The sequence below is a fragment of the Nannobrachium achirus genome (assembly GCF_963921795.1).
Source record: "Nannobrachium achirus genome assembly, chromosome: 12".
In the NCBI taxonomy this organism is placed as follows: Eukaryota; Metazoa; Chordata; class Actinopteri; order Myctophiformes; family Myctophidae; genus Nannobrachium; species Nannobrachium achirus.
The window spans coordinates 25,581,875-25,653,142 of NC_137832.1; the positions used below are offsets into that span (position 1 = coordinate 25,581,875).

General features: G+C 41.8%; 4 protein-coding genes and 1 pseudogene across 8 annotated transcripts in view; 3 read left to right on the forward strand and 2 right to left on the reverse strand.

The window, feature by feature from the left end:
- The first annotated feature begins 880 nt into the window (after positions 1-880).
- LOC308295019 (transport and Golgi organization 2 homolog) lies at positions 881-26,804 on the forward strand. Of its 2 annotated transcripts, none has more exons than XM_080737958.1 (9): positions 881-1,078; positions 3,586-3,712; positions 9,972-10,060; positions 11,574-11,693; positions 12,400-12,517; positions 22,889-22,956; positions 23,827-23,980; positions 24,818-24,925; positions 25,276-26,804. In XM_080737958.1, the coding sequence occupies exons 2-9, from the start codon at positions 3,657-3,659 to the stop codon at positions 25,394-25,396; spliced, it is 834 nt and encodes a 277-aa protein (XP_080594084.1). In that variant the 5' UTR covers positions 881-1,078; positions 3,586-3,656; the 3' UTR covers positions 25,397-26,804. The 2 variants fall into 2 exon arrangements, with proteins under 2 accessions (XP_080594084.1, XP_080594085.1); XM_080737959.1 differs by having other exon boundaries at positions 23,830-23,980.
- Positions 26,805-28,651: 1,847 nt separating this feature from the next.
- On the forward strand, positions 28,652-47,100 carry dgcr8 (DGCR8 microprocessor complex subunit). 3 transcript variants are annotated; one of them, XM_080739341.1, is made up of 14 exons: positions 28,652-28,739; positions 29,302-30,324; positions 31,067-31,229; positions 33,448-33,590; positions 35,010-35,337; positions 36,101-36,298; positions 36,588-36,689; positions 36,781-36,879; positions 39,375-39,487; positions 41,006-41,106; positions 41,231-41,337; positions 42,038-42,165; positions 43,243-43,356; positions 44,791-47,100. In XM_080739341.1, exons 2-14 carry the CDS (start codon positions 29,605-29,607, stop codon positions 44,872-44,874), a joined length of 2,400 nt encoding a protein of 799 aa, XP_080595467.1. In that variant the 5' UTR covers positions 28,652-28,739; positions 29,302-29,604; the 3' UTR covers positions 44,875-47,100. The 3 variants fall into 3 exon arrangements, with proteins under 3 accessions (XP_080595467.1, XP_080595468.1, XP_080595466.1); XM_080739342.1 differs by lacking the exon at positions 28,652-28,739 and adding an exon at positions 28,830-29,000 and having other exon boundaries at positions 39,375-39,457; XM_080739340.1 differs by lacking the exon at positions 28,652-28,739 and adding an exon at positions 28,831-29,000.
- A 98-nt stretch (positions 47,101-47,198) lies between these two features.
- Positions 47,199-55,905, reverse strand: trmt2a (tRNA methyltransferase 2 homolog A). The gene is made up of 12 exons (XM_080739343.1): positions 55,878-55,905; positions 54,556-55,199; positions 53,635-53,743; positions 53,270-53,451; positions 52,989-53,103; positions 51,893-52,008; positions 51,584-51,692; positions 51,062-51,184; positions 50,588-50,663; positions 50,274-50,390; positions 49,043-49,139; positions 47,199-48,413 (listed from the first exon to the last, which is right to left on the reverse strand). The coding sequence occupies exons 2-12, from the start codon at positions 55,191-55,193 to the stop codon at positions 48,251-48,253; spliced, it is 1,845 nt and encodes a 614-aa protein (XP_080595469.1). The 5' UTR covers positions 55,194-55,199; positions 55,878-55,905; the 3' UTR covers positions 47,199-48,250.
- A 2,481-nt stretch (positions 55,906-58,386) lies between these two features.
- On the forward strand, positions 58,387-64,932 carry ranbp1 (RAN binding protein 1). The gene is made up of 6 exons (XM_080738959.1): positions 58,387-58,538; positions 60,644-60,780; positions 61,054-61,211; positions 61,932-62,060; positions 62,611-62,679; positions 63,373-64,932. The coding sequence occupies exons 1-6, from the start codon at positions 58,524-58,526 to the stop codon at positions 63,510-63,512; spliced, it is 648 nt and encodes a 215-aa protein (XP_080595085.1). The 5' UTR covers positions 58,387-58,523; the 3' UTR covers positions 63,513-64,932.
- A 2,430-nt stretch (positions 64,933-67,362) lies between these two features.
- The window catches only part of LOC308295836 (zinc finger protein RFP-like), a 4,312-nt pseudogene continuing 406 nt past the window's right edge, over positions 67,363-71,268 (reverse strand). The window contains exon 2 of the transcript in view: positions 67,363-69,025. The product of the transcript in view is annotated as a zinc finger protein RFP-like (transcript). The remainder of the gene's footprint in view (positions 69,026-71,268) is intronic.

Below are 71,268 nucleotides of genomic sequence, written 5' to 3' on the forward strand. Positions count from 1 at the left end.
CATCCTCTGGTCCCCAAACAGTGGGTTGGGACCCATTTGTGGGTCGCGGACACATTTTTGTGGTTCCCTTAATTTTTTGTTTGTTTTCAATTATCATTCATTCAAATAATTGTTTACCCAAATAAGCAAAAATGTTCGTCAATAATATTGTAGGTCATTTCATGAAGAAATAGGCTACAATAAAATCTAGGAAATTCCATCAATTAGAAAACAAATGTTTAAGTAGTGAAAATTGCCACATTTCTTAATTTGCTTCAGTCGTAGGCTAGAAACAGATTTTAACATCGTTCAGTTGACCGAATTATTATTATCGTCATTGTGATAGATAGAGCCAGTGTGATAGACCACCATTGATTGCCACCATTATTTATGTTATTTGATAAAGCGACAGCGACACCCATGATTTACATAAATAGGCTAAACAGCCTACATACATAACGTACACTTTACGCACACAAATCTGGATAAGGATGAACTTATAGAGAAAACAGAGTCATTATTGAACTTGGTTTAATATGAGCAGCTTGCGCTTTCATCTGTTCACTTATTGTTTTCACTGGCTACAAATTATAATCACAACACCACCACATTATGATATGATAGAGGAGAGGTATAATAGAGGTATAATATTTCCATAACAACTCCAAGAGTAAGGAAGGATATTGCTGGGTGTCGCTTGCCAAAAAAGGACAGATCTACAAGTTACCAACGCGTAGCGATGAGTGCGACGCGGACGCGTTGTATCTTGTATATCAGTTGGGAGGTGTGGTCGGAGACACTCCTTCCGGCAGCGTACCATACGCTAGCCAATCAGCGTGAGCGTTGGAAGACTGTGGGGAGGTGCATTCGACACTTTGCTTTACAGTGTCCGAGTGGGCGGCATACATATTACATAGTCATACCGGATTATTACCGTCTGATTGTTTCCGAGAGACTGTGGTTTCCAACGTTGAAGAGTTTTAAATCGAGCCAACCCAGTCAGATTGTGAGGGCACACAGACTGAGTGATCTATTCTAAACAACACACACACACAGCCAGACAGACAGTCCGCTTTTGACTACAGCAAGTGGGAGACAAGTGAGTACTCTTTCAGTTGGTTAACATAAACGTGAAAGTCGAGATCACCTGCAAACTGAAATGACTAAAGACAACTCACTCAAAGTGACTCACTTGCGATGTAGTGTGTTGCAAAGCTAGGCTAGTATTTGCCAGAGCCATTGGCATTTGCTAGCTGAGGTTAGATACTGCTTGCTAGCTAGGCTAGCTCTGTTTACAACTCTGTAATAGCCAGTGTGAGTGATGCGCAGCATCGGGTGGCGTGGCTTTGTTATTCAACTTTTACGTTATGTCATCTGCAGTGACATAACTGACGCAGCTGTATTTCAGTTGCATATAGGCTATAGATATTAGCACTGAAACCAGTGTAATATCTGCTCAGACCAAATATGTTAGCTAATTCGTTATAATATTGATTATTCTCATTCAGGTATATGATTATTGAAAGTATTGACCAGTCAGACCAACAAATGGCATCTCTCCTTTAAGATTTAAGTGTATTTACGTTTCACACTGTATTCAAATCCTGTCCGTTGTTTGAGTGGCCTCCTGTAGTTGCCAGACCAAAAGGTCCATTCAAGTCTTTGAAGCATGGGTAGGTGCCAACACTGATTATAATAGTCTTTGTTAACCAAGAGACAACCTAGAGAGGAGCTCTGAGCCTGACTAGTTCTTCTCATACACATGCTTATTTCTCAACATACCTAGGATCCAAGGTCTGCCTTATTTTAAACTGTAAGATGCACACATGTATTTTTAAAGGTTAAGATTTATATACGTGAGACACATATACACTACACATGTAGGCCTGTATGTCAAGACTATTCATTTGCCATGCTTAGATTTGAAATACAACCAACTTGGGTTTGGAACTATCAGTCACAATCAAGGCCAGCCTTCTTTTCTCAGTAGAACTGGTTTGATTAGATTAGCATTTGACTGAAATGATTGTCATTGGAGCAGCTTTAAGGCCACCTCTTTTCTTTTGTTCACCTGCGTGTTCTGTTTTGTATATCACTGCTGTAAAATGGGAAATACCTCACTCACTGCTCCTTATTTGTCGTTGGATGTCAGTCAGGGATGCTGTGAGACCTTTTCAATAAAAAGACAAACCTTTGCTTAAGGCCTTTGTTCAAAAGACTTCTCTTAACTCTACTTAAACCTGCCGTTGCTCCGGACCTCACCTCTCCAAATATACCACACCAGCTTGTTTTGACTGTCATCCTTCTACAATTTTGAGGTATTTATTTTGTACTTGAGTATTTCCAATACTTTTATTTCTACTCGACTACATCTCAGATCCAAATATTGTACTTTTACACCACTACATTTATTTGTAAACTTTAGTTATATTTACTTAGTAGATATAGGCTAAACTAGAAGCAGTGCTCTTCCAGGGGTCTAGGTCTCCGCCTGTTGAGGTATGTTATTATGGCCTCCTGGTGGCACTATAACCAGCCAATGTTAAAAGGGTGGGTTTTGTTCCTTGACCTAGTGGGAATGTGTGCAAAACGGCAACATTTCTCAGAAATCCTAAGCTGTGTTCATGATTTGAGGCATTTTGTTCAAAATGGATCAATCATGCAAACTTTGGAAGACAATGTTAGCCAATAAGATGGAATATGAAATATCGGAAAGATCCGTCTTGATCACATGACTATAGATATGTTGTGTACTGATTTGCGGGATTTTTGAATATAATCTGAAGGAGTGATATATATATATATATTTTACACAAGTCAGCCTCCTGGTGGCGATATAAAAGGCTGAAATGCAGGGCAAAGGTTTTTCTTTGGCCTCTATAGAGTGCACTTACAAAGTTTTACACTGATCAGTGGAGTTATAAGAAACAACACAAATCGGCCTTTTATAGCGCCACCATGATTCTGATTTGAAAAAATGTAAGTGACAGTTCTTCCTCGGTCTGTTGGGAATGTGCATGCACAATTTCACCAGAATTGCACACTGTTCATGAATTGAGGCATTTTGTTAAAATAACTTTGGAAGCCAGTCAAGATGGAATATGGAAAATTGGACAGATCCATGTCAATCACATGACTGTAGAGATACTGTCTACCTATTTGCATGATTTTTGGGCAAAATCTGTAGCAATACTGTCGGCCTCATGGTGGCACTAAAACAGGCCCATGTGAAAATAGAGGTTCTGAATTGGCATCCAGGGAGTGTGTGTGCAGAGTTTGGCAGCGACCGGGCCAACGGCGCTGGAGATTAGCTGGTAAAGGACAGACGGACACACACACACACACACACACACACGGACAGACAGGGTGCAAAATATAGTCTCCCCATGCCTTAGGCCTGGCGGAGACAATTATAATATTATAAAACATACATAAACTTCTTTAGCCCTTTTTATTATACCATGGCTATTTGAAAATTACCAATATACAAGCTCACAACGCGTGGATAGGATAGGCTAATGATGATAGCAACTGCAGACAAGTAGGCTATAACGCAACAATGTATGATATGAAACTGGAACTGATGTTATATTTATTTTCCTGCAGACATTTTCAGCATGAGCATCCTTTGAAAGTGGACTGAGTGAGACCCTCGTCTTCAATCCCTGAAAACCCCCATGTGTATCATCTTTTTCAAGTTTGACCCTCGGCCGGCATCCAAAAATGCCTACAGGTAACATACTAACATACAACACCTAACAATCAGTACAACATTACTCAGTTTCAGAGTTCGGTCCATGTTTATTTGAGTTGTGTGTCACTTTTTGAGTTGTGGGACTGGGAAAATCAACAAAACCTTGAAAATTGGGTCATTGGCAGTGGTAGACAGTTTATAACATAAGCACATCTTTTGAATATCTGTATTCTGTACTTGAGTATTAGTTCATAGTATGACGTTCACTCCACAAATAATGTACTAATAATTTGACTCCACTACATCTCTGGGAAGGGACCCCCAGGACCCAAACTTACACGATAAATTACCTCTTAAAGGGGAGAACCACCCATTTTCAACATTGAACTATGTCATTAATATACCTTTGAGTTGTGGAAATAATTAACCCCCCCCCTGCCCTTCTGTGTTGCCTAATATTGGAGGATTGATTTTGGGGGTTGGCTTGCAAAGTAAACCATGATGATCTCATTACGGTGTACTTTGCAAGCCAAACCCCAAAACAAGGTTACAGTAGGTTTAGGCATAGTTTTACTGAGGTTAAGGTTAGGTTTAGGCATAGTTTTACTGAGGTTAAGGTTAGGTTTAGGTGGTCAGACCAACGGGAGGTCGAACCAATTACATGTTACCCCAGACGGAGTGAGTAGAGATGGACCGATTGCAAAATTCTTGGCCGATACCGATCCACCGGTTTTATGAAGGTCTGACCTGCCAAAACCGATTTTTCCGATACCGATTTCTTTAGCTACTAGGAAATAGGGTTGCTCCAATACCCTTTTGTTTCAGGCCAAGTAGGCCTATAAGACATACTTCAATTTGAGTACCAATAAGCTAGAAGAACACTAATGCCAAATCAATCACAATAGTACAATATCCAAAATCACAGACAATATCCAGTCTAATATGACCGTCTGGACTAGGCAGGAGGAAAGCAGGTGACGCATGCTTTTTCCCCCCCTTCTTTTTGGAGACGACATTGACACAGGATTATGGAATATATCCTTACATTGCAACGGTAATCAGCACCATCTGTATTCTGTAGGCTGCCACTAAGTAGACTGGCTGCTACTTGCTAATGTTTACGTCACAGGACCGAGCATCATGCTGTGCAGTGCAAGAGATACAATTGGCCGATTTTGGCATATTTATGTCAGTGACCTGCCGATCACCGATTTGGCCGGTTTGATATGATACCTGCCGATTTCTGATATTGGCCGATACCGATGTCCATCCCTAGGAGTGAGCGGAGATGATGACGCAACCCTTTCTATCTCAATGGCTCTGGTGTGCACATTGCACATTTTGTATCCATAGCTTTGGTCAAGGGCAGATCCTTTGATTGCCAACAGAGTGAATATCCCCAAAGACATCTCTATTGTTACTGTATTCACTCATATTTGATCATCGTCTTAGCTAGCACCACATCAGTGATGAATGAACTGTAGCAGAAGAAAAAAAATCTACTTTTTAAAGCATTTCATGGACATTGCATTGCATGTGACCTTCCTCGCAGTGAATGCCACTGTCTTTCAGTGGGCAGCCAGGCAACAGTGCAGACCTGTGGACTAAGAGCTGTCAATGTGACTTAGAGTGTGATGTCAAACTCAGCTTATTATAATCCCCCCATGGGCCTGGGAATGAGCGTTCTACCTGGCCCTGGTCCATCTATGTTGTTCCATTTTGCTGGCCTGTGCGGGTCAAAGGAGATCACTGGTGTATCTGCACACCGACTTAGTCGGACCTGAACCCCCAGAGAGGTAAACTGGCAAATATGTTAAATCTCACCTCTATCCCTCACAGAGCAGCTTCCCTGTGATATGCAATAAATGTGACTATTACTAAATAGGTTGAAGATGAGATTTGTTGAAGTGTTACCAAGAGACTTAAAAAGGGGGGTTCTGGTATTAAATATATTGACACAAGTAAAAAATACATGTTTGGCACTTTCCAACCTATTGCATTATATTTCCTTTGGAATTCAATCTCATTTGCTCTTGTGTGTGGTATCATTGTCTCTACAAAAGAGCTCTCTGAGCCATGCACACCATGGGAACAAGCTTTTTTATTATTAACCTTTGAAGCACAGAGATTGACCCCAGGTCAATTTTATCAGCTTGCTCTTATCGGGATCCTCATTCCTGTCCCTCTCTTTGAGGTTAGGACTCCGTAACTAAGCTCAGGGGAAATAAAACGATCTTTTCCAACCTGCACCACACCACATGCCCTGAATAAAGACATTGTTGGACTTTAATCCATATCATCACAACATTTGACCTCGAGTGTGGTAAACATGTTCTCTGTGTGTGTGTGTGTGTGTGTGTGTGTGTGTGTGTGTGTGTGTGTGTGTGTGTGTGTGTGTGTGTGTGTGTGTGTGTGTGTGTGTGTGTGTGTGTGTGTGTGTGTGTGTGTGTGTGTGTGTGTGTGTGTGTGTGCGAGCGAGCGTGTGTGTGTGTGTGTGTGTGTGTGTGAGCGTGCACGCGAGCGTTCACCGAATGAAATTAACATCACTAATATACAGAGAGAGAGACACACTGTATAGTGCCATTCCCACTGTGAGTACCATAACTATAAAGATAACTGTATTCTTTTTAAATGGTTGGTGTGAACTTTGCCAGCCACTTGACTTTTTTCAAAACGAGGCAGCACCGATCGCGCCATGCCGCCATCATCGCACTTATAAACGCAACCATTGATATTAATGAGGGTGGCCGCAGCCTATCTCATGCTAAATTCTCTCAGAACAAGTTTGGCCACTTCAGTCATCAGCGGGGGTGGGCAATAGCTAGCCTGGTATAACCAGCCTAGATACTAATGCAGCTAGCTAACTAACTGCAGTATCTACCCTCCATCCCTACCTTGTTTTAACATGGCTGGGATGTCTAGCTCAGCTAGGCTAGGCAATAGCCAGCAGTCAAGGCAGGCAACATTTACACTGGTTGTTCCCCCCGCAGACCCCCTCCCATCTGACGATTCTGAGCGTATACAGAGAGCATTTCATGGACGTGTCTCAAGTGAGCTTGAGACGCTATTCATATATTTTTTTTTACCGACAGCAGACACCGATACGTGCGTTACAGGTAGAACACAGCAGTGTTTTGTTTTTTGTTTTTTTTGCTGCTTAAAACAGAAAGACATGGTCATGATGCCCAGAGATGGCATAGTAGTGGTTAAAACCCTGGGACCTCTGACCCCGACTGACCTCATCACTATTATTTTAAGTCCCTGTTGTTCTGTTCCCTCTGTAGTAAGACAGTGAAGTATGGGTTGCATTGATTCTATTCTTTGCTATTATTCTATTGAGTGCTTTTTGGATGAATCAAATTTAACTAACTAGTCCGAGATAAATAGGCGGTGCAACGGGACGGTATTGCATAACCAGGTGTTGCATGCATTCTAACATCATTCCCAAATTAACTTGCATTGTTCTCAACTTGCATCTTGCACAGCCTTCAAGTTGGCCGGTGCCCAGTCTAGTGACAAATATGCAAAGCTGCATGGAAGGAGGACCTTTGCTAAACCTGTTAATTCAGTTTCAGTGTCACCCAGCCGATGGCTGCTCACATTTATACTAGTTTTCTTCAAGAATTGTCCAAGTGCACTATGAAACTTGGAAGGAAACGAGACGTGCAACACAAAGCAGCAACAGCAGAGCCCCAAAAAACACCATCATTGGTGTCAACAATCTATCAATCTTGGGCCGACTGCCAAACTCATTACCACCATGTCGACCACAATCGGCTGTCCAGACTCCACATGAACATAAGGCTGTTTTGGTATCTCTGGCACGAGTGCATCATTAGCCAACTTTATTGTCACAACACACTTGACATTTTCAGGTGTAAAGAAATTATTTTGTCATACAAAGTCCATAATTTGTTTTCAGAAAGGGGAAGAAGAGATAGTAGAGCAAGTGAAACAAGGATAGAAACCAGTTAAATAATCAAATGTTCCTGTTACTGAGTAGAATGAAAAATATATACATAATATATACGTTGTTTTTGGAAGTAATACTTTTTCTTCTTCACTGACTCATTCAGTCTCTCCCTACTACCTGCACTGACAGCATTCATACATACTGTCACTAATGATGAAACACACAAAACAATCCTTCAGTTATTCAAAGTTCAAAGTGACCGTTAGAAGCTGGATGCACAAGAATTTGTTCTGGAAATGCTTGGTTCCGATATGGGAGGCACACTTCTATTTCTTCCTCAGCAAATGGTGGGTTACGTAATGGTAATGCCGATATGCTCCAGGGGTTTCGGGTCTCTGATGGGGTATGTTGAGCCTTCCTACTTGGTCCACAATTTTACAGGGAAGAATGACACACACACACACACACACACACACACACACACACACACACACACACACACACACACACACACACACACACACACACACACACACACACACACTAGCTCTAACTTGATCAGAGAATTAATGCTGCATTTACTATTTTACACTTAATGCTGCATAGAGCAGATTAGGCACTAATAAGTATAGCACTGTTGCTTCATGAAATAACCAACAGTAGTGCCAAGCTAGTGAAAGCCTCCAGAGATTAACATCAAACACAGTATTAGGGACAGCCCAACAGCATGATGGTGCCTGGTGTGTGGTAATGACTGGTCATAATTTTAGCACAGCGTTTGGTGTGTCAGACTTAAAGATCCTTATGTAAGGTGATTTACGTGTAAATCAGATCACACTGGTATGCCAGATAATATAGCTGTGGTTGTAATTGTCTATGATAAATATTCAGGAGAAGATTCTGGTATTGTTTTAATTCATCTGCAGGGTCACACTATTTCTATTTCGATGTGTTAAAGAGAGGCAGGTGGACAGAGGGAAAGACTGAGAGGGTGACTGCATATGTCGGGAGTTGATGCTGGTATTGTGCAATGTGTCTTTAGTCAGTCTATAATAGGGCATTCACCGAATATTCGAATATCAAAGTCGCTATTCGACGTTGTTCACCAAAGTTGAATATTCGCTTATTTTATTTTATTGTTTTCTCTTTAAAAATATATATAGTTTATACAGCTTGGCTAGATAGGAAGTAATAAGAATGTGTTGTCAATGCCCCTGGTGGATGAATTTGTTAATGTTCTATACCAGGGGTTCTCAAACCTTTTAGGCCGTGACCCCCAAAATAAACATACTTGAACTGGGGACCCCCAACCTGACAAGCACATGGAATTGTAGGTATTACATTTAATGTGACTCGGTTCCGCAGATAAATATTGTGAAAATAGCCGATCTACATGCTCACAAGCATGTAGATCGGCTATTTTCACAATGTTCGCCTCTTGCTTACTTAATATTTGACAGTTTGGCCAGTCCTGTCGAATATTCGACTATTCGAATACTTTGAGGTCGAATAATTCGAATACTAAAAATCACTATTCGTGAATGCCCTAGTCTATAAACTTATACTCATCTAGTTTCTCACAGATCTCCTGTTCCGTCACCACGTCTCTGATCCACTTCCCTTCGGCCGTCATCAAAGATTGCTCCCTCCTTCTCCTCCCAGCGTTTGCTTCCTGTTGACGCTATTGAAAAACACGCTGCTTGATGCTGCCGGGCAGCATCCAAGTGCCCTATGAAACTTGGAAGGAAACGAGACGTACAACACAAAGCAGCAACAGCAGAGCCCCCAAAAAAACCCATCATTGGTGTCAACAATCTATCAGTCTTGGGCCGACTGCCAAACTCATTACCACCATGTCGACCACAATCGGCTGTCCAGACTCAAGATCCTATAGGGAGCATGCCGGTCCAACAGGGAGGATGTGGGATCAAGTGCACCTGCTCCCCCTTGTGTTTTATTGCGGTATCCTAGTTTGACTTGTAAATGAGTGTGGGAGAGGTGGGATACGGATGATTGATTGGCACAATTCAGATGTACAGTAGCATGCAAACAATAGACATATAATAACCAATGGCTTGGTGGAAAGAAAGGTGGCCACGTGTTTGTTTATTGCTTGACCATCTGGGTCTGTCTTGACACACAAGACAAAGCACATGGCCAGTGACAGGTAGAAAGGAAAGGTAGGGGAGAGGAGGTGTCCTTTAGAGGTAGAAATAAAAACGGTATCTGGTGGGTGTTGAGCATGGTGATGGATGAATTGTTGATGAAATTTTCTTTTGTATAGAAAAAAACATTGACTGCCCCCTCCAAACACCTGCATCGATCATGTCGAGGGAATTAATCATGACCTGCACCCACCCACACACCTTTCTGTTTCTTTCTCAGGCTTATATTGGCTGCGAACAGAGATGAGTTCTACAACAGGCCATCCAAAGCAGCTGACTTCTGGGCCAATAACACGGAGATCCTCAGCGGTGAGTAGTTACAGTATATTGAATTGCCATACTCTAAGAAAAAAGTTAAAAATATAGTTTTATAGATTTCAGCTTTCCACATTCAGTCAACAAGTACTGGTTTTGATATTCCGTAAAATAATCCGCTGCAATTTCTGTCAGAATGTCCATTCTCCTTTTTCCCACCGCACAGTAAACTACCCTTTAATTGACTGATGCTCAGCAGTTCGATACGTAACATGTCTACGCCTTAGAAATCAATCACTCCCTTTTCCTGCTGAAGGAGGAAAAACAAGAGATGGCCTCGGCTTGCTCACCCGTCTCCTCTGCCAGGGGTTAGGACTACAGCAGTACGGCCTTTAATTGATGGCTGCTTTTATGTGGTGTGTCAGAAATAAATAGCCATGGCTTATCTCAGAGTCGAGGGCAGAGAGAGCAGTGCTGGTGGCGATGTGGGGTTTGAAGGATACCGCATAAGGAGAGGGAAAGTATAGCCATAGCTCACAGAGTGAGTTGGAGTTGTCCCGTTGCTACTGCCTGAGCAATAAAGCGGACTACTATGGACTCAGGGCAGGAGATCAGTCAGGTGAAAGATGTGACAAACTTGCTTAGTACAGCTCTCTACACACCGCACTAGGGATGGGACGATACGCGATATTATCGTTTGTCGTGATAAAAAAACACTCATGATAATCGTATCATGGAAATTTAATTTATCGTGATATTGTGCTCTGTCTATATAATATAGTAAATATACATACTTGATACAGTCTTTTTTTCACTCTCTATCAAAAAAATAGCCGATCACACAAGCACACAACACGCCGTGACGCGTTGTGAGCTTGTGGATCTGCTATTTTTTGGCAAATGTTCTGCCCCAGGATAATGGATTTTGATTATCGCAATAATATCGTAAATCGCGATTTCTTTTGTCACAATAATCGTGATATGAAATCTTCATATCGTCCCATCCCTACTCTCATGCCCACATGCTTAACTAACAATTTGTGAAAGGCCTCCCTCCTTGCAAGGCTAAACAGCCAATCGGAGAGCAATAACGCCCCCCCCCCGCCCCTATCTCTGACACCCTGCTGCTATCAACGGGCAACAACAGCTCAGTCTGCAAGCGACGCTTCACTACAACTGATGACCTGTCATAGCCATGTACCCACTGCACACGCTTTCCAACATTTATCAACACAGACGTCGGGCTCGTGTGTGGAGGCTGCAAGACCGCCCTTGATCAAAGTTGTTGAAAGTCGACATTGATCCCTTCTCCATGATTAAAAAAAAAAACTAGCTAATCCTAAAGCATTAGTGTAGTTTATTTTCAAACCACTTGCTTTTTTAGCTTCATACATACTGTACAATGTACAGTGTACATTATACACAACTACCATCTACTAAATGAATTATTAGTGATTAAGCTGAGACAGTTAAATCCTGTCTCAGCCTAATCACTATGTGCTTTGCTATGGAAGTCGTTATGTATTATATACACTATAAGCCATATTTAATCATTCTGCATTTTCAGGACTTGACCTGGAATACGGCAAAGAAGGGGGCTCATGGCTAGGAATCACCAAGAGGGGCAAGTTGGCCGCTATCACCAACTACCTAGAAGGACGGACCAACCCTGAGGCACAAGGGCGAGGTGAGAGGACAAGTAGTTACCCATAGAATCATCTCATCTCTGTTTTTAGAAAGATAGAACAAATCAGTTTTTTAGAAAATGTGTAGGAAATCAAGTGTTATGGTGATCAATCGGTGTAAATCAGTGAGCATTTTACTAGTTCTGCAAGAAGAGAAGGTGTTGTCAGGTTTGACTGGCCTCATTTAGGCGCATCCTGACAGTAGCTCTCCAGATGCTCACCGCAGATGTTTCTTTACCTTAGGGACTTGCATCTTTGTGTTAGAACAGCTTTCTAATTTGTTTGCTTTCCCTCAAGGTTTCAAGGCCACATTTTTCAATGTCTCGTTGTTGTTGTTTTTTTTACAGAAAACTAAGAGGTAGACACAGGAGACAATTACTGAATGCATAATGTACAGTTTAACAACTTTAAAAGAAGATCTAGGTGATGGTTTTTAAAGCGTGGGCAGTGTTGCTATTTTCTAAATCGAGACTGATCAGGCGGCAGATGAAAAGCAGAGAAGGTATTAGTAGGAGTTGACGTGAGCCTCGAAATTGAGGCCATATGGACATGCTGAATATAATACTGTGAATTTGCTACACAATTTTTGAGCGGTGCTAACCGCTCCTACATCTGGCCAAGCTTCACGGGACATTTAATGAAATGAACTAATTAAAGGCACCACTCACTTCACACTGTGATTTGTTGTATTTATTTTTGATCTTTTAGGATTTCTGGTGTCCAACTACTTGGCAGACCGGGACCTGGACAGCCAGTCCTACCTGAAAAAGGTCTCAGCTGAAGGCCACCTGTACAATGGCTTCAACCTCATCACGGCCGAGTTCAAGTGAGTTAAAGGTGTGGTGAAGTCCTCCAGACGATGATTATGAGCTTCGGTCACTTCCTCCACTATTCGTGACTGAAATAACTAATTTAGTGCAAAAACACGTAGACAATAAAAGGAGTCGACACAAGGTCGACTAGGTTAAATGCGACTCCCTGTTCGATTGCAAATGAAGCAGAAGACTGTTGAGTTGTATCTTATAAAGAATACTGCAAAAAATGCATCCCCCAGTCCATGGTAAATGGACTGCATTTATATCACATTTTTCTCAGTTCATTGTCTTGCTCAAGGACACTTCGGATTCCAAGACCACTGATAGAGAGGCGGTCCTTAGCTACTGCCGCCCCCCCCCCCCTTTCACATCTCAGTAGAAGAGACTAGGACGAAATCGTTGAAGGAGAACATTGGAGATGAGTGAGGAGGTTGAGAGATACTGTAAGGTGCCTTCACTGAAAATTAAATAACCCTACATGCATTTCTGACAAATCTATTGCGTGAATGTTGTTTTGAGATGACAGCCATTGCTATTATCTCTAACATGCTGAAGCAATGGACCAGTGACAAAGTTGCTACAGCCATGTCATTTATGACACGGACATGACACTGATGTCTCTAAATTAAGCTATTTTAATCAATTTCTCACGTCAATCATGGTTATTCGAGCAAGATTATTTAAGAGTTTATTTGTGATGGCGTGGCTCCATTACAACAGACAACCTCACACACGCGCGCTCACAACATTCCCTTCTCTCTTCTGTTCTTACTACTGTGTGGTAGTAGGTAGGCTAGTTAATAAACCTCGCTATTGTCCCTCTTTATTTCAATAGAATGACCAAGAGTGCACACTTGGTTTTTATTTTTATCATAATAATCCGTCCTGGACTGTCAAAATGTTGTTTATCTTTAATAACGTTTTATGGGAGCTTCGAGAGCTGTGTGTGGATATTTCCTGTAAATTCTATACCATACCTTAAACCTTTGAAAAACACTGGTCGAGGGTAAACCAATTTGCATTGATTACACTGAAAAGTGACCTACAAAACATTGAGTAACCTTAAGTTTTAGGTATGTAATAAATGAAGGTGGTCAATATTTCCACGCGGTGGCAAAACAAATGAGTGTCCTGCTGCCACAAACTGGAAAAGTAGGCACCAGACAGTGCAACCAGTGGAAAATAAGTATTGAGTGCTGCATTCAACACTGTCAATACTTTTTTTAATGGGCGGCGACAGCTAAATGTGTAGAGAAGCTGCCTGGAAAACTAGGTTAATCTTAGGAGAGGTTAATTGCAGAGAATACATGTCACTCACTGTATATTCAAATATGCAAGTTATTACTAGTTATCGCTTTAACTCTTGTTTACTTCGGATAAATATTGAGGAATTCAGTAGATGTTTCAAACACATTTATTGTAGAGAGAGGGTGAGAGCCAGAACAAGTTGCTGTCATGACAGAGGCTATTTCCTGTGTGTGAGGGGAATGGAATGACTAATTTATCCTGTGTGCATCAATCCGGTGTGCAGTCACACTCAGCTTGGATTCAGGTTAGGTACAGTATGACTGCTTAAATCAGCTATATCCCACAACACAAACCCCATTGCCAAACTGAGGCCAGCGATGATTCCCAGCCGAAGCCTACTAGTATTAGTACTAGTACAATGGGTCATTTTATAATGTCGATCCGACTAACCCTACATGTGTTTTCTCTTCATCTTTAAATGTCAATGTAAAATTGTTAGAAGAGTTAATTTCAGATTTTTGGCAGCTTTATGAGCCATTTCCATATCTAATCAGTATCTGTGACAAGTTACTGAAAATAGAACATGAGCTTGATGATAATTACTAACTTATTGCAAAAGGAATTTATCATTTTACCTATCGCTCTCATACACATGCACACAAAGCCTCCTACACATGCATTTCATCAGAAAGGTTAGTCAGAGTGCAGGGTTACCTCGAGTGCAGCACTCTCCGGATCAGTTTTGAGTTCCACTTCATTGCTTATGGGCAGAGGTCATGTGCCGCAACTTAAAATTACCAGCCACCCTTTACTGACCGCTCTGTGCCGGAACATTCAGCCCTGTCTACAGAGGGCCAAATTATCAGACTTCTAGTTATTTGTGAAAAGTCTCCTCTAGGGCAGTGGTTCTCAACCTTTTCAGGCCACGACCCCCCCCCAAATAATCATATTTTAACTGGGGACCCCGTCACCCTCATGAGCACTAAGAGTTGAGGCATTACATTTTGTTTAACAAGGTTCTCTATTGTGAAAATAGCAGATCTACATGCTCACAACGCCTGGCGTTGTGAGCATGTAGATCATGTAGAGAATTGTGCATGTAGAGAATTGTGAAAACGGTTGTTTTCACAATTTCTGCCTATAATGTTTGACAATTTGGGCAATGTTTAACTTGGCCATTAGTCTTTTTAGAGGTACAGTATTAAAAAGTCCTTAAATTGTCACTTAAGAAATGTGCAGATACCCTCTATAGTCTATACACTTACGTACTGTATGTTGGTTTGTTTACTGTTGAGTGAAAAAACAATGTTTCACATTAAGCTAAACACCTGGGGACCCCCCAAAATAATTTGGGGACCCCCTGGGGGGTCCCAACCCACAGGTTGAGAACCACTGCTCTAGGGCTAGGCAAACCCACTGCCCAAATAAAAAGACTGTTGGTGGGTGGATGTTGTCTAGAGTGATGGGGGAAAAACTGAAATGATGAAACAGAAGTGATGTTGATGTGCCAAACATCCCTCAAGGGTAATTATAAGATGTAGCGCAGCACACATAATGTGCGTATGAGCTCGTTTTTCGCTTGAATGTGCTGTATACTATATTTAAGCTGCACGATCTGAGTGAAAATCGTCTCACTTAACGTTTCATTGGAAATCCATAACGGCATTCTACTGAGCTGTGGTCCCAGCTGTACCATAACTTCCACATCGAGACATTTGATATTCCATACACATTTAGACCTGAGAGGCATAGAGAAATACCACTTCAGTGTTGTCAGGTTGTAATGCAAGTTCATAATTGCGCTGCACCATGGGATACTAGAAAACCAGGGATCTGGAGTGCAAGGCATAAGCAATGTTGACGTGCATTGAGATCTCAGTTCTGTTCAAATATTTAATGTCCCGAAAGGACAATTCTACTTGCAAATTAAAAAAACTAAATGAGCAAAGTGTCTCACAAGATGAATTCATTTCAGATGAAGTTGCTCATCTGTGCAAGATACAAACCTATCCTGGAGGAAGTGCTCTGCTGCTCTAGCAGCACTGAGCAGTGTCAAATGTGGTAAAGATGCCTGTCTTAAGAGGTTTATCATACCTTCTGTACCTGTACTTTCTCTGCCGCCTCCAACATTTCACTGCTTAAACTTGTATGAGTGCTACATTCTGATGTGTGCAGTCAGTAAATTCTAGATACTACATTGAGGTCTGCAGTCAGGAAATTCTAACAGAGTTTGTAAATGTGGTCTCTCTTTAGAGGGACATGATTCTTAGTACTACAGGATTAACTAGACCAGGTCAACCTGGTTGTGCCAGACCCCCTGTCTGTCATCATCATTTATGACATCATGCCTTTTGTAGGCATGTCCTCATCATGTCATCATCATATATACCCTTTATATAGAAAACCAGGACAGACAGACAGACCGACATTTGCTTATGTAGGCCTACCCATTTCATGGGTCTGGCAAAAAGAGAGCCCAATCCTTTCTCAAAGGATACCCAGAGAGACAGACATGACTGTATGTAGTAACACCTGTTTGTTCTTGATGAGTGAGCATTTAATTGTTTGCTGCAAACCCCCACCCGCTGTGTTCCTCTCCTGCAGTCAGACATGATTTAGTCTGGTGACCCGGTGAGGGGAAGTAGAGGAGTGGGGCTATTGAAAAAGAGACAGAAAGAAAAATGCTGCAAAGTGGCTGCACGCCACGGAGCAACAGTCTGTACGGCAGAAAGCCAGAAATGGAGAGTGAAGCTGGTTGCAGACTGCTGTCTTTTTTGTTGCGTTTTGGAAAGCCAAAATCCAAAATCACTGAGTCCGATGCGTATTATTTATATTCGGTGCAACGTTTTCACAGAACGAAAACATGTAGCCTAGTCATCAAGCAGGAGGGATCATTTCAGACATTGTAGCCAACAAGAAGCAGCGCTGCGGCATTATCCCGACTGTTTAGTTGCTCTTATGATGTCAGTGGCCCATGTTTGATGCTTTATCCAATAGGCTACAGTAGAGTCGAGACACATATATATATATTTTTTTTCTGCAAGCCAAAGATGCTGAACAGCAGAGTGCAGTCTGTTTACGGTTGGGAGGGACACACGCGCGCACTCTCTGGCACATTACAAGTGTCTGCTAAAAGCCTAAACTGTAACTAAAAACATTAAACATATTACAGACGAGATGATTATTTATAGTTGTGGCTGTTTATAGTTGTGGCTGTGATCAGTCAGTTTGAGAGGAAGGGTGGTTGAGAGATCACAGAAACGAAGAGTGAGAGCTATGGAGACTTGGAGGCAATGAGGAAACAGTGGTAGAGACAGAGTGAAACAAGCAAGAACTGCCAGGAAGCGATACATGAAGAAAGTGAAATCAAAGCTAGACCAGTTCAAACAAAGATGGCTATCACTGAATCCCTGTAGTTATCTTGCTATCGGCATGGCAACATATCTTCCTTTTTAGAGGCTTTGAGCCTTTTTAGAGGCTTGGTGGTCTTTCCTCTCTGCCTTCCTTGATTCTGAGAGAGAATCTGTGAACGTTAGTGGTGTGATCCACATATGATGGGTGGCTGACACTTACAGTATGCAGGGAGAAAAGGTCCATGCCTATATCCTGATTACATAGCCAGAACATTATTAATTTGGGTTTAAAATGTGTATGATCTGCTTCATTGGAATGCAGAGAATGGGAAAGCCCTAGGAGTCTGCTCTGCTGTAATTTATGCAATGCTCTGTCTGAATGTTGCTGCTTATTAGAGTAATATTGCCTTGATTAATAATGTATAAGCATGTTTGATTGAGTCTTTACATGTGAGCAGTGCAGTCATTTGCTTTATTCATACTGCCTTGCCTTGGTGCGGCTAAAGCCATTTGAACTTTATCTCAGATATTATCAGCTTGATATATTCAAGATTGGATGAATTGTGCAGTCCAAGTAGGGAATGAGACTTTACCCCAGGTGAAGGAGTTTAAGTATCCCGGGGTCTTGTTCACAAGTGAGAGAAAGGGGAAGACGGAGAAGGAGATCAGCTAGAGAATTGGAGCAGCAGGTGCGGTTTTGCAATCTCTAAATCGCACTGTTGTGAAGAAAAAAAGAGTTGCGCCGTAAGGCAAAGCTCTCTGTCTTGGTTCCTACTCTCACCTATGGTCATGAAGTGTGTGTCATGACTGAACGTATTAGGTCTCGGGTACAAGCGGCCAAAATGAGTTTACTCAGAAGGGTGGTTGGTATCTCCCTTAGAGATAGGGTGAGATCACCCGAGAGAGACTTGGAGTAGAACCTCTGCTCCTTCACTTGGAAAGGAGTCAGCTTAGGTGGATCGGCCATCTAGTACGGATGCCTCCCGAGCGCCTTCCTAGGAAGGCGCTATACTCCCGGAAGGAGTGGAGGAAGTTGCTCAGGATAGGGAACTCTGGAAATCTGTTACCCCGCGACCCGATTCCTTAGTTTAACACGACAAAGTATACATTATACAATGAGATTTAAGTGGTTAATCAAACTAATCTAATCTATTTAGTCAATTATAAAAAAATCTATTAGAACATCTGTTTGTGTTTTGTTGATAATACATACTTTCTTTTATTATCAAACACACCCCTCTTGATTATTCAATAAAAAATATGATTGATAGAATAAATTGATAGTTGCAGCCCTACTTCTACTACTTTAAACAGAAGCTCCAATCAAGCGATTCTCTTTTGCTTGATCCATACTAGTTTTCCTATCCGATAGGAACGTATCAGATGAACGCCTGATCATAAACGAACAGCTCGATGACATTACTGTATGTGTGTCATTACAGTGGACAGGTCCTCTGATGTGTTAGGCCAAAAATGCCCCATGCATGCAGCACATTTCTTTGAGTCATGTGTTTTTTTTTTACTATTTAAAATGTGGTTTGTGGCCTGTAACGGTGAATTGGAGCTCTTGCCAGAAGCTTGTTTTTTGTAGGAAATAGGGGAAATGGTGGTGGCTCAGATTTGCACATTCCAGAGTTGGTATCACGACTGAATGATCTCTTAAGGGTTTCATGAGGAATAGCTTTGAATATTTGTTTTTTCCTAATGTCTGCGTTACCCCAACTGTAATTGAAACGGTCTGTATGATTTTTATGCTGATAAAATTCTGTAAAATGGACTCCTACAGTCAATAACTAGAACATACAATAATATTTCAGTGTGCCTGTGAGTGAATCCAGATGTCCCTTTAAATATGTACCTGTTGATTTTGGCTTCACAATTGTTGCTGCCGGACTATATTTTATATAATTATTGCAGAGACTATGTTTTCTCCCCTGTACCTCTATTTGTCTATGTACCGGTAATCTCCGGCACTGTTGGCCTGATCAGCATGATCGGCATGCTCACACACTCCCTGGAGGCCACAGAAGAAACTCTGGCCCAAATTCTTCACATCAGTCTGTTGTAGCACCACCAGGATGCCCATTTTCGCAAAACATATTTTGATATTTGATATATGAACATCACGCCAATCTGTACATATTGGCCGGGTTTCCCAAAGCGCAGTCGTACAGGCCCGTCGTAGGACACTCCGGTACGACGACGAAGCTGTTTCCCAAACGCGCCTCTCTCAAAACAGGCTACGCATGCCCTTAGGCTGGCCAGAGCCTTGTATTATAGAGTTCTGTGAACGGAGATGATGCAACTCTGCACCGACTCTCCTTGAATGGCTCTGGGTCCTGATTGATCCCCACAACCAGCTGCGCTCGCAAATGAATTTCAGCTGCTGTGTGATTGTACTCGCCCCGCGAGAAAGAAGTAGAAAACAATGCTTAAAATTAACAAACTTGTTGGTAGGCTAACTGACCACACAGACCCCTTGTTTTTATTTTAAACTCTATTGGAAGATTTAACGGCTGCACAAAATAGCCTAGTTGTTTTAATTTTAAACTACGACTTAACTGTTCTTCTAAATCATCCTAAATATGTATATAAGCTACCATGAGACTATATTATAGAGCTTTGATTTTCAAAGTGGGTCCGGGGACCCCAAGAGGTCCTTGATATGTGGCGATGCACTTAAACGGGAGTCGAACCCGAGGCTTGGACTCATCAGTCTAACATACAGTCCGCCAAGCCAACAGCGGTGGCAATAAGATTGAAGTAGGAACCAAATGAACCCTCATCATGGGTGTAACTCAGAGAGTGTACTGTACAATTAAATGGTCCCATTTGTACATGCACTTAGCAGGCTACATACCCAAGATGAGGGTCCATTTGGTTCATATAACTTTCTAACTAAATACAACAGCCCTGCCAATAAAATTCAGCGCTCGATTGGCGCGATGGCTTGTGTGTTGGACTGACAAGTGGAAACTCCGGGTTCTATCCCCGCTTACGTGCAGTATTATATATCATTTAGCTGGGGACCCCCAAGGGTCCCCAGACCACACTTTGAGAACGAATGGGGAGCTCTTCATTTTTATGTAAGTATTTGTGTTGTGGTGCGCTCTCTCAAGCAACCCAACAGACGCATAACATAACAAATATATAGTTCATCTTTTTTTTCCTTTTTTTTCCTATATTACTTATTTTTATAGCAGGTGTGTAGCCTAAGCTAGCTACTCTGCCATCCACTTGACTTAGATCGATTTTTTATATACTTTTATAGTTATACTTATAGTGATCAGCTTCACTACAAAGGGTTTAAGGGCGCCCCAGGTCACCTTTAAAAAAAACCTTCGTAAGACAGGTCTGCGTGATTGACAGGAGCCTTCACAGGTTCTTCTACGATCGTCCTGGAGACCTTACGATGGGTTTTCTGAAGTCATTCCTAAGGTGTGCTCACCCATCGTAGCAGCCCATTTGGTTCCATTGTACACTCTCGACCGGTTTCCTGAAAGCCGTCGTAGCCTTGATTGACAGGAGCCTTCATAACAGTTTTGCTGCTACGATGGGTCTTACGACCATCCTAAAGCTTAAGATCGCTTTGGGAAACCCGGCCATTATCTCTATAGTCATCTGATCAAGATGGATCTGTCCGATTTTCCATATTCCATCCTGATTGGCTTCCAAATTTTGCAGGAGTGGCCCGTTTTGAACAAAATGCCTCATCATGAACGCAGCTTCTGATTGCCGTGAAACTTTGCATGCACAATCCGAGTTTTTGTAGTTCATAATATAGATCTATTACCTGGCACATCTCTATGTTGCTCTTGCTGAGAAAGATGCTCTCTACATAACATGACATACTGTACGTATATGGGCACATAATGCAAGTAAAACATAATGTAAACTGAACAGACTTCACACTGTAGCGCAAAACGGCAAGCAGCGCAATATAATGGTGTAATTTAAGCAACATTGGATAATGAGTAATTAAACATGGAGCATGGGCAGGACGACAGTGATATAAGGCTTATGCTTGTCAGAGAGAATACTTCTTTTTAATAAACATTATTTTAATGTAATAATAAGGTATTAAATCAATCCATGAAACGACTAACTATCATCCATGAAACTAGATTACTGCAGCTTCAGCATAGAAGACAGTTCATTAGGACATCTTCCAACCAGTTTACTGATGTGCTACAGAAAAGGAGGTTAGAAATGCAAACATAACATATCCTGTTCCAGCCCCTCCTTCGTCATTTTCCTTCTGCCCAGGCCTTTGTCTATGTCCTCACTGGGCCTAGAAATGTGTAAAATACTGTAGACCTATTATCGCTCTGTAAATCCTCACAGATTCCGCAAATATAGACTGCTGAGATGGTTTGGGGGTTGTGAGTTCTGAGATCTAAATGGTATTTTCATTACTTGTTTTTTGGAAGCAATGGCATAATCCACAGCCCATATAAAGAGTCTTGACAAATTATTTGGCTTTAGTTAAATGCCATCTGGATTTCCATGAAGCATGTGCAAACTGGGGGGTGAAGTGGTGTTGATATGTTGGCATATGCTGCTATGTTCACGCTTGCCATAAGAATAAAAGAAAATCAGGTTTGGCTTTAGTTTGAGTAAGAGTCTGGAAAAACACAAGGATCACTAGTTTGTTTTATGAAAGAATGCACCTATGTCAACATGGGAGCATTCAACAGTTTAGTGCAGGCACTAGGAATTTTCACTTGATAAGACGAATGATGAAAACACATACCCTGACATTTATTGCCAGAAAACGAATAACGTGGCTTTGGAAAACTAGTCTACTCTCCGTGTTTATACTGTGTCTGAAGACGGACATGATGCCGACATTTATTGTATATACACAGATTACACACCAATCTACTGCCAACTGGGCAGCAGTTAACACAAAAAGAGCAGAGCAACAGAAACAGAAACAACAACAATAGAGAGATGACACATGGATCAGTGACAGCGACCAATGCGTGTAGGGCAGGCAACACACAATGGGGCGGCCAGACTGAAAAGTGGGGGGACAAGGAAAATCGCTGCACCCCTGTTGCAATGATAGCCGGCCCTAAATCCACATTTCCGTGCACAAAAGGCATGAGCAAATGTATAAATGTGGGAGCCCGGACGGGCAAATGTGTCTCTAAACGATTTACGGTAATCCTGATGCTTCTGGATTGACTGTTGTGAACTAGACCCAGTTCAAAGATTTATCTTAGGATGTAGTATTATTCAGTCCAGAAACAGCAGTGGATGCCCTTGATGTCAGAGAGCATACAGTACGTTTCATCCGCAATCCGAGACTCAGCAAAGCGATTACAAGATTAAATCTTAGAATGTCTCAGGCATTGCAAGGTGTTTGCGGCTCTTCCTTTGTATATTGGACTCTTCATTGTGATATTCAAACGCTGTAATTGGCCATAGTAATTCTTTGCCATCAACATTTTTCTTTCACACTCGAATTGGCTTTGCAAGTGTAACAGTTTTATTAATGACTGCTTACTGGAGTCTACCAGTAGAATTGAAGTACAGTATGTGCTGGGCTTTTGAAATTAAATTTGACTGCTAATGACAATGGCCCCTATTTGGCTTAATGCCTGGAAGAAAAACTGCCCTTGAAGATTTGTTGCTGCTGTAATTTGGGTAATTTTTCTTTTTTAACAGCACAAAAACGTGATGAGCCTTAGAAGGGTCTGGGTGATTAGACATGTGCTGTTTAATTGGTCTCTAAAACAGTATATTTAGTTTTCCATCTCACTGTGTCCCATGCAGAGCCAAAGAAGACATTATGTGTTACTATGGCAACAGAGGCAGCACAAAGCCCCTTCATCTAAAACCAGGTCTGTATTTTATAATATGGTTACCGTAGAAACTGATCAATTCACACTCCGTCTCTCCTGCTAGGTCTATTGATGTTATCCTGTTGTTACCATGCTGCTGTGCTCTACTATACACTGTCAAATCACCAGTGCTTATTTAAACTCTGAGTTACAGACCCATAAGAGTCCATTGGACTGCTGATGGTCCCTGGAGTCCATGTAGTGACAGTGTCATTTAGGCCTAGAATTATTGAATTGTTTAGCTGTTGAAAAATAGCAGATATACAATCTCACAGCGCGGCACCGAGTGCCGCGCTGCGAGCTTGTAGATCTGCTATTTTTGAAAAAAGTCGTGAAAATGTGTGCACATCTTTGAATATATGTATTTTTAAAGCAAACGTTTGTAACACAAATATTTGCTTCTGGGGGGTGGTCCCTGATACAATATTTTGAGATGGGGGTCCATGGCCAATTACATATCATTTTGGGGGTCCTTCACATGAAAAGGTTTGAGAACCACTTGCATAGTAGTCTCTCAAGAACAGACTAACTGTGCTCCAGCTTAGTGAAAATGACCTTTTCTTTGATGATGCTGACATAGAAACATAGGTTTTTCAAATAAACCTTAGAAGGATTCAAAAGACACTTAATGAATCGGGACAAAATTCTATTTTTCACGATAAAAAAAAAATAGCAGATCTACAAGCTCGCAGCGCGGCACTCGGTGCCATGCTGTGAGCTTGTATATGTGCTATTTTTCAATAGTTAAAGCATAAAATAATGATACACAATAATGTGTACCCGTTCTAAATGGGATAAATCTCACACATTATTGTTTGTGCGCGCGTGCGTGCGCAGGCCTAACGTTGATTTTGATTGTGTCCTTTCCAGCAGGAATCTATGGTTTAAGCAACTCTCTGCTAGAGACGCCATGGAGGAAGCTGCAGCGTGGCAAGCGTATGTTCACCAGCGTGGTCGATAACCAGTCACTGTCCTGCGACGGCCTTGTACAAGACCTGCTCTCTGTTCTCAACGATGAGGAGCTGTGAGTGATGCAGCAATGACGTCTTTTTCACCTGGTGTCTTGCTAGTTTTTTTATAGCAGTGATTCTCAAACATTTAAATTTCAAGGAACCCCAGTTTGATATGCACACGTCTGTATAGCTTACTGCAGGGTTCCCCAATTAGTTTTCCCCAAGGGCCGAATTATGTCTAGGGTACCAAGCCAAGGGCCACAACATTGCAGGGGGCGGCGGTGGCGTTCCCACTACTCCAGCGACAGTTCAGATATCGTCGTTGTCGGGTGAAAATCTTGTATGCCCAAAACCGTTCGTTTTGAATTTATCATTTAAAAAATGATTTAACTGACTAGTGAAATCAGCCGATATACAAGCACACAACGCCTCGCGGGTGCGAGGCGTTGTGTGCTTGTAGATCTGCTGTTTTCACTGCTTTTGTGCGACGGCCTTGTATGATGAAGCAGGGCTTTACTTTGCGAAAGAACGTTCAAATTTGGAGATACGACGATAAACTAGTGTTGTTGCTGCTCTTATACCACCATTATTACTGGGGTTGGTGGGGGCCAGACAGTAGCACCCCGCGGGCCAAATGGCCTGCGGGCAGCCTATTGGGGAACCCAGGCTTACTGTATAGCTTATATGCAACCATGCAAGGCTCCAATCTGACGGTCAGGGGCAGGTTGGTGCCCTGCATGCTCTTTGGGTTCTGTGTCTTGTTCAAGGACACTTGATTATGATGCCAGGCAGGCAGGGATTGAACCGGCTTGTTTCAGGGCAAACTTTACCTATATATTTCATGCACAGGAAAATACCCTTGTGTACAGCTATATTAAGCGATATGTCATATTAATGTGTGTGAACAGGAACACCCCAGACCCAGTCCAGGAAGGCCAGGGTCAAGGAGGCTACAACAAGTCCATGCTCCAGGCCCTTTCAGCTGTGTGTGTTCGTTCTCCTCATTATGGCACAAGGTCAGTGTCTGCCACCTACACACACATACACACACAGACCCCAATTATCTGTGTCTTGCAAATCCCCCATGAGCTACCTGCCAGGCCTATGACCAGGGTGCGACAACAGCTCTTTGTACATAGAAATCAGTCCTTCTTAACCTGCAGTCAGCTAGGAAGTTAAAGGTGCATAGTTTAGTTGGCTGAGCGGTGGTAGGGTGGCCATACTGGCCAAGTAGTAGGTGAGACGGTTACATTTCTTACCGTTCACAGATTCACAGGGTGTCCATTAACAGTCACGTTCTGTTTCTCTGGTATTCTCCAATCCCATCAAATGTTTCTTTTTTTTTTGTCTCCCTTCCTTCTTGAAGGACCAACACCATTATCTTGATCGATGCAGCAGGGAACGTGACCTTCACAGAGCGTACCATGCTCAACTGTGACACCACCCAGTGGAGTTCCAACTCCTTCCAGTTCCAACTGCAGGAGTGACAACGAGACGTCCCTTTCCTTTCTCCTGCTGCTCCTATGGGAGCATGTGTCTTATTGAGGAGAACATCCATTCTCGATCCATGTGCCTTCCTGCGATCGCTCCTGGCCTCCCATTCCTCAATCTGATCCCTCAAATGAGCACACTGCATCATAGCCATGTAAATAAAGAGACTCATCCCCACATTGGAACTGTGGATGGCGTGAGACAGTGAAATGAAGGGACTTCATGGAAAATACAGTAGATTAATTGCACTATTTCTAGTGACTGGCTGTTGGTGGTGGTGGAGGGATACATAAGACATGTCATATACCATATATGTATGGCCATTTTTGACTTGATCAAATTATTTATCTCCACTTATTTTATCTAAGCTAATAAGAAGTATGAGTGAATAGACTGTTCTTATTCTTGATTTTGGAAGGAGGAAACTATTTGTATTGGTATGTGCTGATTAAGAAGATTGCCAAAGAACAATTGTGATCTAACAGAGAAAAGACAGAAAATGTGGCATGATATCAGGTTTGAGGAAGATTACTTTAAAAATGTAATCTGTTGCATTATAGAATACCTGCTTCAAATTGAAATTGGTAATCCAATGCAAATATTAACACTGTTATGTAATGTAATTGTTTTTGATTGCTTTTAAAATCAATCATTTGCAGTTACATTATTTATTGTGATAAACAACCATTCTCTTCTGTTTTTCCTAGATTTGTCTCACAAAGTACTATTTTATGTTGGAACACTTTCAGAAGTAATCCAATAATGAATGATTGTATTTGATCTAAACAAAGTATCTGCAATATGACTACTGTGTTTACATCGGTTGTAATGTTTTACAGTTCCTTTTTGTATTTAATCCTCTTGGATTGCAATCAGTTACTCCCCAGCCCTACACAGTAGTAATCTCTGCGCTGGTTTGCTGAAGAAGACAACAGAGCACTGAGTGTCGAACTCAAGTTGTTTCTGGCACTATATCTCTGACCTCTTCTCAAGACAATAAAAGCATTTCCATCACTGCTCGCTTATGAAAAGATATCACTGCACTGGTATTTGGTTGGTTGGCAGCTAATAGATTGCATCAAATCTCTTGAGTAAATCATTGGGAGAGAAATGTCCATGACCGCCAACCTCCGGTTGAGAAGTGTTTTGCTTAGCCTTGGTGCTGTTTTAATACTGAATAAATAATATTCAATTTGACAGTAAGACAGTTTTTGCCTAACTGAAGGAATTGATTTTTACCACTACATCGTCTCATCAGCCTGTGAATAATAGAAAAGTGATCTTATCCACCTTTGAGAAACATAAAAGTGAAATAATAAAGCTTTGTGCTAGCCCAGCCCTAGAACATTGATGCTCAATAAGTACAGTTAATAGCTAATGCGCGCGTGTGTGTGGGGGGGAGAGATGGACTGCATATACATTTGTGGTGGTTACAAATAAAAATTACTTGTTTAATCAGTTGGTAGTCTTTAACTTTATCTTCTTCATGTCTTATTGACAATAAAGAGACAGATGAGAAAGTGGTACGGTTAGCTTGGGCATTAAGGCCACTGTGGCCTCAAGTCATGCCATTTGGTTTGAGGGGCACAAGGCCAAACTGAGGGGCAATGGCAGACATGGCCTCCCTGAAATTCCTGCCCTGCTAAAAATCATGAAAATCTTAAACCAAAGGCCATAACTAGTACTACCTACAGTACTTACCACAATAATGCATCCCTCATTAAACTACCTACCAATCACCATACTGCATCCATCATCTAACTACCCACCTAGCACCATAACGCATCCCTCGTCATCTAACTACCTACCTACCACCATACTGCATGCCTCATCTAACTACATTCCTACCTACCACCATACTACATCCCTCATCTAAATGAAGCATGGCCTCAGATACTTTGCTATTCCCCATTCACAGATCTGCTGATCCTTACATCACACAGTCAGAATCCAACCAGAGCTCTCGCTCAGAAAGGGAGGCTCCTTTAAATACGGCTTGCATAGAGCCCTACAAAGGCTAATTTGACCTTTGGGATACACGAATAAGTATGCAATAAATGTAGTTTCTGCACTTTGGCTTTGTAGGGCAGTATAGCTCTGCTTGTTTAATCCTTCAGATAGCTGCCTCCGCTCCAGCCTTCACCTTTTGATCAGGGTCTGGCATAGGCTCAAATACTTGTGATTTTATGTCTGCTGATTAAAGCTAATATGTCAATGTATTGCTATGGGGGGTTTTGCTTAAAGTGCATAGCAAGCATGCGTGAACAAAATTCAGGGAACTTCTCTGAGCCAAGTTTAACTGTATTCCATTTGTTGCAGTAAATGGTTAAGTCACCATACTCCATCCCTCATCTAACTACCTACCAACCACCATTTTGCATCCCCTCATCTAACTATCTACCTACCACCATACTGCATCCGTCATCCAACCACCTACCAACCATCCTCATCTATGGTGGATGGGGGAAAGGGGTATGGTGATGAGGTCATTTTTCCACTCATCTACTTGCATAACTTCAGCATGTGCATTCAACATACCCACTGCTTAGTTTGTATTCTTCATTGCAATAAATGTGTTATTAATGATACTTCATGTTTTGTGACTTTGTCAAAATAAGTACATTTGATCACATTTGGAAGTAATCTGATGATGTAGCCTATATCTGAAAAATACTAGGCGGATTTTAACATATTTCATTGATATTGATAGACTTCCAATTTGATATTTAGTAAATGTAATAGATACATAAGGGCTCCTAGTCTAAAATTCAATAACTGACCCTAAGGAACCATCATGCAATAAATGGTTTTAAACGTTCAATCCTTTTAACCACCGGACTAGGATTCCCACATGCAACAGCTTCTGCTGTTGAAGAGCGCCATCCAATGCTTGAGAGTGGCATTGCGTTTGCAATGCATGCCATGCACACACTAAAATAGAGTTATTTTGATCAATTCACTCCACACAGATCCGGTTATTAGGCGGAAACGGAGAAGTACCAGATAAAGTAAGTGGTTCCCAAACTTTTTAGCCCGTGAGCCGCCCAAAAGAAACATTATACGTTTGCCCTGGACTGGGGTGAGCTCGTAAATCCCATAAAAATATGTCTGCGACCCACAAATGTGTCCCGACCCACTGCTTGGGAACCAGTGCAGTACACGCCACTAGGTGGGCTCTAAACCGGATCTTAGCACACTGAACAGTAAATAGAAACCAGGCTCGGGCTCCACACTACACACACAGTCGCGAGCTTATGTTAATGCAAGTTGTTGCAACGAGTGCAAGACAAATTCTTGCGTTTGATTTGTCCGGATTCTCCTCGAATATTTTCCAGCCCGGTAAGACCTCGTGTGTTGATCGGTGACTTTGGTTGGGTTTATATTTACATTTGAACCTGGGGCCAATCAATGTTAAAAAGCCGGTATTCGAGGAGGGGTGTTCTGTTGCAAGGCGTCTGGTCTGGTGGCCGATTGCAGTTGCGGTTCTCTCTGCAAGATGGCGGAATTAATGGAGAAGCCGTATGGCGGTGCCTCTAGAAAGAAAATGATGTAGCGCCGTAGATAGGGGCCCAAGCAAAGTGCATTTTGTAATTTGCATTGGTAAGTATTCCTATAACCCGGTACTTGATTGTTTACGGCTGTTTAGCTATTGCTACAGCCTACAGGTGCCGTGTAGCAACGTTAGCACGATAGCAATAATGATGATGATGGGGCCTGCAGACAGACAGTGAGTAGATCTCGGGAAATAAACGTATTTAATGTGTTAGTTGGGAGCAGTCGAAGCCTGCGTATGGAAATGAAAAGGTTGCCTTTAATCTCCCCATTATATATTTTAAAGATCGGTACAATATTGGGCGACATTTAGCTCATCTTGACCCGCATTGTTCTCTTTCTTTTTTAGCTCGCTCTGAGAGGGATGCAGTGGAAGATGATGAACAAGAGCCTAGAGACCCCCTATTAAGCTGAATGCATTGTGATTTCCAATAATTGAGACAGTAATTCTAAAAGCTGTCTACATTAATGAAAAGAACAATGTAGTCAGCTTAGCCTATTCAACACTGGTACATGGTCTATACACAGGAATGCTCCTCTGCATGTGTTTTGCTTTCAACTAGGCTCGTGGAAGAAACCGTTCTAGGTAGATAGAGTAGAGTAAATAGCCATTTTGTATAAGTCTAATAAGCAAGTAGCTCACTCAGTAAAGATGGAGATAGATGATATACTGCCCCCTCTCCCCTTGGAGCCACCTAGTGATGAATTCGGACAGGGCGATGGCCGAGCACCTCCACTACCTCCCCTGCAAACGTCCAGTGAGGCAGAGCTAATGGACGTTGGCTCTGGTGGTGATGGACCCACACACACCCCAGAAGGGGATGCCGGGGAAGCACAGCATCAGCAGCAGCCGCAGCCCTTCACCAACGGCTCCGTAACATTCTGTACTCACCTCTCGAACGAGGGACCCCTCCCTCCCCCCGGTCCCCCCCAGTGCCCCCGAACAGCTCGCCACGCTCCTAGCCATGTCACCACGTTCCTCCCAGACCTCAAGTTGCTCCGCGATGTTAAGATCAGCGTGAGCTTCACAGAGAGCAGCAATAGCAAAGACAGGAAGGTTTTGTACACTGGCGTAGGGAAGGAAAACGCAATGGAGGTTGGCGCGGATAGCCTGAATGGTGAGTTGCATGATTGTAGCGAGCAAGGGGAAGGCGAGAGTAGCTTTAGCTCCGGTGTCGGGAACGGTGCAGGCAGAGTAGAGGAGTCTGAGGTAGATCTGGAGAACAAGGTAGAGTTCGCTGTACTGGATGAGCTGGACGACTTCAGTGACAACTTCCTGGATCATGACGACCGGGAGCCTGGTGGCTTCAGGTCAGAGGTCATAGTTCAGCAGGACCCAGCTGAAGATGAGGTCCTGACATATGCTTACGAGGTACGTCTTCCCATCCCTCTCTACTAGAGCCTAGAACTTCACTTAACCTATGCTATCATCCAGTCAGTGTCTGTCAAGTGAATAAAGTGCATCATACTTTTGTGCCTTGACCAATGTTGGCAGTTTTGTCCCTCCTTTGAAGTGACAGTTGATGCTAAGATGTGCGTATTCAGCCTGTGGTGGTTATAATTCATTGTTTTCTGCTGTTTCGTTATATAGTGTGTTGGTTGCCAAGTACTGAGTTCAGTGCAGGCAGTAGAAATATCAGAAGCCACTCAATATTCCCAAGATTTTCATACTAAAATGTTTTATTTTTTCCAGAGGCCAATCAGGAGAAAATCAACTTTGTTATTAGGTTTTTCTGTCCCAGCAACACACAAAACACTCTCGTAGGATCTATTATCAGTAAACATAGGACAATGAGATTCGATTCCTGGGTAGGACATGAAAACGAACGATTGCAGCTTATAGGTAGATTTGCACTCCACACAATTAGATTTGTCTTTAGACATTTTGTTCTTAAATGCTTTGTGAGCACGTGCATTACCTGATGCCGATTATCGAAAAATAACACATTTTGCTTTCCAACTGGGGGTAAAAAAATACTACACACCTTAAACGTGCTTGGGGAAAAATGCCAAGAAGTTGAGCCCCGGATGGGTGAACCCCACACACCCAGTTAATACAAGACTGTCTAGTCTTCTATCCCTTCCCCCTCGATCTTAACCATAGTCTCTTTTAGGAGGAGTTTGATAATGACGTGGATGCACTGCTGGAGGAAGGTCTTCCGGTACCCAAGAAGATGCGAATGGCAGAGGACAAATATGGCGGGGAGAGTGACCACGGGTCAGATGGAGAGGGAGGTGTCCAGCCCATGATGACCAAAATTAAGACTGTCCTGAAGAGTGAGTGGTGCTGCGGGTCTGCCGGTTGGATTGAGTATTATTGTGGGGGACGCAGAGCTCCTGGACTTATGTCTGTCAAGTATCACCATGTTTTTACATGTGAATAACACATGAATAATCTAGGCCTAGGGATATTAGTAACATCTGTTGTCTTGGTCAGGGGTTCCCAAACTTTTTTGGCTCAAGGCACCCCATAAATGTTATTTTCATCTGAGGCACCCTTACAATATATTCATAATTTTCACTCCCAACACCTTATATTTATGGCATATTTTAGTGATTATGTTGCGAGGAAAACTTTGAGATAATGGCCATTTTGGTTAGAACTGACTTAAAATAACTTTGTATTTCAAGTTTAAAATGATACTAAATATGCTTTTAGGTTTAACCAAATAAATTCAAAATATTATCAAATTATCTTGCGGCACCCCCGGATTGCCGTCACGGCACCCCAGGGTGCCCCGTCACCCACTTTGAAAACCCCTGGTCTAGGTATCGTGGCTGGGATTCTTCCTTGTTAGTTTTGTAATGTTGGTAATCGAGGACTTGAACCTTATTTTACAGGTGTCTCAAGAGGCTAGTGTCAGAGAAATGACATAATAATAATATTCTCACCAACGGTGACCGAGTATTTTTCACAATATTGCAACCAACCGTGGACCACTAACAATGCATTCAGTAATGTAGGATAGTGATGATTTATGAGCGGTGCCAGCCGCTCCAACACTTGACTGAGTGTGTGTGTCTGTCTGTCCATATGTCAGTCTGTCTGTCCAGACTATCATGATTAGTGGTCATTTGAGAGTTTTGCCTACATTTGAAAATAACTTCAAGGCTTAACTATTACAGTCAAGACGCACATGTATAAAACACAGTGCCTTGTGAAGTTCTGCATTATGAGTTGTCAGGCAGAATTCCAGTTACAGCAATGAAGTGTTTTTAGTTTTACTTTTTGCAACTACTTGTCTCAGTGAGTTTTTTCTTCTTCTCCACACTGATAGATAGATAACTTCATTATCTCATGAGGGAAAATCAGTCACCCAGAGGTGGCACAGCATTTGAAGTTACAAAGTTACAGGTAAAAGTAGGAAAAAGTACAGTTGTGTACAGCAAAAAACAAGGTAAATGGTAAATGGTGCATTTTATCCAAAGCGCTTTACAGAGATTGTGCATTACATTCACCCATTCACGCACACATTCATACACCGGTTGCGGAGGAAACCATGCAAGGCACCAACCTACTCACCGGGAGCAATGTGGGGTTCAGAGTCTTGCCCAAGGACCCTTCGACATTAACTCAGGGGGAGCCCGGATTCGAACTGGGAACTTCGGGAACCCTAAGTGCTCTAATAACGGTTTCTCTACCCCTGAGCTATGCCGCCCCACAAGTTAAACAAAGAGTGTCCATAACAGTCAGTGCTTCATAAGAGTGTCACCGTCTTCTCGTCATAAAACACAAATAACTAGAAGCAGTGCTCTTCCGAGCACAGGTCTCCACCAGGCCACACAAATCGGCCTGTTATAGCGCCACCATGAGGCTGATTTAAAAAATGTGGGGCAGAGGTTCTGAATTAGCATCCAGGGAGTGTGTGTGCTCAGTTTGGCAGCGATCGGGCCAACGGCGCCGGAGATTAGCTGGTAACAACCAGGCCACACAAATCGGCCTGTTATAGCGCCACCATGAGGCTGATTTGAAAAATGTGGGGCAGAGGTTCTAGATTGGCATCCAGGGAGTGTGTGTGCTCAGTTTGGCAGCGATCGGGCCAACGGTGACTGAGACGGATGCACGCACGGACGGACGGACGGAGGGGAAAACATACTCTCCCTCAGCCTTCGGCTGGTGGAGACAATAATACTACTTCAATCACAGACAAAAAGTGTCCATTGATCAGTGCAAAAAGCACGAGACGTGCACACAGCGAAACTGACACACCTCAAAAATAAGTACAGGGCTACTGAGTTAGGTTGGAGCCAGAAAATAACAAAAGTGTCAAATCACAAGTTTTCTCAAGGCACTTTACATGTAGAGCAAAGACACGACATTGTCCCACCCTGAGCAAGCATTTTTTTTGCTGCAGTTTCAACTGTCATACCTTTTTTTTTAAAGCTCCCGAATCTTGGACATTTAGGTGACCGAACGTGGGCATCAAAGATCAGCAAGACGGGTCCAATTAGTCCATGTACAGTATCTTTCTTTCCTGTGTTCTGCCTTTCCTAGGTCGGGGTCGACCGCCCACTGAGCCCCTCCCTGATGGATGGATCATGACATTCCATAACTCGGGCATTCCAGTCTATCTGCACAGGGAGACACGTGTGGTGACCTGGTCTAGACCATACTTTCTGGGGACCGGGAGTATCAGGGTAAGACAGAACGCTTGTTTGAATTGATAGTAGGGTTGCAACGGTACTCAGTGTTACCGGTGAGCGTGCACAACACAGAGTACTTTACTTGCACACCAATAACACCGTTAAATAAAAAGAAAGCGCATCCGCTCCCCTGCTCTGCCCGAGGATCGCATTAGAGATGTGACGTTCGCCAACGATTCCGCTCTTTTGAACAGCTCTTTTAAATGAACGATGGGATTCGGTTCTCAATTGCGGGAGGCCGGAGCTGTTCCTTGTGTGGGAGTGTCAAGAATCAGAATTCAGAATCAACGGATCATCCATGGGGCGAGGCACAGCCCATCAGACTGCATGACGTCTCATCCCCACTCGCAGGGCACGTTCCAGGAGACTAGTTGTGGCTTTATAATGTCACAGCGCGCATTAGGCGGAAAAACAACGATTAGCCAAGCAAGAAAACGCAGGGCTGTTGTAACACTAACAGTGGTGTTGTTTTTTTTTACAAAGCTGAATTTTTAATATGGTCGGATGGTTGTTTTTGTTGTAGCTTGAGGTAGCATTGGCTGCTACTGAGTGCTCACAAGACGACAAGACACGCAATGGTGGTTGAACCGGTGTTACCGATAACCGCGGTGTTGACACGGACGATATTTTCGGTGTTAAAAATCTCCGTTGCAACCCTAATTGATAGGTGAGACAGTTTCTTAACACTCGACTTAGTATCATTCGTTCGCTAATACTTACTTGTGTGAGTAATGCTGTTATCCTCCTCTCAGTGAAATACGTATTCTTTGTATAATTGTACAATCCACAGTTTTTGCTTTTAGTTTGGATATATACAGTATGAGCAACACAAGTTCATTAGGAAACCCTATGGTTTAGCTGCTTGGTCCACCTTTTGTGTGCAATATCACGCAAACCAACCATTATTCACACTCCCTAAATGTCAACTACAGGACACATACACACTTACTAACCTACTCCGTTTGCTGATCTGATCTGTTTGCAGAGAGTCCTTCTGCCTTATACCCACCACCTCTCCAGCTCATGTGCATGGCAAACGTCTGATTGTGCAGCAGCGAGCCATAAAAGCAGATTTTGTGTGCAAGACTAAAACCTATCACCATATTATTACTATGAAGGTGTCCTGATGGAAATTCATTTATATGTAAAATTTCCGGATTTGATATTTGTGTTAGGATGTCTTTACATTTTATTGATTATTATTTTTAATCTGTATCCTAGTCTTGGTCTCCGTCGTTAGGTGTAGAGAAACAGCAAAAAGTAATTTTATCAAAGTCTTCAAACTGTTGGTTGCTATTCTGTTGCAGGCAATGTACATTGCTCTGGATAAGATCATTGCATAAACATAGGCTGCTAAAATGTAACTCCATTAAAACTTCAGTCTGCCCTTCCTTCTTGTTCATCTGGGTACAGAAACATGACGCTCCCACCACCAGCATCCCCTGTCTGCACTACAGGAAGATGAAGGAGGTGGAGGAGAAGGAACTCAATGGAGAGGTGACCCCCAATGCCGAGGTGTCTCCCGTCAAGCCAGGCGAGGAGGAGATGGCCGACAGCACAGACAGGGCTGATGAGCCAGACTCAACAGCCCAGGAACAAGAGGAGAGCCTGGTTGTTGGCAGCTTGGCAGAGGCACCGTCCCCAATCCAAAGCAAAGTTGTGCCCCATGCCTTCGACACGGCTCAGGGAGCCCTGGGACAGGTCAAAGCCAAGGTTGAGGTGTGCAAGGACGAGTCAATAGGTAAAGGATGAGAGTAAAGCTTTTTTTCTACCCATTTCTTAACATCTTGACATTGATCTCCCAGAGTGTTGTGTATTTAGTAGGCCTGTGCATCGATTTACTATATTATCGCGATGTTAATGTCGGCGATTCAATTAATCGATTTTCCTGATTTTATTTATTTATTAAAAAAAAGGCGAAATGAACCTGAAGGTGAAATAACCACTTTCAGTCAGAGTAAATACAGGTCCTAAAGGAACAGTTTTAGGTCATGAGGATGTCATGTTATGGCTAAAGCTAGCACAGCCTGCAGCACAGCGATTCTTTTTTTTATTTATATGACTGTTGTGTTCTGTGTTTTCTGGCATTTTGACCAGGAACATGTTGTTGTAATGTTGTACCACTGGCACTTTGGCTGAAATAAATGTCGGAAAGATTGACTGACTTTATTTGGCTGCATTGATTTGAAGTACGAGATTCAACTTTTAATGTTTTATATTGTTTAGAATTGTTTTAAAATGTTTCAATATAAAAAAGGCTAAAGCTGTAATTTTTGGGGGAAAATCGCAATAATCGTCATTCGAATCGCAAATCGCAGGAAAACGCAATAATCGTGATATAATCGAATCGTCAACCTATGAATCGAAATTGAATCGAATCGGGAGGTAAGTGAATCGTCACAGGCCTAGTATTTAGATCATGTTTTAGGAGACTTTCTTTTCAAATGGAACATTTGATCGTTCCAGATGAAATGACAAACTTGTTTTTCACTGGGTTCTTCTAGGTCTTGAAGAGTTCCGTGGTTACTTGCAGAAGCGCTTCGACTTTGAGCAGGTGACTGTGAAGAAGTTCCGCACCTGGGCAGAGCGCAGGCAGTTCAACAGAGACATGAAGAGGAAGCAGGCAGAGTCGGAGAGGCCCATCCTCCCTGCCAACCAGAAACTCATCACGCTGTCAGTGCAAGACGCACCCACTAAGAAAGGTAATTGTGGAACCTATGAAGCTATTTTGTTGTTCAGGACTTTGTTTTTTAGGGTCTGATGCCACTCTGTGGAAAGATCATAAAGTGACCTAATGCAACAAATGATACAGTAGTAGCTCTCTGGTTTAACCATGTTGTACTCCTATGTTAACACATTGACTGCCAGGTATTAACACATTAGATGCTAGGGGTTTTTAGCGAGTCCATTTCTTTTTATTTAATCAGCAATTAGCACGGAACTAGGAAATCTTTGGCATATAAAGTGTTAACACTGTCCTGTTTTTATCAGAATTCGTCATCAACCCTAATGGGAAATCAGAAGTTTGCATCCTACATGAATATATGCAACGTGTACTAAAGGTCCGACCTGTTTACAACTTTTTTGAATGTGGTAAGTTTCTATTCTCCTCAGTGATACTTTGAAGTTGTCTTCTGTTCTGTTTTTATTAGCCAGTCATTTCTGTTTTGGTGCTTCCTTGCAGAGAACCCAAGTGAACCCTTTGGAGCCTCAGTCATTATAGATGGAGTGACTTACGGCACAGGAACTGCAAGCAGTAAAAAACTTGCCAAGAATAAAGCTGGTAATTTTTCCTTGACCTTACCACTGTGTGTGTTGAAATCATGATGGTCTATACCAGGGGTCCTCAAATACAAATCTTGAAGGTCCAGAAACATTTTTTTGAAACAGGTCCGGGTCCGGAAAAAAAAGGCGAAGGCGAAATAAGGCGGATACATTTATACAGTATGTACTGTATGTATATATGTTTATTATAATCATTAGAATTGTTTATTTTAATTATTATTATTATTATTTGAAACTTTGGAAATCTCAGTTGGAACTGTTACCCCTGCTACCCGATGCTGGATAAGCGGTTGAAGATGGATGGATGGATGAAGAGTAGGCTACATTATTTACATTTATTGTGTAGCAATAAAACACTGGCTTATAGTTTAATTATTGGAAACTAAAGAGCATAAATGCAATATTAGGCTTGTCGTTCAGAATGGAAAATAAAGTGGAACTTAGCGTGAGGGGGAGAGGATTACTTGACATTCAGTTGACACACGTACTGCACAAGCCATACTGTGCTGATTGCCTATGTCAAATGGCCAGTCAAATCAGGGTCAACGAGTCATAGTTATTAACCTAACACAGCCTAGGATAGCTGGCAATAATATGCGAATGCGACGACACATCACATTGTTAAAGACGCATGATCACGCATCGCGAGTTTCGCGACCATTTCTCGTCTAATGCAAGCAGTTGGAGCCTTACATCGTGGATATTAATGTGTTGCTGTTGTCCTCTCCAATTGAACAGCCAAAGGTAGAAGATCTCTAAGTTATTAATCCAGTGGGAGCAATGGTTTCCAAGAGGTTTTAGCAACTCTTTCAGGCAGCGAGCGGCATGAGTGTGTGGAGAGGGGAGGGGAGGGGAGGGGAGGGGGGAGCAGCATGGAGAGCAGACTGAGTCGGAGGGAAGGAAAACCTTTGATCTACAAGCCCACAGCACGTTGCACCCGCGACGCTTTGTGGGCTTGCAAATTGGCGTAGGGGTGTGTCTTGTGAGCCTGTGTATGTGTTTGAACGAATGAGCACATACACACCCACGCACACACAAACACACATCACACACAGTCCGTCCGATCGTCAGATAGGCCTACAACTGTGCGGAGATTTCTCAGAAATGTGCCGCGGTCCGGACAGAGGTGCGCCTGGGTCCGGACATGGACCGCGGTCCGCCTATTGAGGACCCCTGGTCTATACTAGCAATGGTTCCCAACTTGTTTTGTCTGGCACTTCACTGTAACCAGGGTTCCCACGGTCATGAAATTCCTGGAAATATTTTGAAATTAGAAATATATTTTTCCAGTACTGGAAAAGTTTTGGAATTGATCAAGGGTCCTGGAAGGTCCTGGGAAAAAAATAACTATGCATTGTCTTTCGTTATTGATTTTGTTAATACTGAAATGACAAATTAAACATTGGACAAATTGTCAAATATTAGAGGCAGAAATTGTGAAAATAGCAGATCTACATGCTCACAACGCCGTTGCGAGGCGTTGTGAGCATGTAGATCGGCTATTTTCACAAAACAGTGTTATACAAAATTCCTCAACTCTCGGGGGTCCTCAATTATTTCGGGGGTCACGGCCTGAAAAGGTTGAGAACCACTGGCATACACTACCTGTCTTTGGGCATTGCGCATAGGAGTAAGCGACTCGTTATTGAGCTGAATTATTGTTATATAGTCCTGGAAATCGGGTTAAATATTCTGGAAAAGTTTTGGAAATGAATTAGTAAAGATGTGTGGGAACCCTGTGTAACATTGAATACATAGTGAAGTTCCCTGGCTCAGAGGGACCCAGTTGATAACCTCAAAGTTATAGCTGCTCTGCTTACATTGCAGTACTGATCCATACAATAAGGCACTAGGATGGATCAAATAATAAAATAAAGACCCCCACACACTCATACACACCTACAGTACACACAGAACAGAACAATACAAACATCACCTCAAAACTCTCAAACATACACACACATACAATAGCCTGGAATCAAACGAATCCGCCAGTGCAAAAAATATTAGCCCTTGGTGGATTTGGGTCTGGCCACGCTCAATTGTGAATCCATTTCCTCACCCCGAAGAGTTGGCTGACCATAACAATTGTGTCCAGAGCGATTTCTTTTTTAAAACAAAAACTTCCATATAGAAATACCAGACTCATATCCAGTGATAGTCTCGCTTTGCGAGGCTACACATACAAGGCCATGATTTTGGAGGGTGCAGGGCAGCCTCTGATGGCTGTTGGCACTAAAGCAAGAGCTATATTCTTTGGTAGATTTTCTGTTATTTAAAGTATCTTTTATAATTGATTCATGAGACATTCTGACTTGGCCACATACGGTACCAAAACAATACCAACCACATTGACTGGTGACATGAGGAATAAAATAAAACCAGTTAAATCATTGTAAAACTAACCAAATGGACCCATTGTTTACATTTGTACCCTCTCCATTACACACCCATGTACACTACTTAACTGTGTTGACCTTTTGTGACTTACAGCTCGAGCCACACTGGAAATCCTCATCCCTGACTTTGTGAAGCAGACATCTGAGGAGAAGCCTGTAGAGGGCGATGAACTGGAGGTATCGTTGCGCTCATGCAGACTCACTGTAGTAAGAGTTGAAAAAGAAACTATACTTGTTACTTCTGACTTTGGTGCTTTAAAGTTATACCATGTAACTTTTTTTTTTAAACAAATCTTAAAATTGTCCTAACTGTTAAATTGCTAAAGTTTTAGAACCCCCACTCCGTTATTTTCAGCTTCTAAAGCCTTCTCTTTATATGTTTTCTATGATCCCTACCGGGGACCGGTTTTCGCGGCAAGATTGCGTCATCACACTACCGGCCAATCACAGCGAGGGTTATACACTGCCGGCCAATCACAGCGCATCTTGGAGTGGGGTCGCTAGGGCGGCCATATTTGTAGTCTCCCGTGTGTCTCTATACTCGGGTGCACGGTGAAGCATGGGTGAAGGAGTGTATCTCCGGAATGGCTGAACGCACAGCAACCAGGGACCCCTCAAAAGATAGATCTTGGCGAGGTGGAGGCAGACGCGGGGGTGTGAGAACCGAAAAACGGCCGAAAGACGCGGACGCGACCGAGGTTTGCTATAGAGCTACTGACCACAAGTTGAGCAACTTACACAGTATAGCTTTAAATTGACTATGCAGTTTCTCATGTAACCCAATATGTCAACAAAGGGTATTTTTGGATGTCAACAAAGGGTATTTTTGGATAACGGTTTATCATCGCTGATGGGTAGAAATCTCTTTGTGTCCTTAAGGTAATGTGTTGTGAACTTTTAGATCGGATATTTTTCCTACTTTGTGGGACCCTTGGAAGTAGGGCATTAATTTATGAAGACATGCGAAGTTGAAATACTGAATTGAGATAAATGGTTTCTGCCTGACAGCGAGGATATGTAATGTATATGATCGGTTTTAAAATATTTAATTTCCATTTCTGCTAACCAGGAACCTGGATATGCTTTGACTAATTAGATTGACAGAAGGACAAATTAATGCGACCGCAAAAACGCGTGTGGGGGTAGGGGGACATTCACTCTACAGCGCTTCCGTTGCCCGTTGTAAATTGTGTGAGCCAAGAGTCTGTCTCAAAACTATTCAGAGGCCATTGATTTCCAAAGCTGTAATAAGCTTACTGCAGGGTTCCCCAATTAGTTTTCCCTAAGGGCCGAATTATGTCTAGGGTACCAAGCCGAGGGCCAAAACATTGCAGGGGGCGACGGTGGCGTTCCCACTACTCCAGCGACAGTTCAGATATCGTCGCATCGCGAGGCGTTGTGTGCTTGTAGATCAGCTGTTTTCACTACTTTTGTGCGACGGCCTTGTATGATGAAGCAGGGCTTTACTTTGGGAAAGAACGTACAAATTTGGAGATACGACGATATACTAGTGTTGTTGCTGCTCTTATACCACCAATATTACTAGGGTTGGTGGGGGCCAGACAGTAGCCCCCCGGGCCGCCTATTGGGGAACCCTGGCTTACAGTTACGATACCTGCTACGCCTGGTATCCTTGCTTCTCCTGGTTACGGTCTGAACAAGACTTTCTTGTATATGGTACTCGTGGTTTAACTATGTATTATTCTGCATTCTTCTCACTCACAGTATTTTAACCATATCAGTATTGAAGACTCGAGGGTGTACGAGTTGACCAACAAAGCAGGTCTCCTTTCACCGTATCAGATTCTTCATGAGTGCCTTAAAAGGTATGAGGCACAATAAGTTCATATTTTGTTGACATGTTTCTTAACTTATTTACAATAATTTTTATGACCACTTTCCCTCAAGTGTTTGACATTTATTTTCTGAATATTATTTTCCTTGCCATAGAAACCATGGAATGGGAGATACCAGCATCAAATTTGAGGTTATCCCTGGGAAGAACCAGAAGAGCGAGTATGTGATGACTTGCGGCAAGCACACTGTCCGTGGATGGTGTAAGTATACCATGACCATGTCTCATATAGATACAGTATATGCACACACACTGTTTTAATATACTGACCTACTTTTGTTATAAGCTGCATGTTTTCACATTCACTGGGGTGTTATACCATAGTACTAACATTAATGCTAGCACTGACCAGCTCATGGCCGTGTGGTTAGTGTCTGCCCTGAGACTGGGAGGTTGGGGTTCAATCCCCGCTTGGGTCATACCAAAAAACTGTAAAAATGGGACACAATGCCTCCCTGCTTGGCACTCAGCATCAAGGGTTGGATTGAGGGGGTTGATCACCACTACCACTCGAAGAGGCGGAGAATACATTTCGAATGTGTATGTGACAAATAAAGATTATGATTCTGCACTACTAATCAGGAAGAAAGGGAATTTCCGCACTCGCTGCAGTAGTTTCTTATTTTGTATTTTTATTTCATTAAAGCACAACAGCAGTCTCACCAGTGTAAGTTGAGGTGCAAAAACTACTGCAGCGAGTGCGGATATTCCCTTTCTTCCTGATACTTACCTGAATCTGCACCCAGTAAACAAAAATACTTTTCTACTCTCGCAGAGAGCGCGTCATCTCCAGACGGTTTTGTACCGACTAGGAGTTTTTAGTTCTGTACTACTAATAACATTAATGTTAGCATTCTGTAATACTAACAACATTAATGCTAGTATTGCTAATGCTACTACAGGCAAGAACAAGAGAGTTGGCAAACAGCTGGCATCTCAGAAGATCCTTCAGATGCTTCATCCCCATGTAAAGAACTGGGGCTCCCTGCTGCGCATGTACGGACGTGAGAGCAACAAGATGGTGAAGAAGGTGGGTCTGCCTCTGCACAGCTCCAACAGCAGGGAAAATCTAGAAAGGGTTTAGAGCTTGTATCTTGTGAAGAATTGAATGCGTTTATGCTTGCCAGCCAGGCCAACTAAATTGGAAATGTTATGCTTGCCAGCCAGGCCAACTAAATTGGAAATGTATTCATGCATAGTTCCATCGTATTATATATATATATATAACAAATAAAAAAGGGACCTAAGTTTTCTGAGAAACATTTAATAATTATTAAAATTTTACAAAAACATTATGCTGCTCTATACTGTACCCAGAAGGGGTTCCCGTCCTGAAGGGTAAAGCACAAAGGGTTTCCCGCCCAAAATGGGTAAAGTTAATGTGCAAGAAAGTAGGAAAACATGCACAAAGAAAATACTTTTATCAACCTGAAGGATTTTGGGGGCACATGCCCCATAAAGATTGGCCAGTGCAAACAAGATATTCATTGGTCTCACCAGTGCGCCTTAATTTAGCAGGTCTGTGTTTGTATGTGTGGGTGCACCTAAATGATATGCTAGCACACCAGTGTAATGAACTAAAGTTAGTCTGGAGCCTTGTGGAAAGTATTGCAAAAAGTCTGACCCTTGGTAATGACATTAAAGGTATATGCTAAAAACAAGCATGAATAAGATTGTGAAACAAAGTTTAATATGTATCCATACAGTATGCATTTCTTTTATAACGTTTTCTGTTAAAAGCCTGGGTTCTGGTCAGAGTTGGAGATGACATCAAGTTACGAACAAACCCCACGCTCATTCCCAAATGTCATATCTCATGTTCATATCTCATACTTCCACTCACACTGAACTCCCACTTCGTTGTTCAATGAAATGTCTTTATTCATTGTAATCGAGGCAAAAAAATTAAGAAAATGTCTTTATTCATTGTAATCGAGGCAAAAAAATAATAATAATAATATGGCCCAGCCCTAGAACTGAGGTTTCATCCAATATTGGCATGAGATATTAAGCTATGTTCTTATGGCCCAGCCCTAGAACTGAGGTTTCGTCCAATATTGGCATGAGATATTAAGCTATGTTCTTATATTATTCATTTTTTTTGCAGGAAAGCAATGATAAGAGTGTGATTGAGCTTCAGCAGTATGCCAAAAAGAACAAGCCAAACCTTCACATCCTCAACAAACTGCAAGAAGAGATGAGGAAATTAGCCAAGGACAGGGTAAGAAATCTCCTCTGGTATGCTCAGTTAGATCTTAATGTAATTCTGAAATCTATCCTATAACCCAGTGTTTCTCAAACACTGTGCCTGGGGACCTTTGATGTGCCCCTGAGAAGGGTCAAGTGTGCCCCTTGAAAAAAAGCCGATCTACAAGCACACAACGCCTCGCGGTGCGAGGCGTTGTGTGCTTGTAGATCGGCTGTTTTCACTACTGTTGTGCGACAGCCTTGTATGATGAAGCAGGGCTTTACTTTGCGAAACAACGTACAAATTTGAAACTTGGAAATACAAGGTTTCTTCCCGACCGTGACGATATTTACACCCCCGTATTGTTTGTGTGCCCATGGATTCTTGGGACATGAAGTGTGCCCATGCAGAAAAAAGGTTGAGAAACACTGCTATAACCACTGATAAACATATTACATATCTAATTTTAGAATTATAATTCATTGGATTGTTTGTAGTTCTGTACTGAACAAGTTGGAAGCTGAAGCTTCATTCATAATGTTTTGTAATTACATGCTGTACATCAACATTTGAATGCCGATTGAATGCTTTTTAACTTTTTGCGTGCCTGTCTAAGTTTGACAGAACATCTGCAGTTGTTGGCTGTGAGTGATTCTTAATCATTGCTTTCAATAAGCAACATTTTTGTAATATCAGGTCAATTTAATTGCAAGAAGTCCCTTAACAAGAAGGCTGGACATTTCCAACCACTGAAGATCATTGCCATATGCAGCATTTTAATCAGGGAAGGGCTGCCGCAGGGGTGAAATGCCACACACCACATTGTTTGATGCCTCCAATGGTGCCTCTGCCTTGGCCGGGGGGCTCAAATAAACACAAATGCCCATGTTTCCGGGTGTGACGCCAACAGAAGAGGGAAATCTCTGTCACTGTGCTAGCAAGTTGCAACTCATACTCCTACAGGTTTAGCAGGCAACATGATTGCTAGGGGACAGCGGGTTGGTCCCAGCATGCATGGCCACAGCTCTTGGTGTCAGATGAATAGAAGCTGTCTACTCCATATGTACTGTAGTTGTCTGCACCCACCTCAGACCAAACGGTCGGAGTTAGTCTTGACAGGGCCTATAATAAAGGGTGGAAATTTTAAAAGATGAAAAAAAAAATGTAGATGATAAAAAAAAAGGTTTAATCAAGATGATGTGCTGATCTCAGTTTTCAGTCCCTTAAATGGTTTAGAATCTAAAAAAAGGATTGAATTATTATTTTAGTTTTTTTTTTACAACTTCAGACATTTATAGCTTCATTTTGATGTACCTAATGTAGTGTCAAACTTAAGTAGTCACGTTGACGCCATATTCAGTTGGAAAAACACTATTTATGTCGGAACAACTGGGTTTTGCAACAAAGCATGAAACTTGTGTGTATTGTGGTTGTGCTGTTTGATACATTCCTGTTTCCTATTGTCAGGAGGAGACTCGGAAGAAACCCAAGATGACCATTATGGAGTCGGCACAGCCGGGCAGTGAGCCTCTCTGCACTGTTGACGTCTAAAAAAAAGTCTGGAAAAACACTGACAACCGGCCCGACCGACCCGCAGCACCGACCTACAGCCACTGTCACACACTCGCACCATGCTCACTTCACCCTTCACTTTATTATGCATCACTGAGATATAATGGCAATACAACAACACATTTGACCAAGCTGGTAGAGCATTGGCTTGCTTTCCTCCCTTACTGCCTGCTGTGTTTTTATTGGTTCACTGTGGTGGGGTGTTATGGGGTAGGGCAGTGGTTCTCAAAGTGGATTTCAGGGACTCTCTAGGTTCCTTTTTATGGGTGTTAAAATTGACCCGTGCAAGTCTGTAACTTTGACAGTGTACACATGGAACCAAATGGGTCCATTTGGTGACATTTGTACACTGTCAAAGTTAAGGGGAGACCTTCAAATGTCAAAGTTTGAGAACCACTGGAGTAGGGGACTAAAATGCACTAATGGATAGCAGAGCAAACGTCTACCTCTCTGGATGCATTCTCTGTGTACTGCACGGGGGGAAACAAACATGGTGTGACTAGTGACGATGACGTGGCATGCTTCGCTACTGCAGAGGTTCTCATCTTCAGACCGGTGGACTTGAAATTTGACCACATCATTAGTTGCATTCATCTGTGTCCTACAGTAGGTCTAAACTAGTCTCTAATTGGATGGATAGAATGAACTCCTGCAGTAATCTGGCTCCTCATAACTTGAGTTAAGAGCCATAGCTCTACTGCATCTAACCACTGGTTACATATTTTATTTGTTTTAGTTGTGCTGTTTTTGGAACCTCCACATACAGTGCTGGCACCCGTTTTCTTTTCTTTCAAAGGGATTACCGACAGTACATGTTTACTTGACCAACTTAATCAGATAACCAATTGTACGTGTTTAGTGGGTATTTTAAGTGGTTGGTGTTGCTGAACATTTTGGGTGGTTTATTACAAATATGCTTTTCTGTTATCTTCTTTAGAATGGCCAGGTGAAGTCTTGGTTTGCACGTTGAAATATACCATGTGAAGTGATCACTATTCAGAACCACAATTATGCACTCATGTTCTGTCAGATATTTATGTCAACTAATGCTGTTTGTGCAAAAAACAATAATGCTAAGTGTGTGTGGAGTTATTTAAGTTTTTCTTTCTTTTTTTCTTATGTATTAATAGGAACTAATACTTTGAATTGCCTTTTTTTAAAACTCTGGCAATACAGAATGAAAACATATCAACAGACTGCTATACAGGCTGGTCTTGACAAACTAGCGTCCTGCTCTCTTTATTAGCACTACAGGGAGCTGAAGCACAGGAGCTTAGAATGCTGTAAGAGGTGATATACAAGGTAAACAATCTTTACTCGCCTTTTTCTTTTATGCTTTTACGAGTAGCTAGTGTTTCAATATGTTCCTGTAAATTATCATAAGCAATGCCAATGACCCCAACCTGACAACTTGCTCAAGTGTCTCACTATCCGTTTCTGGCCATTTCAGTGTCCTTAAGGGAGTTACATGTTGCCTTAGTTAATCCATTTCATGAAGGGTGTATACATTTGGACCTATGAAAGGGGAGAAAAAAGACCCACTGGTGGAAATGGGGGTGGGCAATCCCTTCTTTACTTGAGGACATTTTGAGAAAATGTATTGTTTAACCAATTTAGTATTTTTAATGGTAATAAATATATATAAAAAAGCCTAAATGTCTTCATTGATACGCAAATGGAGAAAACTGCCTATAGCATGAGCAGATTTTAAGAGTTAATGGTTTGGTTTGTGTACATTTTGCCATTGTTGTGACAGTTGATTGTGTGTCCTGGTCTGTCATTTTATAACTTGGGAGTAGGAAAATGTTAAACTGAAGTTGGTACGCTTACCTCTTGACAAAATGCGATCAATATCACTGAATCCAAACAATGTGGTACAAACCAAAGCTCAAAAACAGACTTATGCATTTTATAGAATACTCATGTTGCTGCAGAACGCTTACAAAAGAATAATCTCTAAATATATAGACGTACACAAGACAGATGCAATACCTGCTGAAACAAATACAAACAGCTGTGCATTCATTCATTGTTTGGTCTGTGCTTTTTTTTTTTTCCTGGAATGTTCATTCCCTACATTATGTGGACACTCCAATTTGGTAGACGAGGCTGTTGTGGAACGGTGGACTGTTTGAAGAATGTGCTATCCCTACCGTTGTGTTCTTGCAAAGTGTGTGAAGAAAAGAAAAAAAAATAATGCTTTTACACTTGTTGGCATTGTTCCAATGGATTGTTTGCTTGAGATGTTGCTGCCTAGAATGAAGACTGAGCTCTAACTTCAGTGATATTTGTTATGCAAATAAATTGTCCTAATTAAATATGCCTTTTGTCTGTTCAATTAACAAAATGGTAGTTTTATTCAGTCAGGAAGGTATTGAACTCAAAATACAGCTTTTAAGTCAAGCATTGCATTGGAAAAACTAAACAGTACTTAAATTGTAATAACAGAGTGAGTGGTATACTAAGACTATTGAACACTCAGTATGCAGCTTTAAAGTCAAGCATTGCATTGAAAAACTAGACTTAACAAAAAGAGTGGTACGCTAAGACTGTCTTGTTATTTAAAGGACAACTTTGGTTTTTTTACAAGGATTCATATATTCTGAGAGAAATAAGGTGAGCGTTAAAATGTTTTCATTTACTGCTTTCTATCGTTTTTACGTTTTAACAATTTCGATTTCAGTGGGCAAGTAATCAAATAACAGATGGCAACAGCAGGTATCAAATACAAAACAATTATAATACAAATAACTCGGATCATCTTATGTTTTCAAACAAAAGTATAACTCGGATCATCTTACGTTTTCAAACAAAAGTAACATGCAAGTAGCTAAATATTTTAGACACAATAAGCCCAATATTGATGACAGATCTCCATATAAGGGCATGAAAGGGACAAGGCCACGTAAAGATATCAGATAATGCCTCAGCGTGACATGACGGCTCATTAACTTTGAAATGAGGCGTCACAGCGTGACACGCACATGATCTGCAGGTTTTCATAGTAAATGCAACCTATGGTCGCAAAAAAAAAAAAATTATCGCCAGCTTATTGTCTAGAAAGACAATAGCCACTTGTACACATTCCCCCACCCACTGATTTCAAAATCGCTAAAACGGTAGAAAGCAGTAAATGAAAACATTTTAACACTTTTCTTTTCTCTATTTACAATCTAATAAAATATTATGAAAAAACAAAAAAAGTTGTCATTTAAGGCCATGCTGTGGCTTTTCTCCATGAAATATTCTTGGGAATCAAACCCGTAACCCCGGAGCTTAACTTCCCTTAACCAATTGAGCTACTATATGCACAGGCAACAGACTGTTGTCAGGGTTTGCATTGTGCACTACATGATTATGTTTTGGGAGTGGTGTCTTCCTTCTGGGAGTCATAGTCGATCCTCTCAAAAAGCAGAAGCATCTCAACATGTATTGTCTGGGGGAAGAGATCCACAGCCATGGCTCGAACTGGTCGGAACGGGGCTCCTTGCACTCTTTTAGAAGGCGCTCTGCATAGGCTGGAAAGTAATAAGGGTCAATAGCAACACCTTCATGAAACGGAATAGATTTTTAAATGGTGCATGGACAGCAGTCGTCCTTTTTGCCAAATGTCAGGGGTCTTCAACGTTTTCAGGCCAAGGACCCCTTAGTTGAGGGAGAGATTTCATAGATTCAATATACTGTAGTTTCATCTTTGACAGCACAATCAGTGTATTTTGGATTCATGTCAATTTGTGTTTTCAGATATTTATCCACTTGAACCATAAATACATACCGGTAATAAACTTGACATTTCACTCTGTACTTAATCTGCTCTTTTTCCCCCTCTACACCAAACCTCTTTGCGGAAAATAGCCGAACTACAAGCTCACAGCGCCTCGCGCTGCAAGGTGTTGTGTGCTTGTAGAGCTGCTATTTTTTGCTTAGGTTCTCAGAATATGGATGCTAGGGTTCAAGTGGTTAAAATAAAATAAAAGTTTCTATCTAGCAAGGATTTGGAGGACCCCCTGTAGTAACTCTGAGGACCCCCCTAGGGGTCCCGGTCTCCGGGCCCCCTGTTGAAGACCCTTGCCATATGTATACCTTTTAGTTATATTGCTTTTGTCCAAATTATTTGCACAAAACTGATTAAATGGCATAAACTCACTCAATGAAGTTGACCATGGCTGCCTTGGCATTGCAGGCCACATAAACCAGCCTTTTTAGATGTTCAGCCCTCCTGATGGCACAGACCACCTTGGAATCTTTAACACAAATATTAAAGCATGGCTCAGGTTAATTTAGGTCCTAAAGGTAAAACAAAACTTGTGCATTTGAAAATGTATTTGTCAACTATTAAAAAAGGTAGGGCAAGTGATTTTCTTTGGTTAAAATAATGTTAAATAGCTGTATATTCTGATAGTACTCATTGCTTTTTAGAGTGAGTGTTCAGTGACATGAGTCTCCACGTCTCTGCAGCTCTTTATAAAACGGAAAATGCATTTTCAGGTCAGGATACCAATTTGTTATACAATCAGAATAGAGAACTCTGACAAGATACAGTTCAAACAAGTTACATTGGTGAAGTGATGACAAAGAAATGAGCAGACAAAATGTGTAATAAATGGGGCCTTTGGCCACTGGCAGCCAAATCCAGCCTGAATCAGATCTGTGCCACATCCAGATTGGAATCCAATTTGTTTAAATAAGTCCAAATATAAACAAGTGACATGGAATCCGATTTTTATAAATGCGACTTGAGCCTCATTTAGAGGTGGTTTCAGATCTGTTTCAAATCTGCTTTCTAAAGATGTGTCTCAGTCTGAACGCAGAGATCTGATCTAACCACAAGTCGCATATCAAACTGTCCAAAACGTCACTTGCAGCTCAACCTGAGTGTCACTGACGTCAGTACAGAGCACGAGAACTTAATTTTGATTTACGAGAGCGCAAGGGGTGTAGTGAAAATAAAACAATAGTTCAGCATAAGTTTTACACTACAGAGGAAATGGCGAGCAGCATTCAGTGGACAGAGAGAAATTCAACATCTCAAAGAAAAGTTACATGTTAAAATCAGTCTGAACACACAGATCGGATCTGGTCACTTGCAAATGCAGCATGAACAGTCGGGCCAAAAGATCGGATTTGAAAAATAAGGCTGGATTTAACTGCAGTCTAAATGGCCTTAGTCACCTATCTGAAAATGTATCCTCTGTTTATCAAAGAGCTGGAGAGAATAAGTTATTGAACAAACGCTTTATAGAATGATTGCTATCAGAAAATCGTGCTTTAACCTTTTAACAAAAACCTTTTTGTTTTAACTTTAATCAAAATGATCCTTTCATAGTGTGTTGGCATTTCATTCCCCTCAGCCTTCAATATGGTGACAGTCTACTTACGCAGGCCTGCTCTGGGCGGATCCACAATGGCTGTGACATTGGATGACACCAAAGACTTGAGAACATTAGGAAACACATCTTCAGCCTTTCCACAGTGAAACTCAATGTTAGTCAGGCCTAAAAACAGTAAAAACATTTTGTCAAACAATTAATTAAGTTGTAATTAAAAGCACAACAGCATTGTTGGTACAACCAAATTGAAGTACAATCTATGCTTCAGTGAAAAGGTGTTCTGGAATATGTAGATTTGCAAAAAATACGCCTTTTCAACTGAAGAAAATAAATGTTGGTATGAAGGTAAACTGATGTCCTACCATTGAGCTTGGCATTATGCTTGGCATCCTCTATTGCTTCCTTGCACAGCTCTATCCCAATAACCTTCTTCACCCTCTGTGGAAGCAAAAGAAAGTATTCACAACTTGCCGCCAGACAACCCAATCCTAAATCATTCTGGTTAAGAGCATCAGCTGAATGCCTAGAACAGGGGTCTTCAACGTTTTGAGGCCAAGGAGCCCTTAGTTGAGAGAGAGATGAAGCAGGGAGGGAAAAAAATAGCCGATCTACATGCTCACAACGCGAGGCGTTGTGACAATTTCTGCCTCTAATATTTGATGATTTGGCCAATGTTTAATTTGTCATTTCAGAGGTATTAACAAAATCAATAACCAAAGACAATGCATAGCTATTTTTTTTCCAGGACCTTCAAGGACCCTTGATCAATTCCAAAACTTTTCCAGTACTGGAAAAATATTTTTCTAATTTTAAAAATATTTCCCCTGTAGGTATACCTTAGCCAGAGAGATGCCAATGGTCCCTGTGCCACAGCACACATCCAGCACAGTGCTGTCTTGTTGAAGCTGGGCCCATTCCCCCACTGCAGAGTACAGCACCTCTGCCGCTCCTGTATTCACCTAGAGGAGGCACACATGCAAACATTAAAAACAAATACTTGGTTGAAAGACCACATCATAACAAAAATGGCACGTTTAACTGCTAAACTTTCAGTTACAGAGACAAAGTATGAATTAGCCTTAAACAATAGTAGAGATATGGCGCATATTTGGAACCTCCTTAATACTCTACAGTCTACACGCAATGTCATTACAATTTGTTTGAGTGGAGCTGCTCAGTAACCAACAGTAGTTACTGAGTGGGTGGTTACCTGATGCAATGGTTGAGAGAACAGTTTTACAATGTAATGAATGGACACATTGTAAACAACACTACACTACTGTCATTACAACTCCAGTAGTCAGTAGTAGAAGACGACGACCATTTGTGTGTCAACAATACACACGTGTGCAAATTACCTGGAAAAAAGAATGAGGGGATATTCTGAACTGAAGATCCAGAAGTTCCTCATGAATGTACGCATCTCCAGCTACAAACTCACAAGGCAAGTCCTCGTTGTTGGATTTCCTGGACAGACAAACATACATTATCTACTGTACTGACCCCTAAGTAGCAGGTCTACAAGCTCACAATGTGATGCTTTGTGAGCTTGTAGATCGAGTATTTGTCACATAACATGACTGACTAACCATAAAATAGGACTCACCTGTTTAACATAGTAGTTCTCTGTGAAATGTATGGGGAAACCATACTTTTTCATTCCTCACCTTTGACCCTCTCTTATGAAGTAAAGGGATGTGACACCACTGTCTTTTCCCTCTCCTTCTGTGAAGTGAATCCTTAAGGAGTTCTTTAGTGCAACAATTTCCTCCTCTTCGAGTTTCTTTAGAGAGATATTGAGCAAAATCAAGGCATGTGAGAATAATACATTAACTCATTGAATGCCCTTTTCAAGATGGCCGCCAAGTACCAGGATGCCACGTTCCTAAATTTCTAGTGCACGGATCAATTTTTAGTGCACCATGCACCATATATGCACCATATATGTAGTACTTTTTAGCAGCTTCCAAACAAAAAAATCCGCTTGGAAATCCGTTCAGGCATTCATGAGATAGAAGCCTTCAAAGTCAGACAAAACAAACACTGCCACCTTCCTACATTTCTAGTGCACGGATCAATTTTTAGTGCACGGATCGTGCACGGCCATGCCTAGATCATGCACCATATGTGTAGTACTTTTTAACAGCTTTCAAACAAAAAAATCCACTTGGAAATCCGTTCAGGCATTCATGAGATACAAGCCTTCAAAGTCAGACAAAACAGCCATTTTTGACATTTTGAAAGATGTGTTTGTTATGGGGCTAAACATGCAATTTCGCAATTGCGATCATGCCTAATACATTTGAGGCATTTCTAGAATTTTTTTTATAAAAAAATTAAAAAAAAAAAAAAAAAAAAAATGTTTTTTTTTTTTTTTTTTCAAAATGGCTTCCAACTCGGGAAACTCGGGCTGTGGCAGCCTGGGACTACTGTAATAACTCGGGAAACTCGGGCCTTGGCAGTCAATGAGTTAAAAAAGAAAAATGTGTATTTATGTGTGTGTGTGTGTGTGTGTGTGTGTGTGTGTGTGTGTATACAAAATAATCTTTATAATTAAAAATGTTTCCAAGATAATATGAAGAAAATCAGCCTGCCAACCCAGATGTTCATCAAATTAAAAGTCAACTCTGTATCACTATCAAAGCTTTGACTGTACTGTCCAAGTTAACATAAGTGATCAAACATTGTAATTTCACCTTTAGAATTACACAACATGTGTCGCTGTTTTATTTAATAGCATATCAAGTCCCAGTGTTTCAATACCTGTGGGTTGAAAAACACCATAGCCATGGCATGCTTGGTTCTTGTGGTCCTCACTGTCAACTGCCTCCAGTTACCTTCATATGTCTCAGGATCATATACCGCGTATGGGGTTGTCCTGTGTGTGTAAATTAGGGGGGTCAATGTGATTATTTTCAGATTGCTTAAAACCAAAGAATGTTGCTGTGTGCGTCAACGACAACATCCTAACTGGCACATATCCTTCACAATCATGAAGTGACACACACAAAGTTGTGGAATAGCATTTATTATTATTCAATTACCTAATGAACTTCTGAAAGGCGCTGACCACATTCTTGGTCTCATCTGAAACATGGGTGGTATCTGCAGGTCCCACCACAGCACAGGAACCACCTTTATATTTTCCAAGACGGAAGCCGATAGTCTTGTCTTCACCATCAGCACCCACAGAAATGAGGAATTCACACTTGTTCCTATAACCAGTCTGCCATGACACAGTCGAATAGAATTTCAAAAGGGTTGTTTGAGGCATTCACCATTTGGAGAGAGACAAAAAGGACACCCTACTCTTTAAAAATAACAAACAATTCACAGTAATACATTAAAACAAATTGTTGCTACTTTTAAAGTCTTTATAATGACGCAAATAATGTCCAGCATGTGATACCTGACAAGGAGAAGGTCGAATGGCTTCCAGAGGACAACATTTATTGTTATACTTCCCTTTCTGGGAAAACAGCCATGGCATCATTGCTTTGTTTGCGTTACCCATTTCTCTGAAAGACAAAGATATAACATTTAGGCAAATCAAACATTCTGTATGCTACACATGTTATTTCAACCCGTTGCACTTGACCTAGCCTTGATGACCATGCAGTGTGTTATGCAAAGTAAGCTTTCTTTTCAGAATTTAAATTCAAGGAAATTAAATCATTAAGTGCATTAAAATTCCCCGATATCAAAACTTTGAACCGACTGGGGGGCAAACTGGCCTAGCGGTCCAGGCGCACACCACATAGGCTCTAATGAAGTCTGACTGCGTGCCGCGGGTTCGAATCCCGATCCCGACGACCTTTGCTGCGTGTCACTCCCCTGTCTCTCCCCCCGTTTCCTGTCAGTCTACACTACCTACCAGGAACGTGCACACATAGAAATCAAAGGGGGCTCGAGCCCCTGCCCTTTTATCCATCTGTAAAAAGTGCCCTCTCCAGGCATGCAAATGCCCTCTTTCCATGCCATACCTGAAGACAGCATTCAAGAGAATTGCCTTGTCCAAACTCTCCTGAACTTGAATGCAGCATCTTATGTTGAAATCAAGAAATGTGTAGAAATCAAGCATCGAAAATAGCAAACCTCCAAGCATCGAAAATAGCAAACCTCCAAGCTCACAACGCGTCCCGCTGCGACACGTTGTGAGCTTGGAGGTCTGCTATTTTTGATGTTTCCAGCAAACGGCCCTTCTAGAAATTTCAGCCCCTGCCTCTCTAACATTCTCTGTACGTCCCTGCTATATACTACTGTACAGGTATCAATAAAAAGGCAGAAAAGCCTCAAAAATATATTTAAAAAAGCATCATCAAAGCCTTACTTGGCCAGTGTGTGCAAGACCGCCTCCACCTCTTGCTCCTTCTTTATCAGCTGTTCCTCATAAGGGATCTTCCACAGCGGCGTCACCACATTGGCAATCTGTACACTGAAGGGCTCCCCGTCTTCCTCCACCTCCTGACGTTTGGATGGGGGCCGCCCTCCTCCTCCTCCTCCTGCACTCTCCCCCTCGTCTTGCTTCCTCTTGCCCAGGATGGGGTCTACTTTGGGCTTGGCAAGCCTCACACTGAGCATGTTGCCTTTCCACTGCATGCCATGCACCATCTTCATAGCCTTGTCGCGTTCTTCCTCGTTCTTGAAGGTGACAAAGGCGTAGGTCTGCCTGGGGATCATTTTGATCTTGTGCGGGTTGAGGCTGTTCCTGGCCAGGAACTTCTTCACGTCGTTGAAGCCGACAAACTTTGGCAGGTTCATGATCTCCACTTTGTAGATCTCCGAAGTGAAGAGGTTCTCTTGGATGTAGCGGTATTTGCTTGGGTCCGACACCTTCTCACCCTCTCCTTCTGCTTTGTGTTCTGGTTCCACATTGTCCGTCGTGTCCTCTGGATCACCAGCGGCGGTCCCTTCCACTGAGGGGGGTGTGTCAGCCACTGCGTCTGGGGAGCCACCAACATCTGCCATGATAGTCTGAGGGGAAAAGGCCATTAACCATCAGAAGAAGGTACAAAAAATGTCGATGTGCCCCAGTTCCCAGAGTCTATTTGTGCACAAGAAAATGGGAAATGATCAGGACTAATGTTGCTGGTGATAAGTAGGCAGGAATGTCAATTGTTTCCATTTAGAATATTAAAATAAAAATGTACCCGTCTCTGATAACTTAACGAAAGACATATTGTAATTTCTCAGGACCGTTTACATTATAATGTTATAAATTGGACACTTTGACATTGACTTCCATTATTCTAAATAGAGGTGTCACCTAACCCTAACCTAAACCCTAAACATAACCATAACCTCAGTGGGGGTATTTCTGAATAGGGGTGTTTCTAAGTAGGGGTGTTTCTGAATAGAGGGCTGCCCCCCTAAAGGTTTACCTTTGTTAATATTAGTGTCCAAGTTGTATAGCCCCAAACTAACTAACTCTGGTGGTCCATATTATGAACCATAGCTATTAGGCGAATCCAAAAATGCTAGAGAGAAATCAGAATGCATGGTTGTTGTTGGTACTTGGTAAGTTGGTACCTTTGAAGGCTGTGTGACATTATGGTTAACAACACTAGTAGAAAACATTTCCAATTCGTGTAAACAATTTTACTGCGAACGCTGTGACTTTATCTAAAAAAGAAATATAATTTGTGTACCTACCTTCTTCTTGCTTTCAGTCAACAGTGCGCTGACATATTGGTTTTAGCCACGTGTGTGACGTGAAATGATGAACTTTGAACTGCAAGTGGTGCGTAATACGTCATCATCGCGGAAGTCCTCGTTAAATGCCATAGTTATAATCAGGGTTATAATCTTAATATTATAACTCTATGGTTATAATAAATGGTTATATGCTCTTAGCGAGCAGCTAGATTTGAGTTGAGTTGTGGATATTGTAATAATAATTGATCTTCGTTCATCTGTTTGGAGGACTGTATGCCGGCATATGCATTGTACCATAATAATCAGACGTGGCGGGTCGATGTTGATGTGGACTGTGGAGATTAGAATATTTTCATATTAAGCCAGTCAGCAGTGGTGTAAAATAAAGTACATTTACTCAAATAGGCCTACTGTACTTTCCAATTTTCAATATTTTTACTTCTACTCCACTACATCTCAGAGGCAAATATTGTACGTTGGTTACTAGTTACTTTTTTAGATTTTGATTTTAATTTATTACAAAACATACATTAACCACTTCAGCCCTAAAATAGACGATTTACAAGCATATAATATTGCTTGCAGATCTGCTATGGTTAAAAACGTGATGTTAATCGGTACATCCTTTTACGAAAAACCTACAATTAAACACCTCATTTGATTATTTACGAGTAGGCCTATGTGTCATTTTATTTTATATTCATTTATTTTACTTTATTCCATACAAGATTATCAGACAGTGAGCGCTGCTGGGAGGTGGGCAGTCTGTCTTCCAGAGGCGTCAATTGGGTATGGCAAAAGGTATGGCAGCTGCCATACCTTGGCTACAGGGGGAAATAACAAAATGTACTGTAATCGCGCCTGCTGCTAATAGTGTGGGGATTTAAGGGGAGCAAATGCTAATTTCGTGCAATTTTGACTTAAAGCGCGAAATTTTGCACAGATGTAGCCCAGGGCTTGCTCTAATGATTTAGCTAGGGCGCCCGAGTCTGCGACCTTCGGGGTCGCCACAGCGGCCAAATCAAGTTGGGCTCCCATTGACTTTCTATACAGGAGGAAAATACCCAGAATTATTATTTTTTTCTGGGTATTTAAGGAGGATCTGAGGGGTCTAACTAGGGGTTTGTCATGATGCTGCCTGAATCCATTGCAGGCATTTGTTTTGCACAAAAAACATTCAGTGGCCTAGAAATGGCCTCAGAAAACAATACACGTATGGGTGAGTATTCATGTTAGTCGGAGGCCTTAGGGTTTTTTTTTCTCGTGCTAATCAGTCTAAAAGTTCAAAATTTTGCACAGATGATCTAATGATTTAGCTAGGGCGCCCGAGTCTGCAACATTCGGGGTCGCCACAGCGGCCAAATCAAGTTGGGCTCCCATCGACTTTAGTGATGAAAAGTGATGAGTCATCACTTTTCAGAGTTTTGTTGGTGCTGTGGTGACCCCGAAGGTCGCCGACTCAGGCGCCCTAGCTAGTCTGGGATCACTTCGCTTTTCGGGTTTGTAACCGGTCTGGAGCGGAAACCCCAAAACGTCATGTTGTAGTACTAAAGGACTACAATTTGCCGGAAAGATAAAACCGGATTCAGTTTTAACCCAAAATATTCCCCTGCACTCAGGACACACTTTTAGGGCCTAACTAATAAACTCCTTGATGCGGAGTAGTTTTGCTTTTGAAAAAAATCGTTTGGTATGTGCATCTTTTAGTCCAACTTTTAGCGACTGGCAAGACTACACTAGGCTACTCGAGCATTTTAATAGGGATTGGGGAAACAAACGGAGGGAACCAAATCAAAGCGACGCCGCTTCTTCTAGTGGTTTCCGCGCTTTAGGCGGAAACCAAACGGCCTGTAGTGAACGAACACCAGGCTTTGAGAAAGCCTGGTGGGCGAGGTTACGCCCTAGCTAAATCATTAGACCATACCCTGAGCTACATCTGTGCAAAATGTTGCAGTTTTAGACTGATTAGCACGAGAAAAAAAACCCTAAGGCCTCCGACTAACATGAATACTCACCCATACGATACGTGTATTGTTTTCTGAGGCCATTTCTAGCCCACTGAATGTTTTTTGTGCAAAACAAATGCCTGCAATGGATTCAGCATCATGACAAACCCCTAGTGAGACCCCTCAGATCCTCCTTAAATACCCAGAAAAAAAAAAGAAATTCTGGGTATTTTCCTCCTGTATAGAAAGTCAATGGGAGCCCAACTTGATTTGGCCGCTGTGGCGACCCCGAAGGTCGCAGACTCGGGCGCCCTAGCTAAATCATTAGAGCAAGCCCTGGGCTACATATGTGCAAAATTTCGCGCTTTAAGTCAAAATTGCACGAAATTAGCATTTGCTCCCCTTAAATCCCCACACTTTAAGGTATGGCAACATGACTGGTGTCTTGCACGCGCGCCCCAGTCATGTTGCCATACCTTATCTTTTTGTGAACTGACGCCGCTGCTGTCTTCCCTCAGTGTGTGTGTGTGTGCGTACTGCGTATGTGGAGTCAGTGGACTGTGGAGGAAATTCGGCGCGCGAAAGCTCGAGCCGAACAGCAGCAGCAGCAGGAAGGAAGAGAGAACAGTGAACTGAGTAGACTGAATCTGAGTTTGGCGTCAAACTAATTCCACAATCTTCAAACATCTACGTTACAATGGCGGATCCCAAGGTGAGGCTGTGCGTCTGGCGTGCTGGCATGTGTCGTGCGTGGACTCAAACTAACATTTTCTGCCAAACGGCGCGTTTTAATTGACATTCGTTAAAGTTTGTGAAGGAAGCGACGGGGGGAAAATGCCGGCAATGATGCGCTGTGTGTGTGTACGGTGTCGTTATTATTAACAACAAAATAAAGGAAATTCCGCGCTGACACGTTCTCCCCTTTCAAGCAAACGTATCAAACGTTTATTGCAAACCGTTGGCTTTTACTTTTAGCCAGTCCCGAAAGCGACAACCTGAATACTTTACCGCCTTTCTTTAGACTAAAGCAAAGCTCACACAAGTGGAGCGATCCAGCTAGCATGCTAACGTTAGCTACATTAGCATGTATTTATTGGTCCACATTTTATTCTTCGTGACACAAACGACATACTTTCCCACAGGGGAAATGTAACGTGGACGCAAGTCACGGCGACACCGTTTCAGTTGAAAACACGATGTTTGTCGAACCTACTATCTATGACTAAGTATACATTGATTAAGCCCCAACTCTGGTACACAACAGTACATTGACAATAACAACGCTGTCAGTATAATTAATGCACGGCTTCAGACATTCCTCTGATCGCGTTATGATCAAGTCGATCAAATCCGTTACACTGATTTATCTTTCTACATGGGTCCTTTCTCTGTTAAAGCTAGCCTTGTTAACATTTGCTACCTGGCTAATACGAGCTAACTAGCAATTTTGCAGTGTTGACAGGATCAGTCACTAATATATGATTGTTTTGGCCTGGTCTGCACTATATTTAGTGCAGACCTATGTGTCCTATGTGTCGCTGTAATCAACAATCATGTTCAGTTGCTGATGAAGCGCACATTGGAGCAAGTTGATAACTTAACCAAGCAGTTACTTTGTTCTGCTCTAGTTGTTGGCTAACATTAGCTGTTAAAGGCCCCGAAATTAAGTTAATATTGACAAAGACGTGATACCAGGTGTATGAATTGTACTCATGAACAAGAACCCTGTTGGGAAAAACAAACTCATTTAATGTCAGTCTGTTTGCTAAATATGTATTAATGACAAATAACGTGCCTGGTCAAGTTAGGAGTAGCCACGTTGCTACAAGTGCTATATGATGCAGCAAGCTAACTAGCTGAACTAAGCTAAAACAAAAAGTAATGTGGGAGTGTTTGCCAAAAGTTGAGTATTGTGGTATTAGGGGGAGCACTTTGTGAGTTCTGTCCTTTATTCTGCAAAATGTAAACGCATACATCCACACTGCTTACCATACTTAAACATGTTACATGCCACAAAGTTGTCACCATGGTGTGATTGTCACCATAATCATACATTTTGCTTCCAGTTTAGCTGTTCGTGTGTTTTCTCAGTGGTTTTTGTGAACACTCCTTTAGACATGGTACCGAAGAACGTTTCAAACTTGTCAAACTGGTCAAAATCTTTTGGATTTTTTCACTTGCACCTTGCTTTAGAAAATACAACTGCAATGGAGTGGCATTGAATTTAGTCCTAGCCTTGAAACATTACATTTTTTGTTCTACATGATTTGATTTTCCCCAACTTTCCCTAAATAAGAAAATAGTGCGAGTATTTACTATTTAATCCCACCTTGCATCAAAGATGCTTGGCTCAGCACCAGCAACTGCCAGTTACAAAAGCTACTGCCAATTCCCCCCACAAAAGCTGTACTTCCCAACAGTGATCTTTTAAATCCCCCCCATTGATACTTACTTTCTGTTTGTAGACAGCAGAGCCCAATAGTTACAGTAACCCTAAACCAATGGTGTGAGCAAATTTGATAAAATCATGCCTCCGGTGTTAATAGCAGGACTGTTAGTTTTCACAGTAATAATAATGGGGACTGATCATAAGTCCGACCGCTCAATATTGCGACCAGGTTAACAGTCACCAGGTTAGCATTCACCAGCACTGGCAGGTTAGCATTTCACCAGCATTAGTTTTACTGAGGTTAGGTTTAGGTGGTTGGGTCGGAATAATGGTAGTTTGGAACTATGACATGGCACCATAATTGGCATATGATGAATTGTCTACAGTTTTTGATTGAGTTTGTAACACTTCCATTCTGCTGTTTTAAGGACACTCCAGATGACCATGAAACACCCACAGACAATACTGAAGATGTGAACCATGACCCCCACTTTGAGCCCATCGTGTCTCTCCCAGAGCAGGAGGTGAAAACGCTGGAGGAAGACGAAGAAGAGCTTTTCAAAATGTAAGATGCTTCTGTGATAACTGTTGGATAATGTGTGTACCTGTAGTACCATGTACCGATAATCACATTTGTTGGCAACGAATTCAGTAATACAATTTAATCGATTGCAACCTGATTGGCATGCAATTTAAATAGCAGTGCCCAAGAGCTCAAATCCAGTAAACAAAAAACTTTATTTTGCATACCCATTCGGGCCTCATGTAAGGTCTCTATGTAGTAGTGTTGGGAGGAGAGAGACTGCTCATTTTACAACCAGTGACACCCTCTCTGTAGGCGGGCCAAGCTCTACCGCTTTGCTTCTGAGAACGACCCTCCAGAGTGGAAGGAGCGTGGTACTGGTGATGTGAAGATGCTGAAACACAAAGAGAAGGGCACCATCCGCCTACTGATGAGGAGAGACCGTACCCTGAAGATCTGTGCCAATCACCACAGTGAGTCAGCTTATTTAACCCATTTAGGCCTAGGATTATTGACTGCTTTAACTACTGAAAAATAGCAGATATACAAGCTCACAGCGCGGCACCGAGTGCCGCGCTGTGAGCTTGTAGATCTGCTATTTTTGAAAAAGTCATGAAAATGTGTGCAAATCTTTGAATATATGTTTTTTCAAAGCGAATGGTTGTAACTAAAATTTTGCTTCTGGGTGGTCCCTGGAACTAGATATTTTGAAATGGGGGTCTGTGGCCAAATAAATATCATTTTGGGGGTCCTTCACATGAAAAGGTTTGAGCACCACTGACATAGTAGTCTCTCAAGAACAGACTAACTGAGCTCCAGTTAAGTGAAAAGGACCTTTTCTTTGACGATGGCTGGCCAGATTGCTGACATAGGAACATAGGTTTTTTCCAAAAATCTCAGAAGGATTCAAAAGACACTTATAGAATCGGGTCAAAATTCTAATTTTCACGATTTTTCAAAAATAGCAGATCTACAAGCTCGCAGCACGGCACTCGGTGCCGCGCTGTGAGCTTGTATATCTGCTATTTTTTTATATTTAAAGAATAAAATATTGCGTCATAATGTGTTCAGGCCTAAATGGGTTAACACTACAACATTGCTACTACCATATTTAACGTCCTAAAACCAAGCATGGTAACACTTAACAAGCATACTTAAATTTGTAACCCTTTCCCCTTCCTTCTGAATTTCAGTCTTGCCTATGATGGAGTTGAAGCCCAATGCCGGCAGTGATAGGGCCTGGGTATGGAACACACTGGCAGACTTCGCAGATGAAAGTCCCAAACCAGAACTCCTGGCAATACGTTTCCTCAACGCAGAAAGTGAGCATTCTCTTGCCTCAATAATTATTGTCATTATTATTATTATTCTCTTGCCTCAATCTAATTTAAAATTGAACTATAGTTTTAATTGGTCCAGGCTAATTGTTTTTAGAACCAGAAAGTTGAACACAGTCTATTTTGTTTCCATGTTTTGTTAGTCTCTTTGTAAGTCAACTTAACCACAATATTACCTGCATGGATTAACGTTCTCATGACTGACTGACTGATTTAAATCATTTGGATACCATCGAGTCCAGAATGTCTTTATATTTAGCTTTAGCGTTCTCTAGCCGCATATTGAATATATGATGAATGTGATAAATTGCAAATAACGTGTAGCAGTAAAGAAAGTCTTCCTTCGCTTTAGGGGGTTCATTAGTTTTGATTTTGGCTGTAATGCATTGAAAGCAGAGATGGTAGCAATAAAGCATGTATGACCAATCGCAAACAAAGATGACATTATGCAATTTGGCTTTACACAACGCAATACCAGTATGAGATGTCTGTTCGTAAAATCATGTGTCATCATAATCATGTGATCACTTTTCAGACGCTCAGAAATTCAAGGTAAAGTTTGACGAGTGCAAAGAGGAAGCCAGAAAATCAGAAAAGATAACAGGTACGTGAAATATTTGGTGTGTTCATTCCTCCAATTGCCACATGGTAAAAAGCCATATATATGCTCCACCAGGGTTTCCGCTAGGTACACGTATATTGTTTGGGCTGGCCAACATAGCTGAGAATCAAATGTTATAATGTAATACACATCACGTGAGTGTTTGCAGATATGTGCGTCTGCGCCACACAAGTGCTTAGGGCTGTACTGGACACAGAATTTAATTTGTCTGATCAAATTTGGGATTTTAATGAAAATATTTGACTATTAATTTTATATATTAATGGACTTTAGACTTTCTGACAAAATACAGTTCATTCAAGTGTTTCAGTGCTGATTTAGGCCTAAAACTTTACAACTGACTACTCAACTGAGTACACTTTGTTTCTGTAGTGGCTAAGATCAAGTGTAGTATCTGTTCTTATCAGTTTAATATCTGATACGTCCCCTATATGGGGACTACATATTAAACAGATTTTTAGACTGGAGTTTTCACCACTTTATCATTAGATGCACCGTGCTGTTCCTGTTTCCCTACATTAGTTTCCTAAAGCATAATTTATACTCCTTCGGGGGGGGGGGGGGGGGGGGGGGGGGGGGGGGGAGATCTTATTCTCCTTGGATATAGAAATAAATATTTCAGAAGTTGCCTTAAGAGAAATGTGGAATTGAATGTGACATTCCATTGTCCTGCAGGAGGTGAAACAGACAGTGCAAACAAAGTGGCAGAGAAGCTGGAGGAGCTATCTGTAAAGGAGGACAAGGCCGTAAAGGAGGACAAGGCATCGGATGAAAAAAATGAAGAGAAAAAGGAGGTGACGGTTGAGAAGAACTGAGAACTTGCTTGGCTGATCTGCAATTATGTTAATTTCCTCTTTTTCTACAGCAGACTTTAAAAGAACTGAATTTGGACACTACACACTTTTTTTGTTTTTGTTTTTTTTACGTTCCATTTTGCCTCGATCACAAGTCCTTGGTTCCACTGGGAAATAAAGTAGTATTCAATTTCTGGGGAAAAAAAGATCTCCATTCCTACCCCCTCATCCCCCCCGCCCCCACACAGATACACACCATGGAGCGCAGAGATTTCAGTCTTCTGCTCACCTGTAATTCAATGTTATTGTATTTTCTTGATAAACTGTGAAATGAGGCTTGTGATATTGATAATTCCCACATTGGGGTAACAGTTTTTCCTTTTTTTCTTTTTAGCTTCTAGGAAGGTTGAGGATAATTAAGTCGGTTCAGGAGCAGGTGCATTAGGGAGGGTTGAATCCTACAGTTCATCGCAATGACAATTCTCCCCTTTGTCCAAGTCTCCATTTTTAGATACAGCCAAGTGTAAGGTTAAGCCTGTACAGTGGATGCCTTGTAGGAATCTCCTTGTTCTAGGTTCAACATCAGTGATCATTATTGCTCTGATGAGGCTTGGAGGAGGAAGCCACTTCAGACAGTTGGTGACATCTGGCTGTTGGTTGATCATCAGATTCACTCATAGGTCATATTTTTTCAAGTGCTTTTCTTTCTCTTATCTCAATCATCACACCAAATCCAAAGTCAACGGTTCGTCAGATTTGGGTTTAGCTTAAAGTTATTCTGGCTGGAGTCCCAACTCTGGGTAGTCCAGTTTGTATATTTGTTTTAGGTCATAACATTCCCTCGGATATAAAGCATGTAGACAATGCCGTATCATGTCTGTGTGCTAAATACCCCTAACTGGTCTCTGTCTGACCCCTCCCTTGCCTCGAGAGTGCATCGAAGTGCCAGTGCATCTGTTCAATGCTTTTACAGGCGACTGCTAAAATGCAGGAAATGTGTTGGTAATTGGGGAATAATTGTAAATCATCATTTTGAAAGCAGAGTTCTTTTGTTATGTTGAGAGGTCTAGAAAAATGCTGATAACAAGAGACCTGTTTTTATTATCCCCTCTAAAGTACATCCCTAATTTGCTGAGTCAAACCTATTTTAGGGAACGGACACACCGGAATAATCTACCTATGAGCGGATTCTGCCAATGCATTTCAATGGGAATGAAGTGGTTTTGAGAAGAATGACATTTGCGGATTTCCCCCCAAATCTGCTCCATTCCCATTGAAATGCATTGGCGGTATCCACTCAAGTAGAATATTATTACAGTGTGACCGTGCCCTTAGCAGGTAGCAGTGTATGAATAAAATGTGTTCTTTTTCTTTATTTTATTTTTGCACTCAATGGTATGACAAATTTCCTCCACTTACAATAAAAGCTCAAAGACCATATTGACATGTGTTTATTATTGCAATAAAACCTGATAATTGTTTCAACAATCAAAGATGTTTAACACCATTATTTAACAAAACTAATGACTAAACATCCTAAGAAACTCATTTGAGAGAGAATGATGGCCAAACTGGCTTACTGTTTGGACACCTTGTCCAAATCTCTAAAAAATAACTACAAATACTCGTTGTAGTTGTACCTCCACCAGCCAGTTGCTGTTTATACTCATGTTTGTCCAAAAAATGTCACCCATCACTTGGGATCATCTGCACTTGCATGTATAGTTGTCACAAGAATCTATATACCTATAGTATTGGAAAAAAGGCAGTGCTTTGTCAATCGGGGAACCCATTCGGTAAAAAAGAAAGTTCTTTAGTTGTTACCTCTGGGGGCCCCAGTTACTTATGTGAGTATTCTTACATAGTAAGGGAAAGTTAGCTGAGTGTTAGACCTATCTGGGAACTAAATCTAAATCAATAGCTTTCTTCACAAATGTGTTCATAAAGGTGTCTACTATCACCTCTGAACTTTTTCAATCACAACTCCCTTCAGAAACTTTGTGGGAGCCAATCAAAATAAAATAAAGAAAATTGCCAATATGAGCATATGGGGCATGTAATAAAGGTATTTTTGGGCTGCTTAATCCATTCCAAGCATTAGTTTTCAGTTAAAATGACTCCTTGGCCATAAAATAGGCCTAATTGGCTAAGGCTTAGCCAATCATGTCATTCGAGTTCACCTGTGTCCTGTTAGTCCCTATGTTTTAAACCCTTTTGAGTGTTCCTTGTCAGATTATATCATGTTATCCTGTGTGTCATGATGTGCGCTTACCCACCCGATCTTGAATAGTTTTCATGAATTAAAACCCTACCTACTCCAACCATTTTTTTATTGCCAATATTATAAGTCTCTTGGACACACAAAAGTAGGTGTGGCCTATTTTATGGCCAAAGAATAATTTTTACTGATAACTAATGGTTGGAATGGATTCAGCAGCCCCAAAATACCCTAATTACACACCTCATACGCTCATTTTGGCCATTTATTATTTACCCCCTTTAATCCCAGGCCCTCGGGATACCCCCAACTTTGATTGGCTCCCACAAAGTTTCCGAAGGGAGTTGTGATTGAAAAAGTTCAGAGGTGATAGTAGACACCTTTATGAGCACATTTGTGAAGAAAGCTATTGATTTAGATTTAGTTCCCAGATCGGTCTAACACTCTGCTAACTTTCCCTTACTAACAGTAGCTTTGAGAAGTGGTGGTGAAAGATTCTTCAAGAAAAGGAGGGGCCTGTTTTGAAAAATCATGAACCAAATCGTGAACACTGATCAATAGAGGGCATGTGCGTGACATCATACCTGGAAGTTATGCGGGAACGCTTACTGAGTAGAAAAAATAACTACTTTCTGGCCTTGACGGCCCATACATCCTAAAAAAAGTCCTATCTGATTGCATTTAACAACTCACTTTGCCACTCGATTTGCCATTCACTTTATGCATGCGCACACCCTCTATAAATACCATTAGTGTGTATTGGAACATCTGAAAAGACTGAAGTAAAAGTACATAAAAAATGTTTTAAGTACAGTAGGCTACTTGCCTAACTCCAGCCCCTGAATCGCTAGCCACTCCTATTAAAACATTTGTTTAGGCGATTCAGGAATAATGGAGTGAAACGAAATAAAGATTCAGGCTGAGTGTCAGGCTAGTAGGCTACTTGAGTAAATTTAGTTGCTTTCCAGTTTCCACCACTAGTAGTGTGTGACTAGTGTATGAATGTGAGGCACAGTGTAGATCGGCTATTAGTGTGAGAGAGAGCAGGGTTGCCAAATAATGTGTTATTTATTGTCATTGTATCAAAAATCCAAAATGTGCAACCTCCCCCCCACACTTTAGAAGTAGCCTAGACCAACTCTGTATTGAGAAGAAATCTGCACATATTACAATAGCGGCTCCTTTGAAGAATCACAACTTCCATAACATAACTACATTACATCAGAGACAACAACAATTCTTGCAGAATCTTTGCATTCCTATATTCAATTAAATGTTCTGTTGTAGTAGTAGTAGTAGTAGTAGTAGTAGTAGTAGTACAAGAGTGGCAATAAAATGTAATCCTGATAATAATCATGCACGATAATAATCCTGCACAGTAGTTCAATTTACCTATACCTATAACACCTATAAACAATAAAGTCAGTCTCATAAACAGGGAATAGATTTGACTTGCTCAAATGAAGCACTAATGTCTTTGGCTGTAATTCAGACATGTAAAATCCAGTTATTGTATTTCAATAGAATACATGTGTTCGAGTTCAATAGCTTGACTGACGTAGGCTAACCATAAACCTTGCACCAATCTTATTTTTTTTTACGATATTAAAGCTGTAAATTTGTTTCTTACATGAAAACTGACAAAAGCCAAGGATTTGTCTAATCTGTGTGATTGACAGGAGAGATGATCAGAGGAGCTGAGTTTTTACCTCCATTATTAAGATATGGACTGAAGTATGGATAGAGTTTGTCAGTGAAGGTGCATCCAGTGAAAGAGTAGAGATGAACTCTGGCCTCCACATCATAAAAGGAGACCAGACCCTCCTCATAATCCACAAACAACCCCACCTTCTGGAGTTCCTTTCTTACAGGGAGGAGAACACGAAGGTCAGCAAGAGCCTTGTACTCATTTCCCTTCCTAAACCATATAGACCAGTAACCATTGTTGGGGGTCAGTATGATCTTTCCCTTCCTGTTGATGGACTCTCTGGCCACTCCTACAGTCCAGTCAGTCTTCCCTTTAACCTGAACCTCATAATAAAACCTTCCTAAGGAGAAGCTTTGTTTTCCTAAGACAGAGACAATTGGAGAGAATCTCTCTTTGTTATCTGGGAGATTCTTCTCTGTGTTTCCATGACTCACTCACTTGTTTTCCATCCTCAGACAGGATGAGTTCACAGTGTGCTGTATCAGGGTCCAGAGTTACATCCACTGCATATTGCTGGATCCTCCTCAGCTCAACATCACACAGGTTCTTCTCCATCTCTTGACTGAGTGTCTTCTCCAGCTGAGCCACAGCTGTCCTTACAGTCCCCACATATGAAGACTGAGGGACATTGACATTTGTCCAGTCCTTGATGGGTGTAGGGGTGTTGATGTATGTGAAGTTCTGGAGGAGGTGGAGGTGGTCTTCAGTGTGTGAGACCTGCTTCAGCTCAGATCTTCTCTTCTCTAACTGAGTGATTTCCAGTTGAAGTTCTTTAATAAAGCCTTCAGCCTGTTTCTCTGTTGTTTTATGCTTCTCTTCAATCACATCAATGAGCTCAGTCTGGCTTCTCTCAATACAGCTGATCAGAGCTGTGAAGATCTGCACACTGCCTGCTATCTGTCTGTCTGCATCTTTCTTACTGAGCTCTACTGAGTGCTGGACCTGCTGAATCTTCACTTGTCTCTCCTGGATCATCCTCTGAACTTCAGAATCTGTCTTTTCCAGCTCAGCCTTCTTTCCTTCATAAGCCTCTTTCAGAGATACAATCTGGTGTGACTTGTGGTCTAACTGAGTGCAAAACTGACAAACACACATGTGGTCAGTCTTACAGAACAGCTCCAGAGGTCTGTCATGTTTCTGACACATAAAGGCTTCCAGGTTCTTTACAGGGTTGATTAGTTTGTGTCGTTTTAACCCTGTGAGTCTCTGATGAGGCTCCAGGTGAGTCTCACAGTAGGAGGTCAGACACACCAGGCAGGACTTCAGGGCTTTGAGTTTGTTCTCAGTACAGACGTCACAGGAGACTTCATTTGATTCAGCAGGTTCTTGGTTTGTGTTGGAAGGTGTTTTCAGCTGCTTTGACTTCCTGAACTGATCAGCCATCTCAGAGAAGACCTTGTTAACAGAGAATTCCGGTCTCATACAGAAGGTTTGGTTACATAGTGGACACTGACACACATCCTTAGTGTCCCAGTAATGAGTGATGCAGGTTTTGCAGTAGTTGTGTCCACATGGAGTGCTGATTGGATCAGTGAACACATCCAGACAGATGGAACACAGGAACTGTTCTTCAGACAGGAGAATGCTGGCAGACGCCATTTCTACACACTGGGAATAAAAGTGAAAGAAGAAATTTTGTTTAGTTGGCCGGAAATTATGTTTTTGCCCTTGTCCGTGTGTGTGTGTGTGTGTGTGATGTGTCTGTGTTTCTGTGAGCAACTAATCTGTGGCACCACTGGACTGATCAGTGTGAAGCTTTTCTCACTCACTCCCAGTAGGTCAAGGAATAACCTCCACCCCAAATGTTTCAAATGAATACAAGAATGCTCGGCGGCTCGCCCCAAAATACGCTCACCCCGGGGCAAATCCGACCTCGGAAGGGTCGCCAGCACCACTAGTTATACTTAAGTGTAACCTCAGTAAAACTATGCCTAAACCTAACTTTATTCCTAAATGTAACCTCAGTAAAACCAATGCCAAAACCCAAACGTAAACTTAGTTGCTAAACTTAATCTCAGTAACACTATGCCTAACCCTAAACGTATTCCTAACCTTAACCTCAGTAACACTATGCCTAACCCTAAACTTATTCCTAACCTTAACCTCTGTAAAACAAAGGAAAGTATACAAGAACATCTGGGGGCGAGCAGCCCGCGGAAAAATATGGGATCTTTCAAATTAGCCTCATGGAGGCATTCCCCTTTTTGCACCTACAACTCTTGAACTGTACCTGCAGTAAAAATGTAATACATACAAAATAAAATAATATAAAATCTTGCAATATGCCTTGCCCATTTCCCCTGTGAAGATATATTTAACGTTTTCCTCAAAACACCCTTTTTTGCTAAATTGGTACACTACTACTACGCAATGTCTCTGAAGTCAGTGATTGAGCCGGAACTGTCACATTTTTCAGATTCCTTTCAAGCCGATTGCCGTGGCTATGACTTGCAGGCCCTGGATAGTCAACCAGGGAGCGTGTCGATATTGCGACATAGCATCTGTTTGACACGGGCGAATGTTAAGGGTGAGTATCTAACCTGCCGACGCGGGACAGGAGTAGCTAACCTGCAGACACGGGTGAATGTTAACCTCTATGCCTAAACCTAATACTCAAACCCTAACCTCAGTAACTGTGACCAGGGGTGAGATGCCATGGGCTCGCGTGGGCTCGGCGAGCCCACACTTATTTTGCTGCACGCACGCGCGCCTCATATGAATTTAGATAGGGTGACCATATTCTGAAAATCCAAAAAGAGGACACTCTACCCGGCATATATATATATATATATATATATATATAATTTTTCCCCCCAATTTTTTTTCTATTACTAGTTTACCGCTCAATTATGCCCTATACCACTAATAGCCTATTATGTATTCAATTTTGAGGGGGTTCCAATTGGACCCTTTACAAATCTATTAATAGGCTAGAGAGATCCACTGATACAGTATGCCTTTTGGCTCCTGTATGAACGTTCAGCTTTGTAACTAAATAAAAGAGAGGTAGCCCATTATTCAAACCGCCGTATCTTCTGCTTTACAAGGTTGTACAAAAGATTCTGTCAATTTAGTTAGCAGAAGAGCTCTCACCTCGCACAGTCTTGTAAGCTACTTTGCAGTGTTATGGGCTTGAAGCAGAACTTTTATAATTGTAAAATGCCTAAATGGACACAGAAGACTACCAGCTTTGCTGACAGAACGCTCTGCTTCTCAATGTTGGTCACTCGCACTTTTTGTGCATTTCATCAGTGATTGAAAGCCGCGGTCGTCGCGACCACCTTCGCCTCGCCGATACGCATCCGTAGAGCCGTCTCCCGTCATTTTTAGACCAGGATTGAGGGAGTAGCAGGCAAGATTCCTTCACCAATGTAAACACAGTTGCTGAGGGAGTGAGCATTAATAGCGTTTGCAGTTCGTTTGGCTCTGCGCTGCGCGATCTGCTGCAGAGCTCTGCTCTGCTCTGCTCTGCCTCTGATCTGAAAGCGAGACAGGCTGAGGGAGGGAGGGATCGCAGGCAGAGAGTAGTATGAATAATACACGTTCCGGGGTTAGCGCCTCTCACAGTGTGTTTCCAAAAGAACCATTGAACGTGCATTGTAAATGTCCGTGCTTAAACTGTGATATGCGCGAAACCCCGGACATTTGAAGGAATTTATAAAACCCCCCCGGACCGGCCGGACAGCCCCCTAAAAGAGGACATGTCCGGGCAAAAGAGGACGTATGGTCACCCTAAATTTAGAGGACCCACACTTCTAAAATCAATATCACACCACTGACTGTGACGCGGTGAGTATCTAACCTGCCATCGAAAGCGCAAGACTTCCCCAGTCAACCAGGCCTGGCAGAGA

Excerpts from the sequence above, each read along its gene's own strand:
- dgcr8 (XM_080739341.1), top strand. The coding sequence starts at position 29,605 with ATGGAGATAGATGATATACTGCCCCCTCTCCCCTTGGAGCCACCTAGT. Across the intron at positions 33,591-35,009 it reads TGGGGACCGGGAGTATCAGG|AAACATGACGCTCCCACCAC; the intron begins GTAAGACAGAAC and ends ATCTGGGTACAG. Across the intron at positions 41,338-42,037 it reads GCACACTGTCCGTGGATGGT|GCAAGAACAAGAGAGTTGGC; the intron begins GTAAGTATACCA and ends ATGCTACTACAG.
- ranbp1 (XM_080738959.1), top strand. Across the intron at positions 61,212-61,931 it reads GATCTGTGCCAATCACCACA|TCTTGCCTATGATGGAGTTG; the intron begins GTGAGTCAGCTT and ends TCTGAATTTCAG. Across the intron at positions 62,680-63,372 it reads AAAATCAGAAAAGATAACAG|GAGGTGAAACAGACAGTGCA; the intron begins GTACGTGAAATA and ends ATTGTCCTGCAG.
- trmt2a (XM_080739343.1), bottom strand. The coding sequence starts at position 55,193 with ATGGCAGATGTTGGTGGCTCCCCAGACGCAGTGGCTGACACACCCCCC. Across the intron at positions 50,664-51,061 it reads TTGGCATCTCTCTGGCTAAG|AGGGTGAAGAAGGTTATTGG; the intron begins GTATACCTACAG and ends TTGCTTCCACAG. Across the intron at positions 49,140-50,273 it reads TCCGCCCAGAGCAGGCCTGC|ATTCCAAGGTGGTCTGTGCC; the intron begins GTAAGTAGACTG and ends TTTGTGTTAAAG.
- LOC308295019 (XM_080737958.1), top strand. The coding sequence starts at position 3,657 with ATGTGTATCATCTTTTTCAAGTTTGACCCTCGGCCGGCATCCAAAAAT. Across the intron at positions 23,981-24,817 it reads GTTCTCAACGATGAGGAGCT|GAACACCCCAGACCCAGTCC; the intron begins GTGAGTGATGCA and ends GTGTGTGAACAG. Across the intron at positions 24,926-25,275 it reads TCTCCTCATTATGGCACAAG|GACCAACACCATTATCTTGA; the intron begins GTCAGTGTCTGC and ends TCCTTCTTGAAG.